Genomic DNA, 72,089 nt, shown 5'->3' on the forward strand with positions numbered 1-72,089 from the left:
TCTTCCCTGCAGTTTGTGTTTTTGCTTCAGGCATTTAGTTTCAGTGCTGTTGGCCATCAACTTTTAAGCAGCAAATCTGTAAGATCATTATGCATATCTCTTACTTCTGTAATACTTATCAGGAAGGTGGGGGGTGGGATTGTGAGAATGATCTGTCATAGAGAAAAAGGGCACTAGATTTGTTAAGGAACAATCAGTAATCTAATGTTACAGCACTGAGTGTAGGTTTTCATTGTTAAAAGTCTTTGTTTTACTGGAAAAAGTCACTTAAATGAAGGTCAGTCACATTTTTCAATGTAGTAAAATCTTGCAGGATAAGAAAATATGTTGTTTTGAAGAGAACAGAAACAATGCAGACATTTTTAAAGAGAGAGAGAAGGTGTAATCGGCACTTTTATGTTGCATCATCATTTGGAACTCCTATAAAATCTGTGAGCAAATGCTTTTTAACGCATAATGCTCAGTACTTTAATCAAACTACTTTAACACTGTCTGGCAATTGGTGCAGAGGATTAAGGGACTGTTAATGAGCTGTTTTCAGTGGTCCAGGGTTTGATTCTGTCAGCCTCCATTACCTAAATTTGGACCCTACACAAGTCACTTTACCAGATAGTCCGACTGACCGGAGCCTGAAAAGTATCTATGCTGATCAATGCTCTGCCCTGAAAGTAACACCAAATAAAATGCTGTTGCCTGTATCAGCAGTGCCAGAGTTGTTAATTTCACATTGTGTTCCACTTTTTCATTTTACTATTGACACTTGAAACAATCTTTACACAATATTTTTTTATTTTGTCTGTATGCCCTTGTGAAACAGTATACATAGATAGTGTGAATTTGATTATAAATTCTTAACAAAGTTGTGAGTGAATAAGGAAATTAACGTACACCGTTATTTTGGATCCAATATGTTTAAAATATCAACAAAACTTTATGAATGCTATAACTGTTTTCTTTCCTCTTCATATCCTAGCCAAACTCTGATTTTGTTCTCTGTAAACAGAGCTTGTAATTGAATGAAATTGTTTATTGCCCAGGAAGTGCATGTTTCTCCTTACTTCTCTGGGATATGGGTCATAGGAAGGACATGCCAAAAACCCAAAGCACAGAATGGTAAACAAATCTGTCAAGTCTTTAAATCTACAATGGACTGTCAGTTTACTGAAATAAAGTGATTTGCTCTTTAATGCAACTGATGTCACACTCAATGCTATCATAATGGCATTCTGTAAAGGTGCAAATGAATCAGCTTTAGAGGCATCGTAATTTAGTTTTGGGATGTCTAGTTGAAAAAAAGGTATATGTTCCCCCTCCGCCAAAGAAAATTCTCTTATCATATTATGAAATGACATGAGATAATTTAATATCTTTTTAAACAATCAGGAAAAGAAGTAACAGAAAACAGAAATAAACTGACAGGTTTTATCAAAGCTGGTTTGGAAAAATAACTAAATTGGGTAAACTACTGGTGGACAAAGATTGAATGCTCTTGCTTCAATTGCCTGAGATTTAACCCATCAGCAGGAAATCAATGTCTGTGAGTTGTGCCTATAGTGATGCCGTCTTTGGGGGACTGGGAGTTGGTATGTATGAGTTCACGGATGTGAGGGCTTTGCCACTCTGCAAAAAACATTTTTAAAAGTGTTTTTTCTGTGAATGCAGTTTGGGGATTCACTTTTCTCCAGTCATAGTGGAAGCGATAGAATGCCATGTGTTTTTTAAGTTACCAGTTTTGATGCATTTTTACACATTTCTGAGGGGGGGGTGCTTCTTGATTTCTTTATTTCTTTATAGTAACAGGCAGTTGGATTTATTTGTGTCTGTGTTTAAAATTCAAGGAAAGGTCCAATTCAATAAATATTGCTGCTTTTCATTTCTTTCAGTAATGTGTCACTCATATCACATGCTTTCTTTCCCACGGGCTACTAAATTATTTCTGTAAAAGCAAGTATTTTCAGTAACAAGCATAAAAGCCCAGCTTTTAGTACAAATGCAGGTGTCCAGGGTGTCAGATGTTAAGAATGACTCAGCTTGACACTTGAGAGCTGCATTATTAAAAAACTGTGATTGTTCAAGATTTATTGTATGCCTGACGTTTTAAGTAATCACTTATACTGAAAGAAGTTTAAACACCTACTTTAGCGGCTAACCCCAAAAGACAAGAGATAATTGTTACAGGACTGTGTTGTTAAGGGCAACAGACAGTAACAGAAATAGGTTATATTGTGCAGATTTTTCCAGAATGTCATTGCACTTTTTCCTTACTGGACCTTTGGGTCTTTTAGGTTTATTCTCCTATGTCCAAGACATTGATTCCACATAGTTGAGATAATAGTTTTTATAACTCATAATTTAAAAACGAAATTGCAGAACCTGTAATCCATTGATACTGATAGAAGCTGTGCTTTGAATATTAAAACAGATATGAAGAACACAATAACAGGTGAAGACTTCCTGACTTATTCAGCCAGCCCTTTTACATCTACTGAACTATTGTTCTTAGCCTGCACCTGATAAATGTTTCTCTCTCCCTTTCATCAGCCTTTCTGAATTCTACATGACTCATTAGTTCACGTCCCGTGTCTTCTTGTATTTCAGCAGTGCATGTCTCTGCTGAAAGGCTGTTACACAGTTTCATTGTTCCTTTGTATATACTCACAAAGGCAAAGATGACAACAGTGGCAATATAGGAAAAGGGTTGCCACAGTTCAACAGGTTATCAGGCCCAGAAATCAAAAATACCAGTCATATTGTAATTGCTGGACATTTTATGGCTTTGTAACATTCACTGTTATCCATAAAGATTTTTTATTTTAGAAAATAAAGTATGCGCCATGCTTACAAGCATAAGACATTTCAGTGTTCCTTACACGTCTTTCTTATCTTAGATATTTTATTGGAAGGCCTGTGCTGTTTGAGCTGCTCCTATATGAACTGCTTTTCTTTGCATTTACAATATTTTCTTTTCTTCGTACCTGGTTTTTCACAGAACACAACAAGGCGTTGTCCTTTCAGAACTGGACAGGATACTCTTTACACTTGTCTCTAGAGCTACCTGTACTGCTATAGGAGCTAGTCTCCAAAAGTATATTTCACCCTCCAGAAAATGGTTCAAAAATATTACCATTATTGTTAATGTTCTGGTCACTCTACATACTATTTCTGCTCTCTATATTTAATTATAGCCCAAAATGTAGCACATAACGTCTCTTGTCCTGTATATTTAAACTTACGTTATTGATTGTAACTTTAGTTTTTTGCATAAACCTAGAGATTTTTCTTCCTGATCTGTTCTGAAATGAGCTTTTGGAGCAAAGTTAGACTATCTCTATCAGCAAGTGAGAAGAAAATAAATAAGCTTACGTTATCTAATAGAGCTTGTTCATAGCCTGCCATGACTGAAAAATTCAATAATTCTTGGCTGCTTTGGGCAAGAGGGGAGAGACTAGCACATTTTTTCTGAGTTGTGGTGACCTAAGAGTTAACTGTTTTACAGGAGCAGGAACAAAACTCCCTTCATCACAGCCACAGAAGCTGTTTGCAACAGAAAATGCTAATTTCTTCTTATTTTATGGTCTCGTCAAATGCAGACTTTGTTCATTGAATTTTATTGAAAAAAAATGATAAAACTGCATTCACCAGTCTAAACAACATCCCTCTTAGTGTTACTCACAAATGATGGGCATTAATATTGTAGAAACTGACTTTCAGAACTGCACAGGTTCTTATAGAGGCCTGGTCTTCATTACTTGAATATCAGACATTAGCTGTTGGTTTCCAGAAATGGAAATTGTACTCTGTGTGGTCTGATGGTCAAAACTGGACATGATACTGTAAGTATTGGTTGCCATGTTTGAACATGACACTCTAAATACTTATCTCAAGGTCTGGATTTGACACGGCTAGTGATCTGATGTGATGCTCTACATTTTTGTATTCAGAACTGGACAATTGCATCTCCAAAGCTGGTCTCCTAAAATAGACTTGAAAGATGAGATAGTAGTTGTCAAGAATTAGCATGACATTTTCTTTACTGTCATCAGAACTAAGTAATAACTTTTACAATACTAACTGACTCAAATGGATATGATACAATATGTGTCAATTTTCAGAGACAAATCCTGATGTCTAGGACCATTGCTGCAAACCATTACTTCATCTTTCACAATCCACTTTTGAAGACAAGAACCTACAACATTATTTCAATTTCTTCAAGATGCATTTCTGATGATTAACACCTACAGTATTAGGTCCAATAACAGATAATGTAAGTATTATGTGAATTTCAGATATTATGTAAAGGTGTCTAAAGTACCTCTGGATTGCAAACTGGAGTAAGGGTCCCCATTTTCATAAAGGAGGACAAAGGGGTGTGTTTCAATTACATAGGACCATGGTATTCAGTCCTCCTAAGAATGCCTATGCCCAAGAGTTAGAACAGAGGCTTTACTTGGTAAATAAGCCTTTAATTCAGAATGACCAGATGCAGTGTAGATTAGACAACCAGAGAATTAGAACAGAGGCTTTACTTGGTAAATAAGCCTTTAATTCAGAATGACCAGATGCAGTGTAGATTAGACAACCAGAGAGTTAGAACAGAGGCTTTACTTGGTAAATAAGCCTTTAATTCAGAATGACCAGATGCAGTGTAGATTAGACAACCGGAGAGTTAGAACAGAGGCTTTACTTGGTAAATAAGCCTTTAATTCAGAATGACCAGATGCAGTGTAGATTAGACAACTGGAGAGTTAGAACAGAGGCTTTACTTGGTAAATAAGCCTTTAATTCAGAATGACCAGATGCAGTGTAGATTAGACAATGTCAGTTACTTATGAGCTTGCACACCTGGTATGGTGCCAGAAAAAAAAAACAGAAGGATGTGGATTGTGACATAGACCAAGGTCCCATCTACCTAAGTTAGAAGTAGCCCAGGTGAATGTAAAACACATGTAGGCACTTGAAAAGAGTAGAATGTCTCTGTTAATATCAATAATAAATCAAATAACAGACATATTCTCTAGTCAGACTCTTTATTTATTTAGCTTTGTTGATTTTGTTACTCCCACTAGACTAGTGGTCACTTTTCAGGGGAGACCAGAGGTGGTATTTATAGTAGTAAGGAAAATTTGTCCAGGGCACTGGAGAACTTCATCTACTCTTTGGAGCTACGAGATGGTGTCAGAGAGCTCCTACAACAACAAGGAATAGGTCTGATGGAAGCAGCAGTGTGGAGGAGGAGAGAAAAGCTATGGAGAGTTCAGAGGAGGAAAGTGAGATTTTGAAGAAAAATTGGTTTGATATGGAGCTTAAGAATGTAAACAAAGATTCCTAAGTGGTGGATGTTACAAATGAGCAGAGTTTAGCTGTCTCCATGGGAAAGGAAGTAAGTGAGCCTGTCAAAGTGGTGCAGATAACAGAACTGGCATTAGGAGAGCTTGAAGATAATTTTCTGTTAAAGGTACTTGAACAGCACAATCCGAGTGACAGTTCTGCAGTTTCATGGGATGAAATTACACATAATTTACTTCAGAAGGGCTAAAGGAGAAAGGACATACAGCAAGAAGGTGTGTGCGTGAATGTAGGTTTTGTAAAAAGTGTGGCACTTTTGGATGGATTGCCAAGAGCAGACAATAAATAATGAGAAAGAAGGGGAAAGGGATAAAAATATACAGGAGTAAGGACTACGAGAGAGAGGGGAGAGGCTGAACTAGGAGAAGAAGAAAAACTGTAGTAGAAGAAAAAATATGGAGGGAAAAACGAGGCTAGAGAGTGCATGCAGGAAAAGTGGTCAGGAGAAGGGAATTATAGTAATAATTTTTTTGAAGGTCTAGTCGACAAAAAGTCTGGATCAAGGATTATTTGTGCATAAACCAATGAAAAGCATTAATTTGTGGAAACTGTAAAAATAAGAAAATGAAAATTAAAAAATATTTCCTTTAAACTTCAAAAGAATGAAAATCAACAATTTTGGAGTGCTGTCAGTAAATGTGAGCAGTATTATTAACACAGTAAGAAGGACAGGGGTACTAGAATGTGTATTCTGTTAGAGGATGTAAGACAATTGAAGAAAGAACGCAGACATTGTGGGCTGGAAATATAATACGCAACTTCAGAAGTGAATGCTGTTCTGGAGTGGCTGTATTGTATAAAAAACAATGATAATACTAGATGCAATGTTGGTAAGGACTGGTAAGGATGGGAAGGTCAACTGGTGGATGTGAGGTGGGGAGAATATGTTTACAGAATTATAGCGTTATTTGTGTGTGTGTATATATATATATATATATATATATATATATATATATATATATATATAACTAGAAAAGCAAGAGGGCATCTGTTTCATCATCTATTAGACTATGTGATGGTTAACATGAAAATTATAACTATAAGCACTTTAATTGTGATTAAAGGGGAAAATGTAAAAAGAAACAGAAAGATGCAAAAAAAAAAAAAAAAACAGGAACTGATAATGTGGTAGAACAAAACTCATTGGACTTACAGAAGGGGACACTTGGATCTGAAATTAATTTTGTATCATAAGGCTTCGGTGGAGTAGATGGTAATATAGTTGTGATATGTTTTTCAGAGTGTTTAGCAATATGGATGGAGGTTACTGAAGAAAGACAAGCATATTAAAACTGGAAAAGGGATGAAAGGAATAAATGAGAAATTATGGGATGAAACTGTAGATTGGAAAGCAGTGCATTTATGGAGGATCATATAACCTTGAAGGACTTCTATAAAAACTGGTCTGAATGTTGTACTGAATTTAAAAAGATGTATAAAAAGAGCTTTTTACAGCAGGACGCTGTTAGAAAGGAAAAGATAGCGAATTATGATAAAATGTTTATAAAAGTATTACAGAATAATACAAGGGGATAGATATTATGATAAGGAAAAAGAAATATATAAAAAATCAAGAAAAAATTAAGGCATTACTATTTAGGCAGAGGTATTATTTACACGGGAGAGGTATTTATATATTTGGGTAAAATATCAAAGGAGGATATCTGTATAATAAGGGAAATGAAAAAGGTAAAAAGAACACAAGAGCAAATTATAAGTATTGTAGTATAGCATGTGGAAATATATATATAAGAATAAAAAAAAGAAAATAGAGAATAGAAAGTAAAAAAATCCAGAATGAATTAAATAAGAATTTAAAAAAGAAATTATGATTAATGAATTGGATGTAGTACTTAGGAAAGTAAATATTGATTCAGTATCAGATGCAAACATTGCAGGCTATGAAATTTACAAAGAAATGAATGGCTTGCCAAAGAGAGTATTTTGTAAATGTACCAAATGAATGGTTGAAAGAAGGGTTTGCTTATGAAGAGTTATGTAGTGGGATATTAAAATGTATTTATTTATTTATTTTATTTATTTTACATTTGGTAACCGGGAAAATCCAGCTGGACCAGGTCCATTTTCAGTGGATGCCTGGGGAGAAAAGCTCTGCAATTAACATATAGTAAGTAGTTAAAACAATGAGAAATGCACAGAATGAAAAAAACAGCAGATTGCTTACAAGCAGAGACATTCAAAAATTTGTTCTCAATGGTTCACAGGCATTGCAGGATTGAAATATTATTAGATTAATGTTTACAAATAGGTAGAATAGACATGACTATATGTGCTATTTTTGCCTAGAAGTACATACAGTTTAAGACAATTTACATTTTCTAGTAAGTGTACACTAAAAGAAGTACAATGACCAGTGTGGCTTATTATAAGAAGTATGTATATATATATCTGTGTGTGTGTGTGTGTGTATGTGTGTAAAATAGTGTATATTCTAATTGGAGTTGTGTGGAGGAGGAGAAGAAAAGGTATATCAATTGTCATGTGATACATGGGCAGATCCAGGTTTTCCTGAGATGTGGTTTGAGTAGTTTTTTGAATTTTGTGCTTGTTGTTGCAGAGGTTATATTAGTGGGGAGATTGTTCCATTTTTTGAAGTATAGGGCTTTACCTGCAGTATTATTAGCAATTGTAATACTGAGGAGAGGTTTATTGGATGAGCGCAGGGGGCGACTGGAAGAGTAGGAGGTTAGTAACTGTTTTAGGGCTGGAGTTTTCTCTGGGTAGTTTATGATGTTAAAGACACAAGTGAGTTGTTGGTAAGTTAGTAAGTGAGTGAATTCAAGCCAATGAATTTCTTTTAGTTCTTGGCAGTGATGGGTTCTAAAGGGAGAGCTGTTGGCAAATTTGGCAATTTTGTTATAGCATGACTCTAACTTGTCCAGATCTAATTTTCTAGTATGGGTCAGGATTGGTGCTACATAAGTAAGTGTTGCTAAGAAGTGAGTTTGAGCTAGAGTGATTCTTGCTTTATCTGTGAGACAGTTTTTGTGTCTGTAAAGGGTTCCCATTTTTTATGAACTTTCTGGATGGTTTGTGCTATGTGTACATTGAAAGACAGGTTATTGTCTATTTCAACTCCTAGAAGTTTTGTGTGGGTGGATGGAGAAATGACAGTGCCATTTCTTGATGAGCTAGAGAAAGATGAGGGGATACATTTTGTTTTATTAGGGGTAAACAAGAGTAATTTGGTTGTATTGGAGTTGAGAATGAGTTGGATGTCAGTGATCCAAGTTTCAATAGCAAAGAATGATTCTTAGGCTAGTTCTTGTAGGGTGTTGACAGATGGAGCTGCGCAAATGAGTGTAGAGTAATCTGCATACTGAATTAGTGAGGCTTGTTTGGAGGAGGTGTATAGATTGTAAAAATAGAGAAGAGTAATGGACCTAATATTGAGCCTTATGGTACTCCTGTGGAGTTAAGGAGAGGAGGGGATAGTTCATTTAGCTATTGAACAGATTGTTGTCTGTCTGATAAGTAGCTTTTGAACCAGGAGATAGTAGGAGAAGTAAGGGATACAGAGTAAAGAGCATCCAATAGTTTAGGGTGTGAAAACATGTCAAATGCCTTAGAAAGGTCTAAAAAGATAGCAGATACATAGTTGTTGTTGTTTTTATGACAATTAACCTGATTGCTGAAGGAGAGAAGGTCCGTAGTTGTACTATGGTGAGGGCGGAATCCATGTTGGGTAGAAAAGAGAAGATTATTTGTATTCAAGAATTGCATGAATTGCAAGTGTATGCATTTCTCTTGGAGCTTAGATAAGGGGGAAAGAATAGCTATAGGCCGATAGTTGGAAAAGTCGTAAGATTGACCGCCTTTGTGAAGCGGTATAATGTAAGATATTTTCCATAATTGTGGTACATAAGCTTCCTTAATGGACCTGTTTATTAGGATTGAGACTGGATATGATAGGGAGTCAGCTGCTATTTTTAGGAAGTTTGCAGATATACCGTCTGCTGCAAGTGTGGTAGGTTTTAGGGTGAGGAGGAGTTTTTTAATTTTAGATGTAGGGGCAGGTGAAAGAGAGAAAGATGGTTGGTTGGTAGAGCTGCTAGGAGGGCTCCCTACAGTTGTGGCTGGTGAGTTATTAGTGTTAGTTGGTTAGACGGAGTTTGAATTGAGTTTATGAAATGACCAGTTAAGCTGGGAAGCTATATCTTTGCTGTTAGTATTGGGGAAGGTAGGGGTGGAGGTAGCAATTGTGCCAGGTTTTAGTAGGGAGTTAATACCATGCCAAAAATTTGGGGGATTTCTTGAGTGTTTGTTTTGGAGACCTAGGAAGTAGTTTTGTTTGTCTAGTTTAGTTTGTTTTTTTGACTAGATTCCTAAGTTGTTTATAATTTTGTTTGGTTTGATCGGAGTTGTCTTGTTTCCATTGCTTCCAGGCCTTGTCTCTAGCTTTTAGTATGTTCATAGGTTCATAGGTTGGTACTAGGCTATCGACCCTAGGGCCTGTACAAGCCTAGCCATAACAATTCCCTGGCTATAGGGCTCTTGTGTCCCTACTTAACCATGGAGCATAGTTTGCTTCAGCTTTTATATTTCTTGCTGGTGCAATGAAATTTAGAACTGAGATAAACATATTATTAAAATAGTCTACTGCCAGATCTAGATGTAAGGTTCTTAGAGGCTCCCAGTCACATTGCTTTAGAATGTTGTTTAGGTCGTCTGGGGTTAAGTTACGATCATCCCTAATTTATCTGTAGGTTATGGGTTTTGGACTATTGGTTTGTTTCCTTAGGAGGAAAGTGGGGAGATGGTCACTGAGTACATCAGGTAAACATCCAGTCTGATAGTGATGTTTGGAACTATTAACTAGTGTTCAATCAATAATGGTTTGTTTTGGGGTTTTTTTGTCAGTTCTGGTGGGCTCCTGAATTCATAAAGGTTAATTTGGTTAGTGGGGCTGCTGGAGTTGCAAGCTTGCCAGTCAGTATTGAGGTTGCCTGATAAAATTGTTTCTTGAGGGGAATTATGATTAAGCCATTGAAGGATTTCTTCTATGGATGGAGAATTATTTCCAGGAGGAATGTAGCAGCAAAGGATGTTCATTTTTTTATCATTGTTTATTGGTAGGATAGAGTCTATGGTTTAGCGTTTGGCAAAGGGATATGAAACGGCTGGAAGCTTATTTTGTTTTTGAATAGAATTGCTACTCCACCACCTTTCCTACTTGTTCTATCTAGCCTTAAGATGTTATAACCTGGTGGTAGAATTTCATCGCTAGGGATATGTGGTTTCAGCTATGACTCAGTAATAGTTATAATGTCAAGAGAATAGTGGGTAATAAAAGAATGTAGTTCCTGGAGTTTGTTGGAAATACTTCTAGTGTTGATATTAATGATTAGTAGATCAGATTGAGCTCTATTGGGGAGGTCAGTGAAGGAGGGCCCTGGGTTTGGGTGTATGTCACCAGCGATAAGGAGTATTTTGCTGAGATTAAAAATGTGTTTGATAGCATAGGTTAGGTTTGAGAGGGATACATAGACTGCTTTCTTACTGATAGTTGTTGATAGGTGGGTATTAGGAGTGTGTAGAATAATACTATTTTTAAATAGTGTTGGACAGACTTTAAAATATATGTGAGAGTTGGTGTGTCTTAAAGTATGTGTCATGTGACCAGATGGTGTCCCGGGCTGCGTCCTACATGCACTCCAAGAAGAGCTAAACCCAAACATAAAATTACTGTTCAATCTCAGCCTTACTACAGGATATGTGCCCAAAGAGTGGCGTACAGCAACAGTGGTCCCTCTCCATAAAGGTGGTGCCTCAACGGATCCTGGAAACTATCGCCCCATAAGCCTGACTAGCTTGGTCTGCAAAGCTATGGAAAGGATCATCATGGACCTCATAAATAAAGATATTGGGGACCTACAAACACTGGATCCTACCCAGTTTGGCTTTGTTAAGGGCAGATCCTGCCTCTTAAACCTGGTTGATTTCTTTGAAACAGTCACCAAGGCCATTGACGAGGGGAAGGTGGTCCACACAGCCTACCTGGACCTCGCAAAAGCCTTCGATACAATACCCCACTCGGGCATTATAGATAAGCTCACCAGCTTAAATATAAACCCCTATGTCACTAGATGGATTGCAAACTGGCTCAAGGACAGAACCCACATGGTTAGAATTGCTGGAGCCATGTCAGACTCAAACCAGTTACAAGTGGTGTCCCACAAGGCTCAGTCCTGGGACCTCTCTTGTTCGGTATATATTTCTCGGAGGTACAGGCCAACACGGAAGGACTGTGGCTGACCAAGTTCGCAGATGACTGCAAACTGGGTGCCATAATCGACTCTCCAGCCGACACAAGCATCCTCCAAAAGGGCCTCATAGAAACAGACAACTGGTGCCAGAGCCATGGCCTCAAGCTAAATGCCAAAAGTGTATAGTCATCCCCTTTGGCAAAAACAAAGTGCCCACAAATTACCACATAGGTGGAAATCCATTAAGTACAGAAGAAGTAATTAGGGACCTGGGGACCCAAGTTGATAGCAATCTCTCATTTGACAACCACGTGGCCAAAGTGGTTAGAAAAACATTTTATATAGCCCACCTAATCATGAAGGGATTCACATCTAGATCAGGGAGGTCATTGTGCCTCTTTACTCATCCCTCATCAGGCCCATAATTGAGTACAATGCCCCTTTTGGGATGTACCTTACCAGACACCTGCAGCAACTGGAAAGACCCCAAAAGTACCTCACCAAGAGGATCAAAGGGCTCAAACAGATGCCATATGCTGCCCAGTTAAAGAAACTCCAGCTCTACTCAGTGGCATACCGCCTGTTCAGAGGCGATCTGTGCCTGACGTATAAAGCCATGTCCAACCCGAATTAATGGACATGCTGCACCTCAGAAAATCCAAATCCCATCGAGCTACGCTCGAGAGACTTGAACCTCAGCACTGAAATAAATAGGACATGCTGGAGGGACAGATTCATAACCCAGAGGCTCCCTTCACTCTGGAATAAAATCCCAGTCCAGGTTAGGCAGAGTCCCTCATTGACTCTCTTCAAGAGGAATCTTGATGAGTGGATGGGAGATCATAGGTTTACCCCGGGTATCACTTCTGTGTCACTGTTAGATAGAGGCACAGTATACTAACCTCGAAAAAGGGCATAGCAAAATAAATTTAAAATGGGTGGCGAAAGCCAAACACATTCTGGCTAGGCTTATAAATGCCCTAGGGCAGATAGCCTAGTATGAACCTATGAACCTATGTGGAAGGAGGTGCTGTCTAGGGGCAAGCTTGTTTGTATGGATGTAATGTAGGATAGGGAAGTGACGGCTAGTAGGAGCAAGGGTAAATGTATTTGCATTTTAGTTTATCTTGGAAAGGTTTAAGTAGTGTTCTTGTTGTGAGGTGGGAGTGGTGGTGTGGTCTAAAATTTCTAATAGGGGTGTGGGGTTTACGTAGGAGGTAGTGAAAAGTGGCTAGGACAGTTGATTGGTGCACGAAGTAAGTCAGGTGATTATGGATAAGTTTAGGAGTGGGTGGAAATTGGGGGTAGTGTAGGGGAGAAAGGTGAGAAGAGTAAAATAAAAAAAATGGAGACTCATCACACTAAACAGCACAGATTATAAAATATTATGAGAATAATACAAAGGAGAATGGAAGGAAGGATGAGGGATATTATGGAAGAATGTATATAAGGTATAAAAGGGAAGGGAGATCAATAATTCTTATTGATTTATGAGAGAAATTGTGGATGATATAAGTAAAAGGGATGATGTGAAACTTATAGTAGATAATAGTAGCAAGGCATTTTATACAGCAGAGCATGATTTATGTGATGTTATAGAGAAGTATGAAATATGTAATAGATTTAGGTGCATGTGTATGTCAGCATTTCAAAATAACAAAAATGAAAGTGTTACTGACTGGGTAGCCAAGTAAAGAAATATGCATGAAGTCTAGTGTAAGACATGGATGTCCCATAAATGGAATATTATTTGCATTGTTAAAGTCAGAGACAGAACTCACATGGTAAGAATAGCGGGCTCCAGGTCCGACTCTAAACCAGTCACAAGTGGTGTCCCACAAAGCTCAGACCTGGGACCCCTACTGTTCAGCATATACTTCTCAGAAGTACAGGCAGACACAGGAGGACTATGGCTAACCAAGTTCGCTGATGACTGCAAACTGGCAGCCATAATTGACTCTCTGGCTGCCACAGACATCCTCAAAAAGGGCCTTACTGAGACGGCACCTGGTGTCAAAGTCATGGCCTCAAGCTAAATGCCAAAAAATGCATAGTCATCCCGTTTGGAAAAAACAAAACACCCACAAATTGCCACATAGGTGGCAGCCCTTAATACAGAAGAGGTAATAAGAGATCTGGGGACCCAGGTAGATAGTAATCTCTCCTTTGACAATCATATTGCCAAAGTAGTTAGGAAATCCTTCTATGTGGCCCATCTAATTACTAAAGGGTCCACATCTAGAAATAAAGAGGTTATAGTGCCCCTTCTACTCGTCACTCATCAGACCCATCATAGAGTACAATGCCCCATTTGGGATGTACCTCACAAGACACCTCCAACAGCTGGAGAGACCACAAAAGTACCTCATCAAGAGGATTACTGGCCTCAAACATATGGTCCTATGCAGCCTGACTGAAAAAACTCTGGCTGTACTCAGTGGCATATCGCTTACTCAGAAGTGATCTCTGCCTGACTTACAAAGCCATGTCCAACTCAGAATTGATGGACATGCTCCACCTAAAGAAATCCAAGTCACTGCGAGCCACATGCTCTAGTGAGCTAAACCTCGCCACAACAATAATTAGAACATGCTGAAGGGATAGATTCCTGTCACAGAAACTCCCCATGCTTTGGAACAAAATTCCAAACTACATTAGGCAGAGCCCCTCACTAACACTCTTCAAGAGAAACCTTGGCGAGTGGATGGGTAATAGAAAATACACCCCTGAGATCACTTAATTGGCTCTGCTTGACAGAGGATCAGTTAATTAATCAATGGGACGACGAAAGCTGACACACTCTGGCTAGGCTTATAAATGCCCTTGGGCAGATAGCCTAGTACCTACCTATGAACCTATGTGACAGTGAATGCTGTAGCTTATAAAATGAAAGATGCTAGATATATGATGCTAGATATGCGATACAAAAGGAAGTGTTGATTCCAGTAGTTTTGACATATTCGGAAGATATAGCTGTAGTTGGTAAGAGCAAAATTTGGATGAGGATAGTGTTGGGTTGCCTGAATGGAAGTTTAAAGGAAATTGGATGACCTTGAATAAAGATAAAAGTAAGAGATTGGGTGATGTGGTGAAAATTGGAAGTCTATATTTTTCAATGAGTGAAGTGTCTTTGCAATGGGAGGGTTTGATAATAGAAATAAAAGAAATATGTCTTCTTTGGAGGACTTATATTTTCACATTCAGACAAAAGGTTTTATCTGGTGAATTCTGTATTAATGGGAAAATGTTATTTATGTCAAATGTTTATATGATCCCAGAAAAATATGAAAAGGAAATTGTGCAATTGGTATTTTCTTTCACATGAGGTTCAAGATTAAACTCAATGAAAAGAGGTGTTATATATGAGTGATGATGAAGTGGGTTGGGGTTACTTTATTATTATTTTACATTTGTCGACCGGGCTAGTCCAACTGGATACATGTCCATTTTCAGTAGAGGCCTGGGGAGATAAGCTCCACGACAAACTGTTAACATAAAAATGACAAAGAAATATAAAAAATGAAATTATAGTAATATATACACTGACAAATCTGGTTAATATGAAATAATTTGAAGAAGAGCTATCAAATACAATGAAAACTGGAGTTTCAAAAATGACATGGAGGTACATTCCATGATGCAAAAAGGAGGCATACAATCTAGTTTAATGTACAGGTAAAGTACATCACTTAATGGCAAAGAAAAAAAAACAGGACGTATACAGTCTGATGCCATATACAGTACATAACACAATGAAAGAGGCTGCTTAATGATCAGTAGTACTTAATCCAGTTGTTTATTCTTCTGCTTTAAATTTGTATAGAGTACTAAAGTGAGTAAAGGAAGAGAACAAGGGATTAATAATGAGAATGTTTAAATATAAGTACAAGAAGTTCTGGAAGATTATGCAAATAAGACAAAGAGAAGAACAATGTGTAAATGAAAAAATTAAAAATTATCACAAAAATAAAACATGGAATATAAAAAAATTGACGATATAGAGAAAGACAGAAGTCTGTACTATAATAATATGATGGAACAATATTGTTATATAAATTCATGGGAAATGTTACCAGAAGAAGTGATTAAAGAAATTAAAGTAAGGAAAATTATATGTACAAAGATACTAAGAGTGTCAGGATTTCCTACAGATACTGAAAATAAATAAGTTACCTGTAAAGGGGAATATGCCAAAGGAAAAGAAAGTTGAAATAGTGTGTTTATTTTGTTAGGAGGAAGAGACAACAGTGCATGTTTTTTAAATGTAAAATGAATGGTGACACTCTGGAAAAAGTTGTGCAAAGAAACTTTTTTTTAGAATATTAATGACATAATATAGATATGAATGCAATTTTTTATGTATACTATAAGAACAAGAAGAAAGTATACATGAGAGGGGTCAATAAGAATTTATTTTATGCAACGAGTTATTTGGAATTAAAGATTAAATGTAATTTTGTTTAATGGGAATTTATTTTGCAAATATATTGAAAAAATTAGATTATGGTTGTGAAAGGAGTGAGGGTTAGTTATAGAAGCATAGCAATGAGGATATCCTAAGAAAAATAATAAATAGTAAAAAATAGAAATGTGTATATATGTGCCTGTAAATATATACATGTTTTTAAATATGTAAATATTTAAATAATGTTTTATGTTGTGTTAAATAAAGGACCCCTCTCTTTTCAATAGGTGCCATGGGGTCATTAACATCTACCTGAGCTATCATCATGTCAAGAAGAGGGGACCTTAGTTTACCATCACATCTGAGGAGGCATAGACTCAAGAGTGCTATAATCCCCTTCTGCTGCACTGGAGTATCAGTAATCTATCTACCTAGTGTGGGAATAGAACCCACAGTCTTCTGCACTGAAGGCAAATATGCTACCTCTTGTGCCAGTGACATTGTACTAGTGTAGCAGAAAACTTACATAAACAATTCTCAAGAGAAAACATAAATCACAAGTACATGCTCTACTAATCCATTACCTTAGACCAATACATTTAAATAAGTCATTGTCTAACACCATCCATCTCATTTTTATTAACTCATTCCTTATTATATAATACTTCTACGTGTTAACATTCCCACAAGTACCACAGCAATATATAACAAAACTGTTGGCTCTGTTCATCTCCTTGTTTGGGACATCCCTGCAAAATGTTAGTCATTGATAAAATTATTCTGTCTGGGGTGTGTAAATTCCCTTACAGCCAAGTTCTAACGTCCACTTCTCCTAACACAATTCAAAAATATGTTAAGTGATCAAAAAAGTAAGGGTGGATTTATTAAAACCAGCTAAAATTACAAAATCCCTAAAATGCAATAAACAATTATATCAAATCTGAAATAAAAGAACCACCCTATTTGTAGTACCAAAATTACATAATAAAACATGTTTGCATTTCTTCTTCTTATATGGAACAATGACCTAATGAAATTACCCATGAACAATGAAATAAAAAGTTAGTCAATCTATCAACTTTATTTTTTTCGCCATTATCATAATTTCCATAACAAATCATACAAAAGCTCCAGAAACGTTTCACCCTTATTATCATATAATAATTGAATATTGATTTCTCCCAGTGGTTTAGTACTATTTATGAGGGCAACTGCATCCTTCGCATGAACATCAGGTTCCACATCATATTGATATAATTACATTTTCTTTCAGTCCTATGGGCCTTTCATTTCTCCCTTTACAACAGGCTTCGAATAGTATGTCTTCTAAAAAACATTCTAAAATATTTCAGTTGTATTGTTTCTGTTATCAAAGCACATACAATATCACTAATGTTTTACATCCACCTGTGATAAAAATGTATTTGAAATGTAAAGATGACATTTCTTGTTATTAGTTCAGACATACCCTGTGATTCAGAACTATGTTTAGTGCGATTGTAGTAAGCCTACTGCTGGCACAGCTCATAGGGTGATATTGCTCAAGGTTAATTACTAATTAAATAAGTGAAAATTCACAACCTGTTTACTGCTAATTAGAAAACCCACTCAAACAAATCACTGGACTTGAAGAGTAGGAGGATATGCCACAGTCACAGCCAGGAGTGTGACAAGGAAAACAGACAAGACACAGAGTATGCATGTATTTCAGTATGCGCACATGTGCTAATTTACAACTATACAAGAAAACAAGTATGACACTTTAAAGGGCATTTATATCTGTTTTTTTTATTTGGCCATAGAAAGGGATGGAAATGGGTGTACAGATTAGCAGGAAAAGGAAAAAGCAGAGGAGCATACATAAAAGAAACAAGGATAGTAAGAATGGGAGTGAGAAAATGGAGGAAGGGTAGTCTTTTCTGTGGGAACGATGCCAATTGTTTTCTTAAGAATGAATGATGAGGAAGGATTTAAGGGAAGATAAAGGTATGGTAACATACTGAGTGTGAGAAGCAGGGGAAAATGACCAAACATATAACAGACAAAGACTAGCAGAGGAGGTGCTGACACACTGAGGGTTGGGGTACACTGGAATTAAAGACACATAAACAAAGGTGTGTCTGGCAGTTGATGCAGAGTATTAAGGCTGTGAGCTGTAGCTTCTGTTGAACAGGATGTGATTTCTTAAGCCCTCATTTGATTACTGTGTGACCTTGAGCAAGTCATTTAACCAAACAGTGGTTTGGGGCAACAGGGAATTTGGGCAGGCTCCTTAATGGTCTCCTGGACTGCAAGCATGGTAAAAACCCATGAACTTATGAAGGAGACAACCCCGCCAATGGGAGATTGGACAAGAAACAGAGGAAGGTAGTGACAAACAAGGAATGGAACACCTGGATGGGAATAGGGTGGGTATGGCCTTATGTATCACATTGTCTGTACAATACCCAGGGGAAGTCAGACAGCAGGCTGACCACCTCCCCACTGGGCCCCTCCTAAGGTGGTGATGATGGTAGGGACAGGCACTGATGTGATACTGTAAGTTGCAACAGAATCCTTTCTAGGTGACTGATGTGGACATCCAGCTGCTGCTCTATCAGATCTCCTACCATCTCTACCAACTCTCTAAGTGTAGCAGATTCCTCTTACCCCAGTGGTGCCACCAGAGGAGAAAACATAGCATTCCCAGCTAGTGAAGAACCACCAGGTGTATTCCTTCTCTCTGTCCTGCCTCCTGACTGCACCCACTGAAGAGCCAGGGCAGCTGCTGGGGAAATGGAGACTGCTGGACTCTAGTTAAATCTTACCAGAGACTGTACTGGTTCTTGTAGTTACATTAATTAGCTCTGCATGATCATTTGCTGGCTTGCCATAGCTGTCATTGGCATAGTTGTGGTGGCTGCTGTACAAAATACAAACATGAATGGAGATAAATAAAATAAGAAACTGAAAATTATTGTCAATAAAAGATAGTGGCAAGGGAAGTACCCAAGTAGATAGTAATCTCACCTTTGATAATCACATTGCCAAAGTGGTTAGAAAATCCTTCTACATGACCCACCTTATCACAAAAGGGTTAACATCCAGATCAAAAGAGGTCATTGTGCCCCTCCACTCATCAGACCCATCTTAGAGTACAACACCCCATTTGGAATGTACCTTACAAGACACCTGCAACAGCTGGAAAGACCACAGAAGTACCTCACCAAGAGGATCAATGGCCTCAAACAGATGATCTATGCAGCTCAACTGAAGAAACTCCAGTTGTATTCAGTTGCATACCGCCTACTCAGAGGTGATCTCTGCCTGACATACAAGGTCATGTCCAACCCAGAATTGATGGACATGCTCCACCTAAAGAAAACCTTATCCCCTCGAGCCACACACTCTAGGGATCTAAACCTCACCATAACAATAAATAGGACATGCTGGAGGGATAGATTCCTGTCCCATAGACTTCCCATGCTTTGGAACAAGATCCCAATCTACATTAGGCAGAGCTCCTGGCTAATATTCTTCAAAAGAAACCTTGATGAGTGGATGGGAAACAGAAAGTTTACCTCAGGGATCACTTCAGTCGCTATGCTGGACAGAGGCACAGGGAACTAATCTAAGGGGGCAGTGAAAGCCAATGCATTCTGGCTAGGCTTATAAATGCCTTCGGGCAGATAACTTCATACCCACCTATGAACCTAAGAGAGGAGAGAAAAAATAAACATATTTTTAAAACATGCATACATAATATACAAGGCAGAATATGAAATACCTGCATACTACTACAGCAGTTAAGCTTTGTATCAGTGTAGTGCCACTAACTGTCTGCAAGCCTCATACACAAGCCGGAATTGTAGTGTGTGGAGGAGAGACATAGGTTGCATTCCTGATGTGTCAGTGCAGATGTACATGGCCGTCGTGGGAAACAGTAATGGTGTGCCTATAGGTAGCCATTATACCACTGAGATGTTGTGTACCTCTGTCATATTATAGGGCCTGTACAAGCCTAGCCATAGCAATTCCCTGGATATTTCTTCCCACAATATTTACTTCCCTGGACCCCTGTCTAGCAGGGCGACTGATGTGATCCACAGGGTGAATTTCCTATCTTTCTTCAAATTGTCAAGGTTCTTTTTGAAGCAGGCCAAGGAGGCACTCTGCTTGACATGTATGGGCAGTCTATTCCAAAGTCTGGGGAGTCTCTGGGTCAGGAACCTATCCCTCCAGCATGTTTTGTTTATTGTGATGACAAGGTTTTGATCCCTAGAGCGTGTGGCTCTGAGGGATTCAGATTTCTTTAAGTGGAGCATGTCCAACAGCTCATGGTTTGACATGGCCTTGTAGGTTAAGCAGAGATCGCCTCTGGGTAGACGATATGCCAAAGAGTATAGCTGGAGTTTTTTTAGATGGTCAGCATAGGGCATCTGCTTTAGACCTGTGATTCTTTTAGTGAGGTATTTCTGCAGCCTTTCCAGCTGTTGCAGATGTCTTGTGAGGTACATACCAAACGGAGTGTTGTACTCTATAATGGGTCTAATGAGGAATGAATACAGTGAGACAATGACCTCCTTTTTTGTGGATGAAAAGCCCTTAGTGATGAGGTGTGCCACATAGAAGGATTTCCTGACTGTTGTGGCAATGTGGGTATTGAAGGTAAAACCACTGTCCACCTGTGTCCCTAAGTCTCTCATCACACTTTCGGTGTTTAGTGTACTGCCAGCTATGTGGTAATTCATGGGTAAATTTTTTTTCCCAAAGGGAATAACTATTCATTTCTTGGCATTAAGTTTGAGCCCATGGCTCTGGCACCAAGCATCTGTTTCTGTAAGGCCCTTTTGTAGACTATCCACATCATTTGGGGATTCAATAATGGCTCCCAGTTTGCAGTCATCTGGGAACTTTGTTAGCCAGAGTCCCTTAGTGTAGGCCTGTACTTCAGAGAAATAGATGCCAAACAAGAGCGGTCCCAGGACTGAACCCTGAGGTACTCCACTTGTCACTTGTCTGGAGCTGGATTTGGAGTCTGCTACTTTTACAGTCTGGGTTCTGTCAGTAAGCCACTTGGCAACCCATCGAGTGATGTAGGGATTTATGACCAACTTAGTAAGTTTATCTACGATTCCAGAATGGGGGATGGTGTTGAAGGACTTAGCAAGTTCCAGATAGGCTGTGTGGACCGCCTTACCTTCGTCCACAGCTCTGGAGACTGATTCGAAGAAGTCAGTCAGGTTCAGGAGACAAAATCGGCCCTTCATGAACCCAAACTCGGTGGGGTTCAGTGTTTGAAGGTTGCCAATGTCTTTGTTTATAAGTTCTATGATAATGTGTTCCATGTCCTTGCAGATCAGGCTCATCAGACTAATGGAACAGTAGTTCCCGGGATCCAAGGTGGATCCCCACTTGTGGCGTGGGATAACTGTAGCTGTGCGCTACTCAGTGGGCATGAAGCCTAAGGTGAGGCTATGATTAAACGTGACACTTAGGTGAGATGCCAGTTCATTTTGTAGTTCATGTAGTACCCAGCCCGGGATGTCATCTGGTCCCATGGATGCTGTATTCTTAGCTATGGAGAGTGTGGTTTCTACCTGTTTGGCCATGATTACCAGAATTTGGCAATCTTTTGGTATTGAGATGAGGGGGATGAAGTTGGCACTAAATCGATCTGCCAGGATATTGGCAATATCCTTGGGATCAGTATATTTAATGCCATTCTGTTGTAGCTCAGAGCAGATCTGAGCATTGCCATTTAGATTCTTGACATAACTATAGAATGCCTTGTGGTTGTCTTTGGAATTTTTGGCAATTTTATTTTCATAACAAGCTTTGGAGGATTTTATGAGGGATCTCAGCTTCTTACTGAGGCTGGTAAGGGAGTTTTTTCCATCCTGGGATTTTCCTCTTTTCTGCAACAGTTTTTTCCTTTTGTTGCAAAGTTTGTTTATGGCAGGGACCACCAGATTGGCTTCCTTTTTTTGGATGAGAGCATCTTAGTTCTATTTAGGATGGCATGATTCATGCATGAGTGGATGTGCTCGTACAGTGCCTTAATGTAGGATTCAACAGTCGAACTTTCAATTCCCATTTGCATGGATGTCATGAAGTTTTTCACTTCTGACTTGAGTAGCATGAAGTTGGCTTTGGAGAAGTTTTTTATGCAGGTTTCCTTACTGGAGGGTGGGGGTGGGATGTGGATGTCAAGGATGATTAGCTTATGGTCAGCCCTGACCAATGAGTGGGTGACCACTGGTGTGGTGCATCTATCTCCCTTGTTGATAATGACCAGGTCTAGGATATTGGAGCCCCTAGTGAGACAATGGATTAGGTGATCCAGGACATTAGATTTTGTGAATTCCAAGAACCATTGGGAAAAGGTGTTGGTACCCGAGTAGTTTTCCCAGTTGATGGCAGGGTAGTTGAAATCGCCCAGTATTAGGGTGTTTGGTTGAATCTTAATATTTTCCAGTATGTTTAAAAAGGTGTAGTGAGAATCTTGGGGCATGGTGGGGGATCTGTAGCAAGCTACAATTTGGATTGCAGTCTTACCTAGTGTTAGTTGCACCTGGAGAATTTCAGATGCATTATGTTGGGCAACTAGCCTGGAGGTGTGAATATCCTTGGTGAATATGGACACTCCTCCACCTTTAGTGTTTCGATCTTGGTTTGGTGGACGAAAAGTGTGGTAAGAGTTGTAGCCTGGTATTGCAGGGGTGCTCTCTGGAACTTTGAATCAGGTCTCAGTTACTGCACAGATATCGATGCTCTCCATTTTTAGGAGTGCCTCGAGAGAGTGCATTTTGAGGTTCAGACTTCTAGCATTGAGTAGCATTACATTCAGATTTTGCATGCTTGTATCTGTTACGGTGGGGAGTTTGTCCTTTGAACCTTGCCTAAAAAAGGCACTGTAGGGGTGGAAAGAGCTTTAGCCAGTAAACTAGTAGATCTATGTATCATGTGTGTAGGTCTAGCATGCATTCAGCAAAATCACTGATTCCATGAAGCCATACACTTAGAAATCCCCACTATTTGCCTAAATTTAGCCTCCTGAGCCTGAAGAAAAAAAATGATCATTAAATTAAATTCCAGTAATAAACACATTCAAAATTCTTTCCATATGTTCGAAGTTATTTTAAACTGCTGTATTTTTGATGCCATGGATTTTGCTTTATATGTTGTTAGTGGAGCTTTTCTCCCTGGACCTCCCCTGAAAAGGGTCTACTCAGCCCAGTTGGACATTCCCAGTAAAGAAAAGCAAATAAAATAAGTAAATAAAATAATCAGGTATCCATATGACTGGGCAGACAAGACAGATACTTATGATACATTTTGGGTTCCCTAACTCTGACCTCATCTTCCCACTTGCTAAGAAGGCCAGGTTAGTACCTCATCCAGTCACTTTAGTGTTGCCAGCACTGCACACCAGAGTTGAGTATGCCAGTAGCATCAGACACCACTCTGGCAAAATTGCTGCACCTCCACAGAGCCCTACAATGCACTGTGCCCTTAGAAAGCATGACCATTCATGAAGTCACATACTGGAGAACTATTTCAAGCCTCTAAACTCCATGCCTATTTACTTTTTTGGCATGTGCAGTAAGACATCTTGATAGCACAACTTGCCATGGTTTGACCATTTTCTAGTGCACGCAAATGTTGGCATGGCAGGGTGGTGTTAAGGTGTGAAAGATGCTATGACATAGGATAAGTAGGTGCATATTGCCTCACTATGGGAGCAGTTTTGGTCTTTAGTGCCTCAGTCACATAAAAATGTAATATGTTTTTTCCCCATGTCGCTTTAAGGGTCATTGACCTGTCTATGTGTTTCATGGGCTCTCATGCAATTGAGATTGGGAGAGCTTCTTAGTGGGATTTGGTCCAGCACAGAAACAGCTATTCAATACCATTCGTTAGCTGTTACCTAAGTAGCATAGCCTTGAATTTATGTAATATAAACCCCCTGAAGCTGCAATAAGACAAGAAGCTTCATCTCTCTCTATGGAAGACTGAAAACAGGCATTCCCTCAGGCTTGTGGAGCTCAAATAAAAGCTCACTTTATTAAATGCTGCACTTATATGCAAGGTAAGTGTACACTTCAAATGTTGTAATTGTTTGCTGCTTTCCCATTACATTTTTGCTTAAATTGCACAGGTACTATGCTTATTCAAAGTTTTGTTAGTGATGTAAGTTGGAGGTGCATTCATTTAGAGTGCTTTGAGGTGTTTCAAGCAATAGTGGGGTTACCTTGCCATGACAGGGATCAAGTCCATGATCAGTTCTGCTGTACAGTTCCACAACAAATCAACTTCTCACTTTTAACCATGCCAGTAATACAATTACACAGGTGTCAGTTGTGCGTGATTACATTGTGTGAGGCCATGGCCAGGTTGCTAACCCATCCTGACAGGTAGGCCATGAGCAGGCTAACACAACTCCTGCACAGCTATACTGTCAGTGTCTGTAATGGTGTGTTTTCCGTGTGGGTGGGGGGGGGGGTAAGGATGCTGTTATGTACTTAGTAATGCTGGAGCATTGATTGGCATCAAGTGACAGGAAGTTTGTGCTATGGCTTATCTATTTAAACTTTTAACTGCTTGTTAATAACTGCATTATAGATTGAGGGTATTCTGCCCACAAAAAGGATGCTGACACTGAATTTTGCAACAACATACCTGTAGGCCATAAATATACATGTCTGTGTACCTGCTTGACTCATTCTGCCACAGAAATTAGGGAGGCATCAGCAGTGACACTGAAGTACACCTGCCCTTAATGAGGTTCTATCTATATTTGCATTTGCTCCACCTGTTTGTATCAGGGGCGGCTCATGCTATCAGACTGCAGGACTGCAGCCCTCCCACCTAGAAACAAAAGAAATAAAAATTGTGAAACATAAAATTTAAAAAAAATGTTTTACGAGTACCAGAACTTCCATGCAGACACACTCAGACTGCCCTACAGATGCCCAGGAATCTGTGCGGTAGACGACCACACAGAACAGAGGAGCTCCTAACTGCTTGATCCACAGACAGGACCAATCAAAGCTCTGGCAGGGAGTGCAGGACCAATCAGGAGACAGGCAAGTTGAGTTTGAAGTGTTGAAGTCAAGCACAGGTTTCCAGGCAATGGTGGAGTTGGACCTTGTTTGTGGCTTGCAGGGAAGCATTGAAGTCAGTCAAGCACATTCCAGACAATGGAGTTTTGTTGCTTCAATCAGGAGGTGTGTGTGTGTAAAATACCCCTGTTAACAGATAGTGTTGGGCAGAGATACTCAGGCTTGAACCCTGTACCTTGGATGCAGGTGGCAAAGGCCTAAATTCCCTACCCACTACTATTTGCAAAAACATTGCAGATTTTTGCCTCATATTTGTTCTGTTCCTCATAAAATCTGTGGTTTCTGTATCTTCAGTTTTCCTTGCAAAGGTTTGTAGTGCAGTGGTGCACTGCTAGTATTGTTGCCTGACAGCTACAGGTTCTTGGGTTGGATTCTTGGCTGGGGTGCTTTCTGTGTGGAGTCTGCATGTCCTCCCATCCCTTACAAAGATGTTTCTGGAGTGCTTCTCCCTTCTCTGCTGAAAATTGGTTTTGTTTTGCTCCAAGTCAGACTAGATTCCTGGTTAACAAATGTTTAAAAATAACAGGCATTTGAATTTCAGGCTTCATATTCTTCAGAAAGTACATGATAAAACAACCTTTTATTGTAGCAATTGTCTAAGTTTATAACATGGATATTTGAAATTTGCCCATATTTTTAGGACTGTATTCCCCCATTATTGGCCTCGTCCAGGTATTTTGTGCCAAGGTTGAGAGCTATGGTGAGAACTGAATTCACTGAATGTTTGGGGGCTGTATTCCCCTCATTACTGGCTTTGTGCCCATATTTTTAGGACTGTATTCCCCCATTATTGGCCTCGTCCAGGTATTTTGTGCCAAGGTTGAGAGCTATGGTGAGAACTGAATTCACTGAATATGTTTGGCAGCTGCATTCCCACATTATTGGCTTTTTTCAGGTGTTTTTTGCTAAGAGGTTGACAGCTATGGTGAGAACTGAATTCACTAAATGGTAGCCATTTAAGTTTGTCTTCCTCTGTTTCAGCTGATTTGGCATAGTGGTATGTTTCTCTGATTGTTTTGCACAGGGTCCCCTAGGTTCAAGATGTGGCAGTGAAATGTATGGTGGTAACACAGCATTTTATTCTAGCAACTTTCCAACATTATACAAGCAATGTTTAAAATGTGTCCCTGGTTTTTGTACCCCCCCCCCCAATAAATGTTGGCTTTTTCCAGATTTCTTGTGCTGCAAAGTTCAGAGATACAGCTGAGTGTCGAGTAGATTTTACAAGGAGCTGAGAGCTGCAGGGGAACAAAAGTTTAGTGCTGCTTATGCTAAATCAGCTTGCTTTGCTAATAGCACAACAGGTAGTGTACTTGATTTTGATGCAGAAGGCTTTGGGTTCTACTCCCACAGTAGGTAGATGCATTGCTGAAACTGTACTGTGTTGTAAAGGGGGTGGATGCTGCAGTCCTTTTTGGCAAAGATATCTAGTAACTATTAACCTATTATCAGTTTGCCATCCATTCCCTACTGCGGTATTACTAGCTTATCATTTTTTTTAATGCATGCAACATAGGCAATTTATTCTTCAAGGGCAACAGGCACTTCATTTGTAGATGAAACAATGACATATAAAGTTGTTTGCTAGCAACAGCCTCTTTATTAGTTACAGAGTTCTTTAATGTGGATTTTACTACTTCAGAGAGTGTGCATATTTACTGATACTGGTGGACTATAGATGGTTGAGTAGACTTTTTATGATGGAAATATTCTGAATTGGGCAGTTTTGTCATTGGTGCATGAATTTTGTTTGATTGTTTACTGGCAAAATGTTCAAAACAATAAATTTAAAATGCCCTCTTAACAACTGTACTGTATTGTACAAGGAATATAATGTAATACAGTCAGGAAGGTGTATCAAAGAGCATGCCTATGTTTCATGTTCAAGGGGGCTATGATTTTGAAAACAGCCCAAAGATAATCTTTATCTTCCACTGGCAAAATGTATTTTCTTTGAATGTGCTTTTTAATGCTGTTTCAATGCATGTGAGTTTTAAGGGCAGAGGAGTGTTAATGCTATGTCTATTTTCATTGTGAGAGTGCATTGCTTTGTTTAACAGATATCTAGTAGGGTTTGTGCTGTAAAATGCAAAATAAAACTTTCAAATGAAATCTAAATCATCGCAGAAGTAAAGCAGTATGCACATTACAGTGTTTATGGTAAATAGGGCAAAATAACCAAGGAATGGGACATTGGAATGGCTGCAGGGGGGAGGTTCCATTCGACCATGATTTTGTGAGGGGGAGGAAGGGTAGCAAACTCAGACAGTCCAGGTTGAATTATACTCTCAGTTGTCTATATTTTTACAGACTGAATAGATATTTGCTTCTTATTTTTGGTTTGTTCCTCATAAAATTTGTGGTTTTCTAGCAAACCATTTAGGAATGAAGTCACTAAATGACAGACATTGAGTTTCAGACGTCATAACCTTCAGAAAAATGCATGCTAATGCAAGACCTATTATTTTATCAACTGCCTTAAGTTTATACAAGAGCAATTTTTAGTAGTGTTTGTATGTTCCCCCAATATATTTGGCCTTGTCCAGATTTTCTGCATTAAGAGGTTGAGAGGTACGTACAAATCGCTTTGTAGAATCAGGAATATCCAAACCTCTCAATTGTCCCCAATTTTGGCTCAAAATGTTGCTCTCCCCTAATAATCCCTCCTCAAAATGACAATTTTGGAAGAAAACGTGGAGGGTTTACAATTATATATAACTGTAATGATCAGAGTTATAGATTACTTTTATTTCAGAAATGCATGTAGATGCTGTTATTTTGTTAGCTGCTCAAGTTAACAGTGTTAATATTAAAAAGTTGTCCCTTTTTTGACAGGTTCTCAGCTGTATTGTGTGGCAACTTTATATTTTTGCATCACATTTTTGGTCTGTTTTTCCTAAAATTGTGGTTTTCTGGCAAATTAGTGGCAAGTCATTAAAGATTGAAGTTAGAAAATAATGGCAGACATTTGAGTTTCAGATTTCATGCCCTTCAGAAAATTTGTACTAATGCAAGACCTACTACTGTTCTATTATCTAAGTTAATAAGAGCAATATTTAAAAATTGTCCTTATTTTTGGGCCTGTGTCCCACTTCTAGTTCTATGTATGGCTTTGTCCAGATTTCTTGCTCTGAATTTGAGAGGTATGAGTGTCAGAGCCATCACTGTCAGCCAGAGACATTTCAAATTATGACATACTTATTGCACCCCACCCCCCCCATTGTAGTGGCTCTGGATGTGTCCAAGGAAGGCAAGGAGCAGTTATGCAGTGTAAGTGTGCAGAGTATTCCCCCATCCAAGGTAGATCACAAATACGACTGTGGCTTTTCATCTGTCCTTGATTTTGCAGAATGTTCTGGTTTTCTGGCATATTTTTATACTGTTGATTTATGCTTCTTATTATTCAGGAAATGCATGCTGTCACAGTGCCCTGTTGGTCTGTTTAAGTAGCAATGATTTAATGACCATCAGGTAAGCTTCTCAGAGATTATAAGATGCAAGTAAGCTTTAATAAGAATACTGTTAAAGAATTACCAGCATTGAAAGCCTTTTCGTTGTTGCCATGCAGAGAATATTTACATAACTAGATAATGTATAAGCCTTGGGTATTGAAATTCATATGACAGTATTTGTAATAAAAGGACAGGATTACAGTATTTTCAGAAGCTCATTACATTTGTTGGAGACTTGCAGTCATCTTTTGTTGGAGACTTGCAGTCATCTTTGCAGGCTTTACCCGTAAACTAAACAGAATGCCAATCTATCATGTGTGGTCTATAACTTGTGCAGGAATCCGTTAAGCAATTTATCTTGAGCTTGTTTCTTGTTTGCTGTTCATTTTTTACTTTCATCATGTCTTCCCCATGAAACAAGTAGATAGTTGTGTCAGGCAGCAGGTCTTTTGGATAAGAAACATTTTTACAAGTGGGGATATCACAGCAATTGCTACTTTCAGCATGTTACTTGGTAATTTTATAAAGCTGAATATAAATTATAATTAGAACTGCAGTGCAAGGAGTAGTGGTTTGAGTTGAGTGCTGCTTGTTTTTATACTTGATTTTGACTGGCATTCCAGTAATGTATTTAAAAAGTAATTTATTTTTTCATGCCTCACAACCTGTTTCTATCTGGTATTAAGTAAGTTGTCATGTAGCCAATGCATTGAAATATTTTTTTCTTCTACACTTTATTTTGTCTTGATTGGACTCTCATAATGACTGTTTGGCACCCAGGGCAGCATATTTAATTAAAGTTCCAGTTGTTGTGGTTTTGAGCATAGCTCCACCCCTTTCTAGTTGGCCACACCCCTTCCCATTGGCCCCACCCATTCAGCTGTCTCCTGCAGCCCTCCTTTAATTTGAAGTCACCAGCCGCCACTGGTTTGTATATATAGTTATATTAACCATCTATGGTTAAAACCCTAAGGCATGGCATCTGGAAGGTCAGCCAGTGGCACTCATCACATGGATGGTAGTCAGCTGTGTAGTGTTGTAGCAGGCCATTGCCTGACATCGTCACCTACTGGCTAGACATGGCAGCTATTCAATGCCACATTTATTGGGGGGGGCACATTACAAAACGTAAGCAAATGTTATCCATGGGTATAGAGATGTTTGTACCATGGCCTGCAGTTATGTATTACAGACACCTTCTTGTGGCACACAGGATTCATATAAGAAATTTATGAGCATGGGTGTATCATACCAACCAATGTGCTCATCATCACAGGCATTTTTCTTTTCCTTATACAACTAGGAAAGGACATGCAAGTTCTCCCACAAATAGAATAAGATCTTGCTGCAAGCTCTCCATCACCATGGTCAACATGGATGATCATCCATGAGAAATTTGTTTGGTCCTTTTGCAAACATGCCTGGTGTGATGCAGTAAATGACATATAGGCTATCCATGACCAGGGCAGACGTTATGAGCAAGTCAGCCGAGTTGGTTAGTGCTGCCAGTCCATGTGCCACCCACATGGCACAGGAGCAGAGGGAGACAGGAGATGCCCTGTCAATCAAATCACCATTTTCAGTGACAGATGTGTTCCCTGTGTCTCTGCATGGAGGTTTTGAGTCATCTGAGTTTACGGTAGAGTCCTGGATATTGGAGCTTTGCTTGATTTCCATCCTAGATTCTGTGTTGGAGATACCCCTGTTTTTTTTTCTGGAATTTTCCTTTCTCTTCACTGGTAGCATCTCATCAGGGTGGTCTGCTGTGGATATGCTGCTGCCCAATGCTGACAGGATGCAGACTATGATAATGATGGCAGTTAAACTTTGGCACAGCCAGGAGTCACAGTATCAATGCTGGATATGGTAATATCAAGTCCAGATCCCCACTGCAGTCAGGGGACATACATAGCCTCTGTGCCTGTGAAATCTGCCACAGCATAGAAAAACAGAATGTCACAGACAGTTCTACATGGGAAAGAATGTCTCTCCTTGTGGTGCAGTCCACATCAAGTATCAGAAGATCACTGTGAAAGGAGAAGCTATGAACATCATGTCAGTGGTCAGTAGTCACAGATGCTATGGGTACTCTGCTTCTCTACCCAAGCTGTCTTTCTTGATGTCAATAACCCAATGAATGTGCAGGTCCATCGTAGGCAATCAGGGTAACAACATCACAGTCCTTGCTGAGTTGGTTAATGTTTTATTGTTTTATGGAGTAAACATAAAGTGGTACTGCACTCTTGAGCGTGCCATTCTTTGGATGAGATGTTAAACCAAGGCCCCTTCTGCCCAAGATGGTAATAGCCTAGGTGGATGTAAAAGACCCATGGCACCTGCTAAAATGAGTAGGGAAAGTTCTCTGATATCCTGGCCAAATGTCACCTCATAGTATAAATGTCATCTTTGGTATCACCTGAAAAGAGGTCACTAGACTAGTGGGACTAACCTGATCAAAAAAGGATAAATAAATAAATAAATAAATAAAGTTAGGGCATCAGAGGCTGAGATGAAATGTTGAGAGAGGAACAGCTATCTGGTGCTGAAAAATGAATCATATTATCTGAAGAGCCTAAAGGTAATTGGAAGGGATATTTCATTGTGGCATAAGTGAAATCAGAAGATCTGAGCAGCAGTAGGACATTGTGCCATAACTAGTGAATGGAGTCAGAACAGGTAATAGCAAGACTGGCTGCTGTTATGCAGGCCAAACTCAGGTACTGAAATGTAATAAGTTATTGTAAAAATCTGCTGATTAATAGCAATTTTAAGAGTGTGAATGTAGTCTGACATGCACTGCAACAGAGGCTATCATTGCTTATTAACAAATGTTTTTTTGACATATATCTCTGGGGTAAATACCTAATCCAAACATGCTACATCTGGGCAATGCTTATCCAGGAAACATAACATGTTAGAAGTTGAATTGCACTTCCTTCACACCTTCATCACTTGGTCATGAGGTAGTGGATTTATATACTAACTTAACAACATATGTGAGTCACATATGTCTCAGAAGAAATAAGTTCCTTTTTCTATTTTGCTTTTTTTTTTGTACTCATAAGCAAGACAAATAATTTTTCACACACAAATGCACGCACACTAGGGTGCTTACTTTATATAGCATGTTGTTGTAAGATTATATAGAACACACACAATAGAATCTATTCCCAGACACTTAAAGTTTAAAACGTATAAAGTGACACAACAGACTGGTGCAGTCTGCAACATAAGTCACAAATACAATTCAAGTTAGAAAGCAGAAAACCTAATCTAGTCTGACATGCTATAATGGAGGATGCTCGTTGACTGAGAAGCTAAACATACATATATCATACTACTGACATCCAGCCATAAGGACTACCTCAGTGTCCATCCATCCATTTCCATACCTTAATCCATCCCTTAATCCATCTATCCATCCACCTATTTCTTTTCAGTACACACTACATTTAATTCAGGTTATGGGGAACTGGAAATTATCCTGGTGAGGAATGAGCATAGGTGCAAGTTTCATATACCTATGCCCACTCAATGTGCACTACACAGATACACACACACACACACACATATGCACACTCAAACATGCACACACACACACACACACACACACACACACACACATGCACATACACATATGTGTACATGTAGGTGTGTGTGTGTGTATGTGAGTGCATGCCCACACACATGTGTGTTTGCATCTGTCTTTTAGGGAAAGGGAAGCGGCCAGTCCATTTCTATAAAATGCAAATTTTGCACATTTTTGCCACAGAGATGTCCAAGTTGTCATGCATTTGAGAGCCTCAGAATTTTTTGTGGTTTGTAGAGGCTCACTTTGTCAGAGTCTGAGAACTTATGCATGCAGAATGTCTGATTTGTTAACACCCTGTGGAATTAAATAGAGGCTGAGTTAAGTGAGGGTGAGCAGGGTTTAATTCCGACATAAATCCTTATACATTTGATTGTGCTATAAGCTGGATTGTAGGTACTCACACCCTATAGCAGTATACCCTGATTAAGAAATAATGGTATCCAGTGTTGAATGAGGTGGGTGATGGGGAACAGAGTTTGATTCTGGGCTATATCCTTGCAGGTTGTGTTGTACTGGAAGGTGGACTCCAGCTTCTTCACAATTTATAGCATTTCTGTTTGACTCTTTTGAGAGATTTGTCTTTGTCATTTGCCTTAGTTCAGTTTTTAGAGGAAGGGCTTAATATAACTTCTTTCATTAGCAAAAGTATTTTGTTAATTTAGAAACTGTCATAATATGTTTAAAAATGAGCTAAAAAGCCACCTAAACAAGCACACAGGGATTTTGGTCTCTGACATGTCTGTTTAGAACAGGAATGCCTGTCTTTCTTGGGTTGCCATTTGAAGATACACCCAAATTTGTGCTTTTATCTTTCCCAATTGTTTCTTTAGCTAAGCATGTAAGTGAAGATTAGTTTGGCAAATGCTGATGATGCAGCTTTGTGCATTCATCCAAAAGAAATAATACATCACATTCATAAGATCAGTTCCTCTTCCAGCAGATAACGCATCATTTCTGTGAAAGCCCCTGTGACCAGCTAAACAAAGACTATAAACATAGACCAACTTGCAGCCAATGAACTGACTCATCCAAATATTTGAGATGCTTTATTAAAAACAAAAATTGCATCACATTACTGAAATTCTTGCATTAGTGACTATATATGATGGGGTTTACACCAGCTTAAATACCTATGTTTGGAACTTCTCCCAATAAACTGGAGATAATTGTCATACAATCTAGTTGTTAAGGGCAACAGACAGTAACAGAAACACACTGTACAGTAAAATTTGCCAGCTCGTGACTGTGACTTTATTTTGTGTCTTATTAGTCAAAGAAGAAAGTTTCCTATGTGCATTAGACATCAATGCCAGATGTTTGCAATAGCATATTTTATATAAATTGTAATAAAAACTAAGCATTTGACCAGAGTCAGGCAATTTTCCTAAGAAAATAAATGTTTGAATGCCAAAGCAGCAACACAGAATGGGGTGACAAAGATATCTTGGCCATTTCAGCATGCCTGTTTCTTTCTGCATGTAAATATTTCCAACAGACCACACCAAGTCTACAACTTTTTTTCTTTTTTAACCTCCCTAATCCAAAAATACAGAGTATTTTCTTCATCCCAGCACTGTATGGCCCTAGAGTCATTATTAAAATGTTTTATAAGAATTCACTATTATGGCTATTCTGCTGGCTGTAGTTTCATTGCATTCATATCTAACTTTCTCCAGCATTTTAATAGAGATATGTCTTTCTAGAACACGGTGTTTACTTTACTTAAGTGCCTCCTTCATTTATTTTACTTCAGGTAATGAAGTCCGTAAATACATTTGCCATATCTCACTTTTTAACTTTAGTTTCTAACACGGGTATTCAGGTCGCCCAGTCCATCATCATGTTTGTTTTTCTGATTGTTTTATTAAGCATAGATAGTGCTCTGTTCTCGTTTTCCTTATGTGATCCAGGTCCTCTACTTCTGCATTGTTATTTTCTTATGCTAGTTTAAACTTCTAGCAGTATTAGGTTTGATACTGGCTTAAATATACAATGGTTAAAATTCTGATAACAGGAATGAGATGTTCAGGCCATAAACATAGGTACTGCACAAGTTTTTTTTTTTTTTTAGTTGCAGTTGGCTGCACAACTTTTATTTTGCTGTTGTTGATGCAACATTTGTAGGCTTTGGTATAGATTATCAGACATATGCCTTCCTTTGCAGATTTTTTGCAGTGCAGCTTATAAACACATTAACCACATTAAACATGTTAAAAGAGAATGGTCTGAGCTCAAATCCTGGAAACCCACTGTTGTCTGTCCTTTCTTCTCTCCTTAGAGCCCTCACTTTTACACAACAGCAATGCCTTGTTTGCTTTCTGCTGCCAACATAGAATGCCTTTTACAATCTTATTTCAGAGCCAATGCTCCAAACTGATTATGTCAAAGAGGTATAGCAGATCTTTTTTGTTTTCCATAATAATCTTCTGTGACACCATGAAAAATTTGATTTTATCATATAACACTCCTGGAAATGGATGAAAGCTTTAGGTTATTGAATGCATAGAAAAGACTGCAGGGATAAACTAATTTTAATCTTGAATATCGAACACATTCCAAAGTGAAATAATATCACAAGGTGGTTGTGATAAAGGGAGATACTGCTAGCACAGCTATCTGGAATTTTGTAAATAATTACATGTCATTGGTGAATATCAAGATATTAAAAACATAAGATGCGTATGTTACAAATGTATTAGAACTGTATGTCATATGTGATGCCCCTGCACTGACCCTTTAATCAAGGAACCTCAATCCTCACTACTGTTGACAGTGAGGGACATACACAATGGGAGGATGACAAGTACACACACACAGTAAAGTACGATTTCCCTTAAGAGCACACATAGATCACAGTCAGTCTAGGGCTTGTTTCTCCCTCTTTCTCCAGATGTCCAATATGACTCCCCACTGGTACAGCTATAGAGTTGTGTCATTAGCCATGGTTCCAAGCCAAGTCCTCCCAACACTTTCTCTGTCCAACCTGTGCTTTGTGTCCCTGCCCAAGTAGCTCTCGCAGACAGACAGACAGACAGACACACACACACACACATACACACACACACACACGCACACACACACACACACACACACACGCACACTTTGAGATTTGATTTATGCACTACACACACCTGGGAAAGGCTGGCACAGGTTTACTAGCTATGCCCCCTTCTGTCCAGACCAAAAGGTAGTTATCACTGCCACCAAAACTCATTATCAGCTACTTTAAAGCCCTTCCCAAAGGGTAACCAATCCTACTGTGTAATGTTACTATTATCCAAATGGTAAGTGTGACCAAGAGCAAAGCTATTTAGGAGTGGCTTGTACAGTGTCACCAAATAAATATGCAGGTACACTAAGCGCTTAAATATGTCTCACAAATATCAGCCATAAAGATAGGTTTAAATATATTTAATAATAAAAAATAAAAGAACAAGACAATACTCAATCAACACATTTATTTCAGAGTTCAGAATCACAGGAAATATTTTAAAATGACATTGCAGGGCAGTCTCAAATAAATACAGAAAACATCTAAATTAATCTTTACTATATTCCTATCTATATCTAAAAGATACTATGCCCTAAATAACTTACTTACAGAGCAAGGCAAATGCAGATGAGTGGATGTTCTTGCTAGGTCCAAGACAAGATACAAAATGCACACAGTCTCTCTCTAAGAGAGTTCTTAAATTACCATCAAACATTACTGCTGGGTCAGTTTGGATGACATCACTCTTTGTTACTTGCTTTCAGTTCCCAGGCTAACAGATACCTTTAACATATCTGCGTGAGAAGTACATATCTCTTAGAAGTGCGGTTGCTAGGAAGTCATAGAGCAATAAAACACTTTACATTTTAAACCTAGTAAATACTTCTCTCTAAAACAATATAAAAAACTTCTAGCTCTAGACATCCTGTCTTCTTGCTGCAATGAAACTAACTTTTATAGCACACCATAATGCACTTAATTTCAATTTATTTACTTGAAGTTTTTTAAGTTAATCTTCTATGTTCCAGCAGGGTATGCTGTGGTTACATACTTGAAGCTCAGTACATAACATACAGTTTTATATAAATCATATTAATATTCACAAATGACATAGAATTATTTACAAAATTTGAGATAGCTTGGCTGGCACTGTCACATCATATAAGATAGTTTTTACAGACATGTATGCTGAAGAGATATTTTGTAGAGTGTTTGTGTTTAAAATATAACCACAGCATGCCCTACTGGAATAGAACAGAAGTGTACATGTGCTATTATAACTGTTTAAATGTATATATTTTAACAGTGGAAACTGGAATACAGGAGGGTAACTTCAGTCCAGCAAAACTTCAGAAAAATAGCTCAAATGCAATTACTTTATGGCATCAAGGAGACACAATGTCTGTGCTGAAAAGTTTTCTGTATTGTCTTTAAGGTGAAATAATTACTAGTTTTGAAATGTGTAGGAAGGTAATTGTTTTATGACTTCCAGGATATGCCTAAGATCTGAGGAAAAGTCCTTGTCTATATATTTTTACAGGTAGATGCTAAATGCTACCAGCTGCCATCAATGGTTGTTTTGGGTCTGCTGCAAGCTAGCCCAGCAGTAATATTTGAGATATTAATTTGAGAACTCTCTGAGAGACACACATCATTCTGTATTCTGTATTCTGTCTTTGACCTGACAACATTCACCACATCTGCCTTGCTCTGTAAGTAAGTTAACTAGGGCATAGTAATGCTCTTAGATTCAATCAGGAATATAGTGAAGCTTAATTTAGATATTTTCCTTTATTTATTTAAGACTGTCCTGCAATGTTGTTTTAAATATTTCCTGTGGTTTTGAACTCTGATGTTGCTGTGAATACATATTTAGTATTGTCTTGTTCTTTTATTTATTATTAAATATATTTAAAAATGTCATTGTGGCTGATCTTTGTAAGATATATTTAAGTTTTGAGGGTACTTGCATATTTATCAGGTGACTTTGTATATGCCACTCATAATAGCCTTGCTGTTGGTCAAACTACCATTTGTATTAATAGTAACTTTACACAGTAAGATTGGACACCATTTATTAAGGGTCTTAAAGTAGCTGATAATGATCTGGCTGGTGGCAGTGATAACTACCTTATAGTCTGGGCAAAAGGGGGCATAGCTAGTAAACATGTGCCAGCTTTTCCCAGGTTTGTGTGTGTGTGTGTGTGTGTGTGTGTGTGTGTGTGTGTGTGTGTGTGTGTGTGTGTGTGTATGTGTAAATCAAACATCAAAGTGTGAGTGTGTCAGCTACTTGGGCAGCGACATGAAACATTGCTTGGACAGATAGGGTGCTGGAGGTCTTGGCTTGGCAACTCAGCTGAGATCTTAACTCTACAGCTGTGCCAGTGGGGAGTCTTATTGTGGATCTGGAGAAAGAGGGAGAAGCCCCAGACTGAATGTGGAATCTGTGCTCTTAAGGGAAACTGCACTTGATGCAGAGAGCTGCATTTGGAAATACTGTGTGTGTACCTGTCATCCTCCCAGTGAACATCCCCCACTGTTGCCAGTGGTGAGGATTGAGGTTCCTTGACTACTGGTCCAGTGGTGGGCATCACAGCAACAACTATGGAGCCTATGTATGTCAAATCAGATCAAAAAGAAGCAACCTTGCTGGTCACTGTCTCAGTGTAAATTCATGGTTCTTCTACAGTAATGTGAAAAAGCCCGCATACCATCATCACCGTCTGCTATTTTGTAAGAACTGTTTTGCTAATACTTCATATTGATTAATTATCTTTTGACAATTCCAAGATCACATCAAATAAATTGAATTTACCATTAGTTTGTTTGTTTAAGCCCGATACATAAAATGTTTTCATCGTTTCTGTGTTTTTCTTTCTTCTTTTCCTTCTTTCTTTCTTAATTTCTTTTCTTTACATTTGCTAACCTGTAAACTTTTTTGTCTTGTTCTTAATAGTTGCATGTACAGTATGTCGTTTTTGTAATTCATACTTGGAGAGTCACTGAAACCGGAGTCAGATTCCTTGTATGTGTGCATACTTAGCCAATAAATGTGATTCTGATTCATTAAACCTGACTGGGAAACTTTCATTTTTCAGTGAAGAGCCAAGTACAAAGCTTCATTAAGTGACTTAAAGTACATATTACTACAAAATAACGTTTTCAGTGCACCATCAGAGATGATAGGCAGTACTGATTATCTAAATATGTAAGAGAACAGTGCATGACTGCATACAGATTGCAACAATGTTATTAGTATAAAAAATAAAGTAAAGTAAAATCCACTGCTCAGCAAGCAAACGCTGTAGTTCCGTGAGGTAGATATAATGTAAGTCACAAAGGAAGCGGAGTACAGCAGAAGTAAGAACAAAACTCCAAATTTAATTCCAAGAATGTGCACTTATAACATACGGATGAGCGCTTTCACCATTACAGCTTCTTCAGATCCTTGTATAAAAGTCACAGTAGACCTCCCCTTATATAAGCAGCTCAATTAATCAACTAAAACAATTTAAACAATTAAAAGCAATGCTGGAGAATTTAAAGAACTCTCCCATATATAAACATGTTAATGTAAAGTAAGACAAAAATATATAAAACTTGCATAGTGACCTAAAACATGTAAATAAACATTCTGATAAGTTAATATTGATAAAATACATAATCAAGAACATATACAAATAAATGATAGTTCATTTTATGTGCCTGCGTTGTCTCAGCTTAGGTTTTATAGAAGCTCTATCATTCAACCCATGCCCCTATCAGCTTTCAAGCGAATGATCCAGTCAGTCTCCTTAGATTCAGTAAGATTCATAGTATTACCACCCTCTTATTCACAACAATTATCTCTAGGACCCGAACAAGAAAGTATGATCATTGTCATTGGTGGTTATATGTTTTGCTAAGGCATTGTGTAAAGTGCCCTTTCTCATGTGGTAAATATGCTCTCTCATTCTATCCCTTAACGGCCGGTTAGTTTTACCAACATAGAAACTCGGGCATGCCTGACAAGTAGCTAAATACACCACATTAGGTGTCATACAATCTGCATCTGCCTTGATGGAGAAAATGGTGTGTATGTATAAACACCTCACTGCTATCAATAAATGAACAGAAGTTGCAGTGACCACAGGGTTTAGTGTGACCAGTGTTCTTCATAATCCTATCATGTCTGGGGTGACTCTTAAGGGAAACTGCACTTGATGCAGAGAGTTGCATTTGGAAATACTGTGTGTGTACCTGTCATCTTCCCAGTGAACATCCCCCACTGTTGCCAGTGGTGAGGATTGAGGTTCCTTGACTACTGGTCCAGTGGTGGGCATCACAGCAACAACTATGGAGCCTATGTATGTCAAATCAGATCAAAAAGAAGCAACCTTGCTGGTCACTGTCTCAGTGTAAATTCACGGTTCTTCTACAGTAATGTGAAAAAGCCCGCATACCATCATCACCGTCTGCTGTTTTGTAAGAACTGTTTTGCTAATACTTCATATTGATTAATTATCTTTTGACAATGCCAAGATCACATCAAATAAATTGAATTTACCATTAGTTTGTTTGTTTAAGCCCGATGCATAAAATGTTTTCATCGTTTCTGTGTTTTTCTTTCTTCTTTTCCTTCTTTCTTTCTTAATTTCTTTTCTTTACATTTGCTAACCTGTAAACTTTTTTGTCTTGTTCTTAATAGTTGCATGTACAGTATGTCGTTTTTGTAATTCATACTTGGAGAGTCACTGAAACCGGAGTCAGATTCCTTGTATGTGTGCATACTTAGCCAATAAATGTGATTCTGATTCATTAAACCTGACTGGGAAACTTTCATTTTTCAGTGAAGAGCCAAGTACAAAGCTTCATTAAGTGACTTAAAGTACATATTACTACAAAATAACGTTTTCAGTGCACCATCAGAGATGATAGGCAGTACTGATTATCTAAATATGTAAGAGAACAGTGCATGACTGCATACAGATTGCAACAATGTTATTAGTATACTCTCAATACAATATGCGATAGCAAACTTGGTTGACTGATTTTTTCAGAATAGATTCATGATTAATGATACAGTATGAACTGCAGGCACTGATTTATGTTATACATGCTACAGTTTAGAGATTATGTTTATATTTATACTAATACACAACACACTCCCAACTAACAGTAATCCTAAGCATAAAAAGTTAAAACTAATTGTACAGGAATGATCGCCCTTGGTATTGACATACGAGTTACTAAAATAGACCATGTTAAAATTTCTTATGTAAGATCCGAGTCATAGATTCACAGGTTTATGCTTGGCTAATGACCATTAGGGCTTTCTCAAACCTAGTTGTGCAACCCAATCCAGTTTTGTCCCACACTTTCTTGAACACCTATATGGTGGAGTATGTTAAAAAAGAGGTTGCCAACAATTGTATGTATGTGTGGATGGCATGTTAGTTAGGGATTAATTTACTTACTGTTGACCTCTGTCCATCAGAGACATAGGAGCCAGGCCAGGGGTAAATTTGCAATTTCCCATCCGATGATCAAGGTTTCTTTTGAACAAGGTCAGGGATGAACTCTGCTTCACATACGTAGGAAGCTTATTCCATTACATGGTGATCCTGAGACACACAAGTCCCTCCAGCAGGTTCTGTTTATTTTGCAGACAAAGTTCAGGCCCTTGGATCTATTGTTCTGGTGGTGTTTGTCTTTTGGATGTGCAAGACATCCATCAGAGCTGGATCTGAGGATGACTTATATGCTAGGCATAGGTCGCCGCTTGTTAACCTGTAGGAGACTGAGTACACAGATAGGATTTTAAGCCGATCTGTGTAGGACAGGGTATTCATACCCTGGATTCTCCTGGTGAGGAACCTTTAAGGGCACCAAGTGCCTGGCTAGTTACATGCCAAAGGGGGCATTGTACTCAATGATGGGTCTAATAAGGGCTAAGTAGAGTGGTACTATTATTTCCTTGGACCTGGACACCATACCCTTGCTTATGAAGAGGCAATATAGAATGATTTCTTATTATTTCAGCTATATGTTGGTTGAGTGCCATATTACTGTGTACATATGTTCACAGATCCATAATTACTGAGTCATCTTTTAGGGGTATTTTATCGTTGAAGTAATTAGCTTGGGTGGTCACTTTACAAAGGGTACTATAATGCATTTCTTTGCCCTAAGTTTTAATCCATGGCTTTAACACCAGTAATTTGCTTGTGTTAGACCCTCTTGTAGAATGTTGGTGCCATGGGGGAACTATGATAGCTCCCAGTTTTCAGTCATACACAATCTTGGTGAGCCAAAGGCCTTTGACATTAGCCTTGACTTCTGAGAAGTAGATGCCAAACAGAAGCCGGCCCAACACAGAGTCCTGGGGTACTCCACTGCTGACCAGTCTCCTTGTGGAGATGGTCCCACCAATCCTGACTTCCTGGGTCTTATCTGTGAACCAGCTGTGAATCCAAAAGTTATGTCAGTATTTGCCTAGTTCTGAGAGTTTGTCAACAATACCTGGGTCGAATATTGTATCAGATGCCTTGGCCAGTTCAAGGTAGGTGGTATGCACCATTTTTCCCTCATCCAAAGCCATGGTGACCCTCTGAAAGAAGTCTACCAAGATAAGCAGGCATGACCTTCTTTAACAAAGCCAAACTGGGATGGGTCCAGTGTCCGTAGGTTGCCTATGTCCTTATTGATTACTTCCATGATAATTCATTCCATGGCTTTGCATATTAGACTTGTCAGACTGATTCGTCTGGAGTTACCAGTGTTTCTTTTAGTGTGTGCCTTAGTGAAAGCTGAGGGTAGGTGTTTCAGTTTGTTGACTTAGTAGATCTTTGAGGTTTGGAGAGGTTTCTTTTAATTGCCTCAGCATAAGAAGATCTATGTGAGTGTGATGAACAGTATGTGTGAAGGATGTAGTGTGTGTGTGTGTTTTTGACAACCTTGTTTTGCCTCCAAGGAAGTATGTACATCTCTCACATACTGGGTTAATTTCTTTAAGAATTAAAAGGTTGTCTGAGTATGAGACAAGTATTACATTGTCTCAGAATGCCCATATCTACCAAGCTGGCCACAGAGACATTAGGAAATTGCAAATACATGTTGTCGGGACCTGTATTAGGGTTGGGCTTGTGATGATATGGGCAAGTGCCAGCATAGCCAGCTGGAGTTTTGTAAAGAATGATATACCCCTTGAATAACAAACTGATTTATACAAGATGCTTGTGTTACAAATGTATTAGAACTATATGTCATTTGTATTTCAAACTGATTTTGTACAGATGCTTGTGCTGAAAATGTATTTGTGAGATTTGCTTGTGCTGAAATGTATCAATAGTGCACCCTACTGAAATGACAAGAAATGTGCATGTATTTTTGTAACTGAATTAAATGTATATGTTTTAATAGAAGACATGAGCACAGCAATGGCTAACCAGCTGTTTTATTTTAAGCAAAATAAGGGAAATGTAAATAAACTGTTAAACCAATAAAAGGCAGCCGCAGTGCTGAAGGGGACAAGAGATGTAGGTCTGGGAGCAACCATTATCTGTTAGCTTGTGTAAAGAATGGGGGAAGTGTTGTAAATGTTTCTGACTCCTAAGCACTGCCATAAAAGCTCTTGCATCTTGTATAAATCAGTTTAATATTCAAGGGGTATATCATTCTTTACAAAACTCCAGCTGGCTACGCTGGTACTTGCCCATATCATCAAAGAGATATGATGGTTTAAAGTCTTGGTTTTAGAGGGGTCATTTGGGTGGTGTCGAGGCCTAAGGCTAGATGATAGATAGTAATATGATCTTAGTGCTGTAGAACACGATCTAGCTGACCTAAGCTTTGTTCTGTGTAAAGCCTTTCTGTGTTACAGGTTAAAACACTAAGTACCAACTTTATAGGTTTAGTACTATACAGAGTACTGTCAACCACAACTGAGTAGATCTCCAAAAGCACACATAATTTATAGCAGACAGCAAAAGCTGAAAACTAACTCCTGTACCCTCTAGCCAATAAGTGACTACACTTTAATTGCCTCCCAACTCAGAAAGTCCAGGTAAACACCTTCTGCCGCTTGATGGATGATCCTGGAATGACTTAATGTAAAAGAACAACAAAAGTAGCTCTCAAATGCAGATTAATACCCAACTAAGTCCCTAAAAAGCTCTCTGGCTGATGAAACAATCTCACTTTAATCCTCTATGTGCATTATCCAGGTCAGACGGAACTGACCAGGCTACTTTACTACTGCCACTAGAATTGCACTTCCAGTCGTCTTAATGTAAAAACACACTCTGGTTAGCCAAAAGTGAAAACTAGCTACAACAGGTAATTGTCACTTTAAGCTCACTTGTGTGTTTCCTAACATGGACTGATCAGGCTATCTTTCTAGTCCCACTAGAATTGCAGTCCCAGCCTTCTTAATGTTAAATCACATTTTAGTTATCCAAAAGTGAAAAGGTACCAGAAACAAGTCTAAGAACTATCTACAAGTAATTGCAAGGTGATTCAAAGGCAGAGAAACCAGCAATGAGGAACAGGCACACTTCAAGGCAATTTGATAGTACACTAGCCGTCTAAGGGGCGGGCATCCCCAGTTACTTCTGTAAGTAACCAGTAAGATTAGCGCAAGAGATAAGAGTGGGAAGAGCTTCTAGGGCCAGGTATACAGTAGGGGCAGGCAGCGCAAAAGCCTCCAAGTTTAAAACCAAAGCTGCAGTATGGAGGGTGGGAGGGAACCAAACTCAGAAAAACACCTAGGCTCAGCAGAGAAACCAAAAAAGCACTGTAGACTCTAGAAATGCCTCAAATGAATAGCTTTAACTTCAGATAAAGAACAAAAATCACAGAAAATTTTGATTTAAATGATAAGGTAAATGCAGTTATAAATGTGCTTAAAATGTACTTATCTGAATGCAAAAATGTAATACAAATGCTTCTGTTATCAGTTACCGCAGTCTCAGTACTGAGTAGGTGGACTGTGCTCATGTAATGTAAAATACCCGAGGGGAGGATGGGTTAATTATCACAGGGTCTAGTTACAATTCGCTACAACAAACTCAGGAAAACACCTAGGCCCAGGAGAGAAACCAGAAAGCATTGCAGACTATAGAAATGCCTTAAATGAATAGCTTTAACTGCAGATAAAGAGCTAAAGAGCAAAAAAAAAAAAAAACTGATTTAATTATGAACGTTCTTAAAATGTACTTCTCAAATGCAAAAATGTGGTCCGAATGCTTTACTTATCAACTTCCAGCAGTCTCATCACTGTCATAGATCACTTTGCATACTTATTAAAATAAGACATTAAAGTTATTATTGCTTGCTTATTTAATTTTATTTATCCTTTGTTGTCCATGTTTTCCTCATTAGGCTAGCAGCCACTTTGGAATTTAAACTCCAGGGGAAATTTGTTAGGTACAATGAGACCATTTAAATCAACCTGTGTTATCACCAAGTCAAGCAGATGGGGCCTTGGTTTAACATTTGACCAAAAGGTTAGCACACCTCTTATTCTGCACTGTAGTGTCAGAAATCAATCTACCTGTTGTGGGAATAGAACCCATAGCCTTCTGAACCAACAAAGTATACTACCTGTTTCACCACTGCATTGTGCAGTTTAAATTGTGGTCTATTAAGTTAAAACAAGAGGTGAACCCTTTTGCTCTTGCCAGATCTTCATCAGATCTCAGTTATATACAGCAGTAATAAGCAATATATACGTTTCTATTTTATATATAAAATGTTATGAAAATTGCAGCAAAGGTTTTAATCTAAGAATACTTAAACAGATCACATCCAATGACCGTGATTGGAACAGAGGTACTAACACCATCCTAGGTTCAAGTTATTCTATAGTTATATAGAAACTGTTTCCATAGTGAACAAATACATCAGCCAGTAGTTTAATGACTACCGTCTCCAGCACATAATCAAATGAGCATGGATCGTTTCTTGGTGAGAGATACTACTAAACTGTGTACTATGAACTACTGTTATGCCAAATATACTGTTATTTTCAGAATAAGCTGCTTGTTACAATAATGCATTGTTATTATAATGCATTCTCTTTGATACACTTAAATCACTTCCATGCAAAACCTACTCTGTCTGCTCCTTTCTATTATCCATCAGTGTTGACTATGTAAATTGATGTTGCCAGTAATTATGTGAATGTTTATGTTTAAACCACTCTGCTTATTGTTTTCATGCCAAATGTAATTTAATAGTTTTACATAATAATTCATTCTCTGTCATTGTTTTCTGTTTGTTAAGGTCACTGTATAAATCATTTTGGCACCCAGGATCAAGTTAAGTAAATCATGTTCTTACCAAACCAGTGCTTTTTTCTATCATGCAAAACATCTGATATTGCCTTAGACAAATTATCTTCATTGAAGTTCTAATGCATATAAATCAGTTTGATGCTTGAAATCACACCAACTACCTCATTCCCATGTACTGCCAATATTTTTTTTCTGTTAGTTATTAAATCAGACCTATTATGTCAAAATGCAGATTGCTTACGTTTCTTATGATACAATTGAATAAATAAACATATAACGTGGAAATCTATGCTTTTTACATAAACCATTTGCAAGCATAACCAACTGAGCATAAATCATTATGTAATCAATAGGCAGTTTTTTATGAAAATAACCCTGGGTTGCTTTACATAAATTGCATGCATAAATCACATTGCATATGTTTATAATTGCTCAGTAATTAGTCTGTAGGAACTAGAAAAATACAATTGAACTGCCATCAGATAATTATTTTATTCATTCTTTAGATTATATTGGATAAAGTACTTCAATATATTCTTTGATTATCCCCTTGTAGTCAGGAAAAAAAACTTTTTTATGTTTATTCTTTGATTATCTCCATGTAGTCAGGCAAAACGACAACTTTTTTATATCTACTGGCCATCTTTCATACTGACTTATGCAACTGCCCTGCTAGAGTTATGCTGGCACAATGTTTTTCTGTGCAGTTTTATGTCCCTCTTATTGATAACCCTAGGATAACATCTGCACTCATTTATCAAACTTGTTCTCTTATCCTTATGTCCATAGCCACATCAGTGGCACAACAGTTAGCACACTTGCCTTTGCTGTAGAAGGTTGTGGGATCTATTCCTACCCCAGGTAGGTGGACTGATGACATTGCAGTGCAGCCTGGGGTGGGAGGGGTGCTGCACTTCTTACATGTTTTGTCCTTCGGATGACACGTTAAACTGAGGTTCCATCTGCTTCAGTTTGTTGCAGTTCCACAGAGTGTAAAAGATCCTACAACACCTATAAAAAAGAGCAGGGCAAGTTCCCCAATATCATGGCCAAATTTGCACTAGTATATAAATACTAGAGTGAGTTGCTCCTGAAAAAAGGCAATTAGTGTAGTGGGACTAAACCGGTCAACAAAAAGTAAATACCTACACATGTTACTACATGACAAAGGCTGGAGATGGCTCGCTGCCTGATACATCTGTTTATTGCTCACTTATGCATTAACAATGTTAAAGACAGCAGAGTGTACACTTCCATACTCCCATGCAGGAATGCAAAGACATCATAAATACATGTTTTTCGAAACTGAGAAACTTTCTTCTGCTTTCTTTTACTTGAGCGAAATGCGGTAGTAATAACTGATCTTTATTCCTACTGACAGTGTGGTGAACCTCAGGAATGATCAAAATTTATAATACACAAGATAATGGAACTTGGGCTCATTACTTGCTGATGAGGCTTTCTCAGAATCTAATATGAATGTGATGACTCTACGTCCTGCAGACTACTTGTCATATCTTTTAATTAGTTTATTATCTCCAATAATAGGATCCAGTGTGGTAAAATTGTGAAATGATGGAGCAAAGCTGAAACCTCCAATATCATTAAATTGCATAAGTTTAGTATAAATCATGAATATATTTTAAGACATGATAAGCATGCAATAAGATTTAGAACACGGTGAACTAAAACAATAATAACATCATATTTACATGGTATACTCTGATTTGATACATTACTGGTCATAAAAGTAAACGTTATTTGAGAAAAGGTATACAATGGTAGTAGCTGAGGATCGCAGCTGTTATAATACATCCTGATAGCCGATAGCTGAAATAAAATGTCAGTTTTAACTGTATAACACAGATCAACAGTAGGATTCCAAAAGTACTTATGCTTGGTATAGCTTAATATTCTAAACATTTACACTACCCCTGATTCTGAAAAAAGGCTCTGAGATTCCTCAAGCCACATAGGCAAATGAAGAATCCCAGAGACCTGTTCCTGATGCTAAAACATGAATTGTTCTCTATGCAGCAAGCCTTAGAAAAATGCTATTGGTATTGAATGAAAAAAAGGCCAAGCATCTGAATAGCTCATGCAATTCACAGTACTTGTTACAGTGTAAAAATTGCTCCACCTGTATGCAGGAGCTAGTACTGGAGGCATTAAAAAGCAGTAATTAATTCTTGTTGTAACTGTTCATACAAACAATTGCAGTGAGTAACAGGTAACAGAGGTGTAGGGGAGGTGCGGGCTTAGGACTGTGTGCATGCCATGCGTTTGGCATTGAAAACACCTTAAACGGTCGTTTAAGTTATTTCAAGTATACCTCTGTAGGACAGCCCCACGCCATTCTTTGCCTGCAGCTCAGAAATGATAATTTAGACACAACAAGCTGTTTTGCCTGTCTGCATGCATTGCCACACCTGACTTTGCCTGTCTGCATGCATTGCTACACCTGACATACAGTTGTTAGACAGATTTTTTTCTACCCGTATGTGAGAAATAGTACTGTAGACAGTCTAAAATATCTACAGTACAAGTTCTGACAAACCGGGGGAGATGTGGGGATGTCTGTCTATGAGTGAACTCAGTACTTATACAGCAAGCCCAGCAGTCATTGAATTATAATGAATAATGAGATTCATTTAAATATATTGTTTTATCCACTCTGGTGGCATAGCAGGATAAAGACTGACTATGACCCAGCCGACCTTCATTTGATTGGTGTTGGTGGCTCAGATGACTGATGAAGCTGCTACTGTTCTTTGTAGTAGGGTAGTTATGTGGGCATCTGCCGTGAAAATCCCTGGTAGAGGCCAGTGACATCACTACTAGGAAGGGTGGATCCAAAGGGAGGTAGGGTGATGACATAGCTGAGTTGCTGAAGAGGTAGGTAAAATGCCATACATCTCCAGGGCATGCCCACCCCCTTGGATGTAACCACCAGAGCCCTGGGGAAAGGGATAGTAATGGGGTATGTTATAAAAGAACCCCTCCAGTGGATTTTAACAGCCAGATATTCAGGATGCACTTAAGATCCATTCCAGTTCCAGTCCCATTGGGTATATTTGGGGAGGTTAAGGGGTGATTGGTAGACCCAGAAATTGATGAGGGGCACTGGGTAGGGGGACACAAGATGATACAGACAGGAAAAAAGATCCTAAAAAAAATAATGTTCTAGAATCTGACTCCCTGTTGCTGGTGTAGCATGTACTCTATAGACTTACGACAGTGGTGTAGTGTTGGTAAGTTGATGGAGCACTCTACCTAGCAGATATGATGTTATACTGGGAGGGACACTGGTATTTACATTTTCAGTAGAGCTGCCAGTGGCAAAAGTCTCACAAATGACTGCTCAGCTTTTTTTGGAAATCAGCCTCTAGTACAAGTGCTGTGGAGATATGCAAGGAAGCACAATTAACTTTGCAGAAGGAACAGTACATTAAATCTGAAAGATACAACTATTTTAGAAGCTTTAGAAGTCTGCAATGGACTGAAAACTACAAGTATGTAATGATTTCAAGTTATATCTGCTTCACTAAAATCAATGTATTGAGGATAACATGTAAGATGGTATGTAGATTATTAATCATACTGGAAGTTAATAATTAAGGGAGGTTCTTCTGTAAGTGTCTTCTAGTATCCAAAATAACTAGCCCAGCTATCTGGAGTTTTGTAACTAATCATATGTCATTTGTGAATATTAATATGATCAGTAGGCTTGGCTTACAAATGTAAGAGAACTATATGTTATGTGTAAATTAAACTTCTGTTACAGAAGTGTGTGCTGAACTATATGTTCTGTACTGAACTTCAAGAATGTAACCACAGTGTACCCTACTGGAAAAGAACAGAATTAACTTGCAAACTCTAAGAAAAATAAGTAAATTATTTTACAATTGTGTTTATCTCAGTCTTACTGAAGAAGACAGGATCTCTACAGCCAGAAGTTCTTTCTATTGTCTGGAAACAGACATAATTACAGGTTTCAAATGTAAAAGTGTTTAACTGTTTTACGACTTGCAGTTTTAGGCAAAGTTGTGAGAGATTAGTATTTTTCACAGAGATCTGTTAGCCTGAGAACTGAAGGCAAGTGACAAATAGTGATGCCATCCAGTTGACCCAGCAATAATGTGTTGTTATTAATTTAAGAACTACCTCTCAGAGAAAGTCTGGGCATTTTGTAGCTTGTCTTGGACCTAGAAACATGCAGTCGTCATCAGTATTACATCTGCATTTGCCTTGCTCTGTAAGTAAGTCTAGGGTACAGTGATATTTTTAGACATAAGAATATAGTAAAGATCAGTTTAGATGTTTTCTGTATTTATTTGAGACTGTTCTGCAGTGTTTTAAAATGTTTCCTGTGATTCTGAACTCTGTAGTCACTGTGCTGAGTTACTGAATATTGTCTTTTCTTTTGTTACTAAATATAGTTAAACCTTTTAATTGTGGCTTGTTTGTTTAGAGATATTTAATCTCTTAGAGTACTTGCATATGCATTTGGTGACACTGTATGGGCCACTCCTAAATAGCTTTTAGTCTTGGCCACACTTACCATTTAGATAATAGTAACATTACAGAGTAGAACTGGTCTACCTTTGGGAAGGGCCTTATAGTTGCTGATAAGTAAGGGTGATTGGTGGCAGTGATTGCTACCTTATAGTCTAGGCAGAAGGGGGCATAGCTAGTAAACCCATGCCAGCCTTCCCCAGGAGTTCCTGTGTGTTTGTATATAAATCAAATCTCAAAGTGTGTGTGTCAGCTGCTTGGGCAGGACACGAAGCACTGGTTGGACAGAGAGGGTGCTGGAGTTTTTGGCTTGACCACTCGGCTGAGATCTTAACCCTACAGCTGTGCCAGTGGAGAGTCTTATTGGGGATCTGGAGAAAGAGGGAGAAACCAGCCCCCAGACTGACTGTGATCTCTGTGTGCTCTTAAGGGAAATTGTACTTTACTGTGTGTGTACTTGTTTACCTCCAATGTGCACGACCCTCACTGGTGCTAGTGGTGAGGATTGAGGCTCCATGATTACTGGGCCAGTGCAGGGGTATCACAGATACAACTATTTTAGAAGCTTTAGAAGTCTGCATTGGACTGAAAACTACAAGCATGTAATGATTTCTAGTTATACCTGCTTCACTAAAATCAATGCATTAAGGAAAACATGTAAGATGGTATGTAGACTGTTAATCAAACTGGAAGTTAATAATTAAGGAAGGTTCCTCTGTAAGTGTCTTATAGCATGTAAAATAACTAGTCTCCATAGAAGAGAGTGCATGTTCATAGCTTTTGTAAGTTTGTACAAATGGTAATAAATGGATGATAATTTACTCTGGTATATTTCAAGTGGGATCATATGTGGACTGCATTTTCTTGATATGAAAAAGGTCAGCTGTATTTTGCTCAACACAGAGACTCAGAGTTTATGCTTTCTTACAGACCTCTGTAAAGTATATAATCCCACTTTATGCACATGCATACATACATGCACTCACAATGACACACACACACACACACACACACACACACACACACACACACACACACACACACACACACACACACACACACACACACACACACACACACATCCATCTTATTATTCTCTGTTACCTTGTTTGAAATGACAATTTCTACTCAGCAGACCTAGGAGACTCCACCTATCTTTTCTTTCAGAATTCAAGAAGGAATCTTAAACAAAATCTACAATTTCATGACTACGGGATTCAAAGGAACAAGACCAGCCATTATGGATCCACCTACCAAACAAGCCTCAGAATTATGATCGGGTTATAACAGGTGGGCTAGTGAACTGCAGTAGTAGCTGACAGCTGTATCATTGCAGTTTAAATGTTAAAAAGATGAAACATAAATATAGTTATGGGGTATTATGTGATTTATTGCTAAGTTCACCAGTGTGTATCAAAAGTTTCCATATGAGGCCACCAGCAATATTCAGGCAATAGAGCTATGTAGTTGCGTGTGCATAGTACAGCATGCATTTTTACTGCTGAATTCAGGTTTGGGCAGAAACTGATATCAAGACTCAGAAGATGACTTGATCAGCTGGCCTGATGAGTTAAGACAGAAGAGTAGGTGTGCCCCTTTCCAGATAATACAGATGCTTCAGTAGGGAACAACATGCCCATTACACTGATGACATAACTCACAATACTGTACATGTGAAACGGCTGAAAGAGAGGCTAACAGGTGAGAAAAATAAGTGCTGTCAGAGAATGAGAAGCCAAGACTCTAAAGCAAGCGTGTGTGTTTGTTTCTGTGTGTGTGTGTTTATGGTAGAGGGGAATACGCAGGTAAAACAACCTAGTCATTAAAGTTGTTTTTTACATGCACATACATGTTACATATTATTCATTATACATAGTATTACATATTATATTCACACATTCATAGAAGCCACGGTGGTACAGCAGTAGCATTGTTGCCTCACTGCAAGAGGTTCTCCTGTTCGATTCACGGCTGGAGTGCCTTCTGTGTGGAGTCTGCATGTCCTCCCCACAGTCGAGTGGCCTCCGAAAGACATGTGTGAATGGACATGCCTTCGCGGAAGGTTGGGCGTCAGGCTGGCAACTCGGCACCATAAAAAAAATCTACTGCCAATCATTAGCAGACCGAAGTTCCACTGTTGTAACCCCTAACCGGGAAAAGCCGAAACAAATATTCACACATTCATACATTTATAGGTATTCCAAGGCCACTGAATCTCATGACCATTTACACCTCATCAGTGACCTCCCTTGGGCTACATTCCCTTTTTCCAGTAGGGCCTTACCAGTCAATTCAGGAGTAAATTTGTGGCCACCCATCCAGTCATCTAGGTTATGTCTGATGCAGAATAATAAGCTCCATGGCTTAACATGCTGGGAAAGTTTATTCCAGAGTTTTGGTAGGTGCTGTGTTATAAACCTTGCACTCCACCCTGTTTTGTATATGTGTTGGAGAAGATTTAGGTCCCTGGTTCTACTATTGGTGTAGCCATAGGACTTGCACACATACAAAAGTCAAGGACATTCAGGTCTCTTATGGCACAGTAAGTGACTCAGATTTATCCTCAAAAGATTACAAAATAAAGGGATAAAGCCTCCATTCTCCCTCTTGTTAGTTTACAGGCTTTAGGTCTGTCATCTTTTGGATTAGGAACCTTTGGGGGGGGTCTTTCTAATTATTTGGCATGTATAATGAGATACTTCCTGAAGAGGGTTTTGTTCTTGATAACTGATCCGGACATTCCTGAAAGGAAATGTTCTTTCCCTTTAATAATGATAGATTTCAGCACATGTCTGAACATGATTTAGGCTTGACATAAGTATCGGAAAGTGACTGATGACAAATTTCTGCACTGAGAATTAAAATTGTCTTAAAGTGGGATGAATATTGCAGGACTATTGAAATGAATTAATGTATACATCAACTCTTTTTAGTTTGGAATAATTTTATAAAAAAAGAACTACAATTTTAAAATATTTAATTAGAAAATAATTTAGTAGGTGGTCTGGGTGAAAGGTTTACCTAGAAGTAGATGTTATTTCACTCCTATACAAAAATGTTTTGTAGATTTGTAAAAAAAACACTGTTTATAGCTCTGACATGCCTTTAGTGGGACTTTTTTATGTCTCTCACATCTTTAAACTCTTAAAGTAAGATTGATGGGTTTGTTATGTGTGGAGTCATTCAGGATAGTGTGCAAAGTTTTTTGCTGTAGCAAATACCGTATGATTTTTTTAAGTGACTGTCTTTAAGGGTGGTCACTTGACAAACTGGTGGAAGATGTGGTTAAAAGTTTTTACATGATTCATTAATGTCAGAATCATGTATTGAGTAGAGTAAAGATTGCATTAGGTATATATTAATAAAAAATGTCAGGTTAATAAATGATGATGTTAATAAATGACATGAGATAGCCCAAAGTAATGACTAGGCATTATCAGTGAAGTTGATTCTATTCTGTAATGCAGTAAAATGGTGGGAATAGAGAAATTTTAGTATTTATAAGGCTATTGGGAGGGTGGGACAGTGAAGGTCACTGGAATTCCTTAGAAGCCAATGATGATTCAGTGGAGATATTGGATACTTAGTAACATATTGCATACTTATTAACATTTACTATCTCCCTCACAACATGGCTTCTGGCCTGATCACACCACTGAAACTGCTCTACTACACTTTCTAGACATAGTTAACCAAAACAGATATTTGGGTAGCCGTGTCTTCATCTTATTTCTAGACCTCTGAAAGGCATTGGTTTCAATATTTCACCCTCTTGTCCTCAACAAACTCTAACAGCTAGGTGTAAATAGTACTACCAGTTCCCTAATTAACTCGATAGGTGTACACAATATGTCATATGGTAGGAGTTTCCTATTCTAGTCACCTACCAGTACAAAGAGGAGACCCACATGGGTCATTACTAGGGCTCTCTTATTTAATATATTCAAAATCACATGCCCAAGGCAGCCAAACATGCAGTAATCATGCAATATGCTGGTGACTCAACTCCTGTTCGCACAGCTGCAACACCATCCCAATTCCAAAATCACACAAGATTTTGAGACCTCAAAAGAGCAATCCCAACTATTCATGAATCCCCAAAAAGGAGGCTAATCACAATTACCTCCACTAACCTTCCACTGACTAGCTCTCTACGCTAAATATAAACAACACCAAAATAGAATGTCACCCACAATGAGTCATTAGATGTCATTGTAGATAACAAACTTAAATCTGACTAGCACTTCAATGATGCTGTCCCCAGAAAATCACGAATTATGGCTGCTTTACAATGTCAGGCCATATCTCACTGACCAGAGCAGGAAGGCAACTGCAATACAGGACCATATGTAAGTACAAGGTAAACTATCCTTGTGGGCTATTTTAAGCCTAACCAATTTTCTTTTCAAAGGTGAGAATCAAACCCTCCACCTCGTGCCTGTAAGGTAAACACCTTATCCATTATATCAACTAACTTTAATCATTATACCACCAACCGTCTTTGTCCTAGATTGCTTTATGCACTATAATTGTCACTAATCTTCAAACTACACCAATTGTAAAAGTTTGACTGTGATAGATTAAAATATATCGATTTGCATCCAACATCCCAAACCAAACCCATCACTACGTTCCTCTTCTGAACCTGAACTGGCTATAGCTACCATAGTAGATATCATATATGCAGTTCATAATGACATAAAATACTACACGATCCTTCAAGCACCCCAGCCATCAGCAATACAATAAACTGGTACAATCCCAATAAAGCCCTTGATCAAAGGACCAACACCTAAAAAAATCCCAAAAATCCAGCAACTCACATGGGGACTCCTTATACTCAGTAAGCATACCTAAACTATGAAACATCATTCTCTTCACCATCTGACAAATAACAACCTCCTCACTTTTAAGATCAACCTCAAACTACATTTAAAGCATGCTAGAATTTGCATGTATTCTGAATCACCTGGATAAAAATACCCAAATACTCAAGATGTCCTATTCTTACTTACTAAACCATTTCTTCCCAACTGGATTTTTATGTCTAATTGAATTGAATTAATTGTATTCTTCCCATTTAAAAACATAGGCACTACTGTTCCTTTATTAGCTTACAACTTTGCCTGAATATAGATGCATATTACATTAATTTAGATTCCAAATGTTGATATTGTTGAGTGTTTAGCGATGCTGTTACATTTATACTAATAATTTGCTGTTTCTGTTATGTACTGTAATGAGCACCAACGTTACATCTTAGAACTTACTATACCTTATATCTTTGTGTGATATTTCCTATTTATTGAATTTTAATGAATTTTAGTACTTTTGTACACCTTTCTTTAGACCTTGTTTAAGCTTAATTAGCCCTCCCCAAACATATGCAAGTCTGCCCCAAATATTCTACCTTTAAAACACAAATAAAAGAATATCTCAAAACTACCTGGATCTGCCCTTTTATTACTCCCAGTTAATCTCCCACCTTCCTATTAACTCCCCACCTTTTCATCCCGCTACCCAGCTCTTTTCTTTTCGACTCTTTAATGGAATTCCTTTTTTCTTTTTTCTTCGAACTTTAGGCGAAGCACAGGTAGACTTTTCAAGTACTGGAATGGTCAATTATCTCTGTATTTCAGCAATGTGTATGTCTTTAAATTTGATTTTTCATGTTCTGACATTTCAACTTTTCTCTGTCTGCATTGTTACCTTCATACCAACATTGTTGCAAACACTTTAAATTGACTGTACTGTATTATTTATGATTACTTACTGGAGTTTCTGAATAATTTAGTTTGTGGAACTTTTCTCCCTGGGTCTCAGCTGAAAACAGGCTCCTGGCCCAGTCGGACACTATCCGGTTAATGTGTCAATAAAATAAATAATAATAATTATCAATCTACTAGTGGTGGTGCTGCAGTAGCATTGTCGCCTCACAGTTAGACGTTGCCCGTTCGATTCTCAGTTAGAGCGTCTTCTATGTGGCGACATGCGTGAATGGGCCTTCCTTCGTTGAAGGTTGTGCATTAGGCCCGGCAAGCCAGCATGTAAAAATCTACTGCCAATCATTAGCAGACCGGAGTTCCGCTGTGGCGACCTCTGATCGGGAAAAGCCAAAAGACTCAAACAAAACAAATCTACTATTTCTTGGAGTGTTTCTCTCCGAACATCCACTAAAAATTAGCATTCTACCCAGTCTGACCTTCCTGGTAAACGAAAGCAAATAAATAAGAACTCCTTGACTAGGTAATTAGGGTCAGTGGGTAGGGTGTACCAGTTGTGTTTCAGGCAAAGCCATTTCTGTGATGTGAAAACAAAGTGCAGATTTTCATCTCACTGATGTCACAATCAGCTGCAAATAACTTCAATGCATGCTGGGGATCATAGTCACTTGAGGTTAAGAGGACAACATCATCTCCAGATAGCAAGATTTCAACCCTAACCTGTCCTAACTCCATACTTTCCTGATATCATGTCCCTGAAAATCACAAGCATGAGAGAATAAAGGAAACCCCCTTGAGAGAGTCCTCTGGCCAATTTGAAATTATTCATGTGACCACTGAGAATACAGATAATGATCACTTCTCAAATACAGAGACTGAAAGGACCACAGGGATAGTACTGGGACTGTATTCTGTTATAGAGCTTCTCAAAAGTATTGTATTTTTTATAAAACACAGACAGGCTCAATGCAAATAACTTATTTATTTTCCCATATCTATTCCTTTTGTTAAACTAGAGGAAAACTGAAAAAAATTGAGATACTGGTAGCACTTAGAAACACAACACGTATAAGATCATTAAAACTCATACTGGCAAACTGTGACAAAAATAAAATATAAAGAACTGCAAATAAAAAAGTAACTCATCAAAGGACATGTAAGGGGGGGGGGGGTCAAACAAAGCACTAGAAGTTAAAAATGGAATGTATCACTTTGCTGCATTTCCAGGACATGAACAAGTTTAACAGAATGACGAGTATATAAAATAAAAGGTCATAAAAAACACTTTTGCTGTAAAACCACAGTAGGATGCAAATACAAAAGAAACAATAGGCAAAGCATATTAGGACAGAATGCAAACAAGTAGAAACCAGGTTAAGAAATGTTTTGTACAAACGTTTGCATCTAACTGTACTCTGGAAATATTGTACCTCCACCCTTCTAGCTTTATACAGTAACCCTCCAACTTGTACATTTTTTTATATATCTATATCTTTAACTGTCTGTCTGTCTATTTATCTATCTATCTATAAATAGATATTCTCCACCAGTTTGGAATAACAGTATCCCTAATGCTTTATTTCTGGTATGCAAATACTAAAAAAAAAATTCAGTATGTTCTTCTGCATCAGACTGTTTGCCTATTTGCCCCAGTCATTGCTGAATGGGTTATTTCATCAGCTTATATAGGTAGGTAGTTAGATAGATAGATAGCTGGATAAAAATCCTGTTTGTTAACCAGGCATAGCTCTCAACCTTCCATTGCGAAAAAAGGAACACACACGCTCATATAATGTGGAACAAATGGGCAAATGTGAACACAACTACATACTAACTAACAACAACTAACTAGAAGAGGTCAGTGGGATGGTTGAAATATGCTGGTTTACTTATAAGAAGATCCTTTAATGAATTAATATGATTAATTTCAATTTACCATGGATTTCACTGAAAAAAAAATAAATATGATGTGTGACTGACTCTTTTTCAATGTGGAACTGGGATTTTTGAGGAACATGACTTTTTTTTACCAAAAATGATAATGCGTTCCTGAAAGAGAGGTACACTTGAGAGGTATGTAACCAGGTAGGCCCACTGGACACACAGTCCCTTTTCAAGGAAAACATGGGAGTATTGTCTGGTTAAGTGACTTGCTCAAGGTCACACAAAAGACAAACAAGGGCTGCAGAAATCAAAATCTGTACCACAGCAACTACAGCTGACAGCACACACCAGTTTTCAACTGTTAGTTTTTGGGTTGATTGAATACATGTACCCACAAGCAAATGGCCTAGCAGATTGTGACAGACACATTGTGGACTGACTGAATGAATGCCTATGTCCAACAGAAAACTTCAAAGCACACAGCACAGAAGCTGACCCACACCATTACATTTCCATTGTAAAATAAATACTTAATTAGAGACTGTATACCTTTATTTTCTGTCAATTGTTTCATGATTCTTTACAAGAAAACTTACATAGTTTGTGAAAAGCTATAGACTAGCTGAAATACTAAGTGGTTAGAGCTTGGTTCAGAAATCAGCTTCTGTTAACAGAACACAAAGATGGGCCTGTTTTGGCAGGACTGAAGACTTACAGCAAAATGGTCCATGTCCTCTTAGTTCACGTGTGAACTGTGGTAGACAGGACATAAAATGTGCAGGGCTGATCACTGGAATCTGAAAACTTTACACACACATATATATATATATATATATATATATATATATATATATATATATATATATATATATGTACACACACACACAGACACACACACACACATTTTTTTTTTTTTACTGACTACCAGTTCTGTCTGCTTTACTGAAATAATAGAAGGAAGCTATGTTATGTTCATGACTTTCTGCAGCTACTATAACTGACTAAACAAAATAAAATAAGAGTTGTAATCATAAAGGGAAGTCTAGTTATTTTTACAATTAACAAAAGCCACCATGACTGAACAAACAAATCAGAATTGTTAATTAGCAGGTCATATATGATTTTTATTTTGAGTTACAGCACTTGTGTTTTATTTTGTAGTGAGCTGGATGAAGTGGTGATGACTGTACCCAAGGGTGAGAGAGTGATGATTGGAGCAGATTTCAATGGGCATATTGGTGAAGGGAGCAGAGGGGATGAGGAAGTGATGGATAGGTATGGTGTTAAACAAAGGAATGCAGAAGGTCAGATGGTAGTGAATTTTGCAAAAACGATGGACATGGCTGTGGTGAATACGTATTTTAACAAGAGGGAGGAGCATAGGGTGACATACAAGAGTGGAGGGAGATGCATACAGGTGGATTATATTTTATGTATTACGGCCAGTCTGAAAGAGATTGGAGACTGTAAAGTGGCGGCAGGGGAAAGTGTAGTTAAGCAGCATAAGATGGTGGTTTGTAGGATGACATTGGTGATCAAGAAGAGGAGGAGGATTGTGAGGGCAGCACCAAGGATCAAATGGTGGAAATTGAAAAAGGGTAATTGTGAGGTGGAGTTCAGGGAAGAGTTAAGACAGGCACTGGGTGGCAGTGAAGAGTTACCGAATAGCTGGGTAACTACAGCAGAGCTAGTAAGGGAGATGGCTAGAAATGTGCTTGGTGTGACATCTGGAAAGAGGAAGGAGGACAAGGAGATCTGGTGGTGGAATGAAGAAGTACAGGAGAGTATACAGAGAAAGAGGTTGGTGAGGAAGAAGTGGGATTGTCAAAGAGATAAAGAAAGTAGACGAGTATAAGGAGATGAGGTACATGGCAAAGAGAGAGGTGGTGAAGGCTAAGGATAAGGTGTATGAAGAGTTGTATGAAAGGTTGGACACTAAGGAGGGAGAAAAGGACCTGTACCGATTGGCTAGACAGAGGGACCGAACTAGTAAAGATGTGCAGCAGGTAAGGGTGATAAAGGATAATGAGGGAAACGTACTCACATGCAAGGAGAGTGTGTTGAGCAGATGGAAAGAGTACTTTGAGGGGCTGATGAATGAAGAGAATGAGAAGGACAGAAGGTTGGATAATGTGCGGATAGTGAATCATAAAGTGCAGTGGATTAGCAAGGAGGAAGTATGGATAGCTATGAAGAGGATAAAGAATGGAAAGGCTGTTAGTCCAGATGACATACCTGTGGAAGCATGGAGGTGTTTAGGTGAAATGGCAGTGGGGTTTTTAACTAGATTGTTAATGAAATCTTGGAAATTGAGAGGATGCCTGAGGAATGGAGAAAAAGTGTTTTGGTACCGATTTTTAAAAATAAGGGTGATGTGCAGAGCTGTAGTAACTACAGAGGGATTAAATTGATCAGTCACAGCATGAAGTTATGGGAAAGAGTAGTGGAAGCTAGGTTAATAAGGGAGGTGATGATTAGTGATCAGCAGTATGGTTTTATGCCAGGAAAGAGCACTACAGATGCAATGTTTGCTCTGAGTGTTGATGGAGAAGTACATAGAAGGTCAGAAGGAGTTGCATTGTGTCTTTGTGGACTTAGAGAAAGCATATGATTGGGTGCCTAGAGAGGAGTTGTGGTATTGTATGAGGAAGTCGGGAGTGTCAGAGAAGTATGTAAGAGTGGTACAGGATATGTACGAGGGTAGTGTGACAGCAGTGAGGTCTGCAGTGGGGGTGACAGATGCATTTAAGCTGGAGGTGGGATTACATCAAGGATGAGCTCTGAGCCCTTTCTTATTTGCAATGGTGATGGACAGGTTGACAGACGAGATCAGACAGGAGTCCCCGTGGACTATGATATTTGCATATGACATTGTGATCTGTAGTGAGAGTAGGGAACAGTTGGAGGAGACCCTGGAGAGGTGGAGATATGCTCTAGAGAGAAGAGGAATGAAGGTCAGCAGGACTAAGACAGAATATATGTTTGTGAATGAAAGGGAGGATAGAGGAATGGTGAGGATGCAGGGAGTAGAGGTGGCGAAGGTGGATGAGTTTAAATACTTGGGATCAACAGTTCAGAGTAATGGTGAGTGTAGAAGAGAGGTGAAGAAGAGAGTACAGGCAGGATGGAGTGGGTGGAGAAGAGTGTCAGAAGTGATTTGTGACAGATGAATACCAGTAAGAGTGAAAGGGAAGGTCTACAAGAGGGTAGTGAGACCAGCTATGTTATATGAGTTGGAGACAGTGGCATTGACAAAAAGGCAGGAGTCAGAGCTGGACGTGGCAAAGTTAAAGATGTTAAGATTTGCACTGGGTGTGACGAGGGTGGACAGGATTAGGAATAAGTATATTAGAGGGTCAGCCCAGGTTGGAAGGTTTGGAGACAAAGCCAGAGAGGCAATATTACGTTGGTTTGGACATGTGCTGAGGAAGGATGCAGAGTATATTGGGAAAAAGATGCTAAGGATGAAGCTGCCAGGTAACAGGAAAAGAGGAAGGCCTAAGATAAGGTTTATGGATATGGTGAGAGAGGACATGCAGGTGATTGGTGTGGCAGAGCAAGATGCAGAGGACAGGAAGAAATGGAAACAGATGATCCGCTGTGGCGACCCCTAACGGGAACAGCCAAAAGAAGAAGAAGTCAACACTTGTGTTTTAACAAAGGCTGCATCATCCACAGTAGGGTTATGTATTGTGACCACAGAAACTACAGGGATAATATACTCCAGTATGCTGAGCTTACATTTCCCACTGGCTGCTCCAGCAAAACGTATCAAAATGGATTCAGTCTCAGATATACCAACTCTCAGATCGCCATACCTTAGACTAAAGGGAATATTCTAAGAAATAACCATCTCCGACTTGATATATGGATTTCCATTTTTTCAGCCATTCAGTCTCTGTATTTTGAGACTTACTCATAAGGCTTCAGTCACTTCAAATAGTTGCTATAATTTTCAGTAGAAAACAGTTAATAGGATCTACTAGACTATGGATTTCATAATTTCCTTTCCCAGTTCTGGCATGTCTAGATCTGAGATTACAATATGCAGGTTTAGAATCAGATGCAACAGTAATGTTGGTGGAAATAAGAATAAACATAATATACCATAATAAAAAATGTATTTAGTAGCAATCACTTTAGTTATGTATGTACGTATATATTTATTTTGATTTTTTAACTGGTAGACTTCAGCTGAGCCAATGACCTTTTTCAGTGGCATCCCAAGAAGAAAAGCTCCATGAAATACAGTAAAATCATCTTGATGAGGCTGAATAACACATATAAAAGGTAGATAATTAGAGAAAGAATATCATATTAAAATCACATTAGAGTAAAATATATAGTACAGTTCATGTTCACATACAATATGATGTTAAATGCACATTATAGTAGAGGAAACATTTACATAAAAATACCAGCTATATTATGTCTAATTAATCAGTATTTAATGTAGGTTCATAGGTTCATAGCTGTGTACAAGGCTAATGGCCCTGGAGCCTTTACAAGCCTAGCCCATAGAATTGCCCTGGCATTGTGTCGCCCGACGTTAATTCCCAGTGCCTCTATCAAGTAGAGCCACTGTAGTGATCCCTGGGGTGAACGTTCTATTTCCCATTCACTCATCAAGATTTCTCTTTGAGAGCCAGTGAGGTGCTCTGCTTGACATGTATAGGAAATCTATTCCAGAGCATGGGTAGTCTCTGGGTTATGAACCTGTCCCTCCAGCATGTTCTGTTGATTGTGGTAATGAGGCTGAGGTCTCTGGAGCATGTGGCATGGAGGGATTGGGATTTCTTTAGATGTAGCATTTCTAACAGAGCTGGGTCAGACATGGCTTTGTAAGTCAAGAAAAGATTGCCTCTAAGTAGGCAATATGAGACAGAGAATAGAGGGAGTTTTTTGAGTCTGTCAATGTAGGACATGTGTTTAAGGCTTAGGATCCTCTTCATGAGGTACTTCTGTGGCCTCTCTAGCTGTTGCAGGTGTCTAGTGAGGTACATGCCAAATGAGGCGTTATACTCGATGATTGGTCTAATGAGGGAAGAGTAGAGAGAGATGATGACCTCTTTCTTCCTGGATGCAAAACCATTGGTAATTAGATGTGCCACATAGAAGGACTTTCTGACCACAGTGGCAATGTGGGGGTCGAAGGAGAGGTTGCTGACAACCTGTGTCCCCAGATCTCTTATAACTTCTTCAGTGTTCATTGGGCTCCCATCAATGTGGTAATTAGTGCGAACTGAATTTTTACCAAAGGGGATGATGATGCATTTTTTTGGTATTAAGCTTAAGGCCATGGTTTCAACACCAGTCACTGGTCTCAGTGGGGCCGTTCTGGAGGATGTCTACATCACTTGGGGAGTTAATAATGGCTCCCAGCTTGCAGTTATTTGCAAACTTGGTTAGCCAGAGTCCCTCCGTGTTGGCCTGGACTTCTGAGAAGTAGATGCCGAACAGGAGAGGAGCCAGGACCAATCCCTATAGGACTCACTCATGACTTGTTGGCAGTCTGACTTGGAGTCTGCTACTTTCACATTATAGGTTCTATCTGTGAGCCAGTTTGCAACCCACCTAGTGATATAGGGGTAGATGCCTAGTTTGGTGAGTTTATCAGTAATTCCTCAGTAGGGAATGGTATCAAAGGCCTTGGCCAGATCGATAAACTGCCTTGCCCTCATCCACAGCTCTGTTGACTGACACAAAGAAGTCAACCAGGTTGAGCAGGCATGATCTACTTTTCAAAAAAACAAATTGTGTGGGATCTAGAATTTGGAGATTCCCTATATCCTTGTTAATTAGGTCCACAATGACATGCTCCATAGCCTTAAATGTCAGACTCGTCAAGCAAATGAGGTGATTATTCCCAGAGTCTGTAGTTGCACTTCCTTTATGTAGAGGGATGACTGTAGCAGTGCGCCATTCAGTAGGGACAAAGCCTGAGGTGAGGTTGTGATTGAACAGGACACACAGATGTGGTGCCAGTTCACATTGTAGTTCATGTAGAATACATCCAGAGATATTGTCAGGTCCCATGGAAGCTGTAATCTTGGCCTTAGACAATGCAGCTTTAACCCTGTGCTGAAGTAATGCTGGGTGCCTGGCCTTCTTCTGGTGTTGTGATTCGTACTTTAGGAGTGGTAGAGATGGGTAAAGTTGGCACTGAATCTATCAGCCAGTATGTTGGCAATATCTGTTGGCTCAGTATAGGAGGTACCACTGTGCAGTAACTCAGTGCCAACCTGGGTATTGCAGTGGATATTCTTGATATAACTATAGAAGGCTTTGTGGTTGTTTTTAGTGTCTGTCACAATTCTGCCTTCACAGCTGGCTTTAGAGGTTTTGATGAGGGAGCTCAACTTTTTGTTGAGGCTAATAAGGGAGTTTCCCATTCTTGGGACTTCACCTTTTTCCTGCAACAGATTCTTCCTTCTGTTGTAGAGTTTATTAATGGCAGGGGACCACCAGATTGGCTTCCTTTTTTTGGAGGAGAGTGTCATAGTTCTCTTGGGGATGGCTAGTTGCATGCATTTATGTATGTGTTCGTACAGTGCATTGGTGTATGATTCGGCAGTCATGCAACTATTTTCCATTAACATGGGTGCTGTGAAGTTAGCCACCTCTGTTTTTAGGAGCCCAAAGTCAGCTTTGAAGAAGTTTTGCATGGTGGTTACCTTTGCAGGGGGTGTGGGTGAGATGTGGATTTCCATGGTGATTAGTTTGTGGTCGGATCTAACCAGGGAAGAATCGACTATTGGTGTAGAGCAATGGTTGCCCATGTTAGTAATAACCAGGTCAAGGATGTTGCTTCCTCTATTGGGGGTAAGAATGAGCTGGTCCAGGACACTAGAATTGATGAATTCCAGAAAGCATTGGGCCAGTGTATTGGTGTATGAGTTGTTTTCCCAGTTGATGGAGGGGTAATTCAAGTCACCTAGTAGGAGAGTGTTGGGTTGGACCCTAATAGTTTCCAGGGTGCTTAGGAACATGGAGTGAGAGTCTTGGGACATGGTATGAGACCAATAGCAGGCTACGACCTGAATCGCCGTCTTACCCATTGTTAGTTGTACCTGAAGTATATCAGATGCGTTATACTGGGCTACTAGTCTGGAGGTGTACATATCCTTTAAGAATATGGAGACACCACTGCCTTGGAGCTTCGGTCCATATTCTGGTCCGAAAGGTGTGGAATGAGTTATAGCCTGGTAGCACAGGGGTGCTTTCTACTGCTTTACACCAGGTCTCTGTTACAGCACAAATGTCAGTGTTCTCCATTTTGAGGAGTGCTTTGAGCAAGTGCATCATGAGATTTAGACTTCTAGTATTGAGCAGCACGACCCTCAGATACATCTAGTACTGAGCAGCATGACCCTCAGATACTTCTAGTATTGAGCAGCATGACCCTCAGATACTTCTAGTATTGAGCAGCATGACCCTCAGATACTTCTAGTATTGAGCAGCATGACCCTCAGATACTTCTAGTATTGAGCAGCATGACCCTCAGATACTTCTAGTATTGAGCAGCATGACCCTCAGATACTTCTAGTATTGAGCAGCATGACCCTCAGATACTTCTAGTATTGAGCAGCATGACCCTCAGATACTTCTAGTATTGAGCAGCATGACCCTCAGATACTTCTAGTATTGAGCAGCATGACCCTCAGATACTTCTAGTATTGAGCAGCATGACCCTCAGATACTTCTAGTATTGAGCAGCATGTCCCTCAGATACTTCTAGTATTGAGCAGCATGACCCTCATATTGCATTTCTTTGTAGCTGTTATGGTGGTAATTTGGTCTTTGGAACATCACCTAAAAAAGGCACTATAGAGATGGCAAGAGCCTTAACCAGTATATGGAAACCCAAGGGTGACAGATGCAGGCCATCTCTGGCAAAGCATCGAGGTCTGTCAGTCATGTCATCCCAAGCAGACAGATACTGGATCCCCTTAGAATGACACCAGAAACTTAGACAAAATTTAGACAATTGTTGAAGTCAATCATTTTTTGCTTGTACAGCAGTATCATTTTTGGGTGATGGTAGAATACTGCTCAAGGCTAGGGTCATAGCTGCCTGGGCTACATAATCCGAGATCTCCTCCATGTCTCTTTTCATGTAGTTCAGGGAGGTGCATCTCAGGTCATTCATACCCACATGGACAGTGACAGAGTCATACTTGTTGTGGAGTGACCTGAGTGCGTGTGTTATGTGTCAGATTCTGGCACCTGATAGACAGCTGACTGTTACCTTCTCCTTATTCAACTTAGTGAGTGGGACATCAGTGTGCCTCACTATCAAGTCACCCATAATTAGTGTATTGGGCAAGCTGTTTTGCCTTAGGGGCTTAGGTTGAGGGGCACACTGTATAGGTGAACTATGTGTCTTGTGGTTTGTGCTGTGTTGTGGTGGTCGAGTGCATTTCTGCCTTGGAGATCTCTGCTGTTTGGGTAGATTTTTATTGAGAGCCACCGTGAAAGTGGGTGTGTGGTTTGTCTTTTTATGTGAGAGCTGTGATGGTGAGTATTCTGGAGGGTTATGCGTTGCATGTGGTGTGGTGCAGGTGTTGATCTTCTCCTCTCCAGTCTTGGCTTGAGAGTGCATGGCTTCCAATTTGGATATATAAGTGCATCTCTCACAAGTCTGAGTGTTGAGAGGTAAGAGGAGAGGGTTGTCTGTGTACATGAGGTAGTTGCTACACTGCCTCAGAATGCCCAAGTTCACCAGGTTAATAGGAGAAAGCACAGGGAACTGACCTTTAGACATGCCAGGAGAGATGATCATTATTACTAAGTACTGGAGCTGTTTCCTTATATATTCATTTTACAGGAAAAATGTCACTGAAGGTGTCTGAGTCTGTACAGAGCACTGCCTAACACTTGAGGGGAAACTAATACGTAGACCCTGAAAATTTAAGAATGAAGTATTTAGGCAGATATTCTGAAGATAGAAATTAAGCAGCACTTACTGAAAAATAAAGAATTAGCTTGTCAAGAATGATGAAAAGAGGGGAGTCGCATGAATGGCTACTGCCTGGCTACTACTAATGCTGATCTCACCACAACTTCACTCTGTTGGGATACAATACTCCTTTGCTTCTTTTCTCACCAGAAGCAAAATGTTAGCACCAATCCCAAGAAGAGAAGATGGCCACAGCCTGTTTGATGATCCACAGTCTTGTCCCAGATGATGCAAGGGTCTGCAGGCTTGTGGCATTTTTCTGGCAGATGCCTCGAGTAGCAACCAGACCAATCAGGTATGTTAAGTACAGACACTCCCTCTCCAACCAGAAAGAGTCAGGAATCGAATCACTCTGCTCCTACTCTCACCAGGATCAGATTATAGGCACAGATTCCAAGCTGTCACCTCTAAAGCAGCTATTAAGCTTTCTAGTGATCAGCAGTCTCCAGGAAATAATGTAACTGCACTCCTTCCCTCGTACAAAGAGTAAGAGACAGGAATAGCCTTATTTATTTACAAAACTAGCTCTGATACTGCAGAAAATAGGAAGAAGGTCTGGAAAAAAAAAAGAACCGGTCTGTGTAGTTGCAGTAAGAATGAAATTTGTTGGTTAGGGAACAATAAGGGGGGTATATGAACAGCAGCAAGGAAACAAATGGGCCAGAAAATTAAGACAGCGGGATTAGAGTGAAGGGTACTTAGGATGATGTTAGAATCACAAGCATGAAAGGAAAACGGGAGCTGTTAGCTGGGATTTGTAGCCAAGACCTCCGCCATTCTGTGCTGCTGTCACTACTGCTGGGCCAGCAACAGCCTCCAGACAGGTAGGTAGGTGTTCAGTTTTCATTTTAGAGCTTTTACTTTTCTGCTGTGAAGCCCTAGCATGGTGATTAAAATAAAATTACAAACATACATGCACAAATGGAGTTGTTAGAAATATTGAGAAGTTACGGGTACACAATCTGTTTTGACAGAGGTGAGCACATCTGTCATGCCTTACTTAGTGAGATTCATAAACAGCTTTATCAGCTCCCCTTTAAAGTGACTAATATAACAAATGGCAATGGGCCAAATGTTGTGAAATGAATGCTGAGTGCTGGATATTTTCAGATGTCATGAATGGTCCACTTTAAATATGTCATGCATTTTTGCAGAATTATGCCACTGAATTCCTTTTAACAATTTCATGCTGTATCATTCTGACCTTTTCACACTCGGCAGTTATTCACTAGACTAGTTCCATTAGTTACAGATTCAAAACACTCATGCACATTTTTATATATGTAAGTTGCTACCAGATGGCTGTAAGCTCAATACGTACATTTCTGCTTGTTTGTTTGTTAAACAAGAGATGCAAAACAGACCCCTTACAGTGATGACATAGGAAGGCCATTTGTAGTGCAAAGTACATTAACTGATCCATTACGATCAGTCAGTTTACACAATTAACAAATAAATAAATCAATAAATAAATAAATAACAGGACAGAATGATCGTTTACTGCAGAAAATACAGAAATAATAAATTCATGTAAGAGTAAAATGAATGCACAGCAAATATAAATATAATGACTTTATATCTAAAAGTGAGAACTCACCCTGGACCTACTAGAGACCACGATTACAAATAAAATTACCCTTAGACATAAGCATGAATTAGCAGAAAATACAATTTAGTAGTATAGTTTACCAGATCCTAGTTCATACGGTACACAGTAAACATGTGGCTAGGAAACTACAAGGCAAAGAAAATCCTTGTCAGAGTCACCTGATCTTCATAGGTTAGTACTAGGCTAACTGCCCTTGTGAGCCATTTTAAGCATAGCCAATTATCCCTTGTGAGACTCAAACCCTGCACTTTGTGTTTGTAAAGCAAACACCTTAACCATTAGGCCACCCTCCCAACCCCCAAATAAGCTGCCTCTGCAAGGCTCGAACTCAGGACCCTGTACACTATAGTCACAGTAGTCAACCACTAAACCATCATAGCAATATGTATGAGAGAGTCAGGAGCATATCATGTAACACAGCAAGAATGCTCAATAAACATTAACTAAGGATGGACAATGACAAGAGGAGGGTGGAGAGAATGAAATTAAGCAAGGATGGAAGCTACTCTGCAGAATTAAAAAGAAAATGGACACATATGGATTGAGGAGAGGTCACAAGCTGTGTATAGAAAGGGAGAACACAGAGTATAGGGTGGACAACAATATGTGCAAATGAGGTAATGTATTGTGGGAGCTGACCGTGAAATATTGTGCAGTGTAAAATGTTTGTTATAAGATCCAACCACTATAAAGTAACAATGATGGGGTAAAAGATTAATTTCCTGATGGCAAGTGAGGCGAACAGTAATTAATAGTGGATGTGAGAATCAGAATAAGATGTGAGGCCAATGAGGAATAAGACCTATAGAGGCAACACCAAAAATGAGTGACATCATAGAGCGGCATGAAACCAATAGTCCTTTCCATTTTCTTCTCACTGATCCAGATTTTATTTTCTGTTTATATTATTTTGTTTAATTTTAAGAAGTGTGATGGTTTCCCCTAATCCCTGTGACCTTCATCTCCACTAATTTCCTTTATTCTTTTTTTTATTTCCTTTGGCTAACATGGAAGCTCTTCTCCTTTCAGTTCTGGAATCACTTACGTATGAGTAAGTTATGTCATCTCCCCATGCCTGCATCACTTTCACAGGAGTCTCTGGTTTCCTTTTGCATTCCAAAGACATGCAAGTCGGTGAAGTGGGAATCCTTAAATTAATCCTGTCTGTGCGTGTTTGGGGGAGGGTGCGTGTTTGAGCATGCACATGCATGTGATGTGTGTGTGTGTATGTGTGTGTGCGTGCATGTATGTGTGTGTGAATCTAAGTGTAAATTTGTCCCCAACTTTGCTGGTACTGTTTGTCCTCTGATTGACACAATCATCAGTAAGGCTTCACTAAACGTTCGATGGGCAGATAAAGCTAAGAAGCCATTAGGAACTGAAAACTTTACTGTGTTTGCAATCTATATTAATATTTTCCAATATCGCCAAATAGTCCTTGATATACACAGCACCTGTGAAGTAGGTAACCAGTGGAATATTGTCCTAAATGGTTTAAGGAGAGGAGTAACTCATATGTTACCTTAAAAGAAGCACCATAAGTAACAGAAAAGGAGTGACTGATGATCAAATGGACCCTCACCATCCTCAAACACTATTTGATATCATGGTAGCATTTATACTGGTTATAAACCATGATCCCCTGCAATGTCTTTACAGACCGAAGAATAGTAACTCAAAACTATCTCAATGGGCATCGATCCTTCAGCCATACGATATCAGAATTTAATATCATCTTGGCTGCAGTTAGCATATTGTGGATAGGCTGTCTGACATGTGTACAGCCTGTTCACTGATGCTCAAAATAAATGGTTCTGTGCTTGGAGGAGAGGGTTAATAAACTTTGTGACTCCTGAGCCAAGGGCTGAACCAGGAAAATATACTGCCATGGCGTCATGTGACAGGTTTGAGAGGGTGGCCTAATGGTTAAGGTGTTTGCCTTACAAACACAAGGTGCAAGGTTTGAGTCTCACAAGGGATAATTGGCTAGGCTTAAAATGGCTTGCAAGGGCAGTTAGTTTAGTACTAACCTATGAACCTAAGAAATGTGACAGAACTGCTTAGGTTCAGAGAATGTGTTAGTAGGAAAGCAGACATAGGATCATTATAAAAAACAATTAAGAACTACAGCCTCTGGGTTTATTTGAGAGCTGTCAGGTCCTCAAGATAGCAGATTCCTGTCTTCCTCAGTCCAGGATCGAGGACAAAGTGTGACACAGATTGTTCAGGGAAGTCATGTCCAAATGGGGGAACCACCATGCAATTTAGCCATGCAGTTTAAAACTGGGAACTGAAAGTTACTTTGCTTGAATTAAACAATGGTATTTAACCTATTTATAGGAACAAGAGAAAACTGACACCTGCAATAAGGACTACTGATTACACAAAAAATATTAAACATATGTACATTAAACAAAAGCAATGTATATAAAACAGAGACTGTGTACTTGTATTTTTGTCAGAGCACTTATTGAATTAAATGAATATGACAGTCCAGTGTTCACAAGAGAATTTAATAAATTCTAGCGCCTCGGCAAATACTGCCTTCAATGGAATACAAAACTCATTACTCAGCTACAATTATTAAGACTGTATTTTTCTGATATTCACCATTTTGAAAGACTGAACCATTTTCATTAACCTCTGAATATAAACCTTGTTTACACTGCAAGCTGATGTCTAGAGAATGTTTCTGTGGCTGGAACTAAGAAAGATGCTATACAGTGCTACTGTATCAAAAATGCTATGGTATACATACTCTAATTTAATATGTTTGTGCAAAAAGAGCTATGATTACTGTACTGTAACTTTAAGAAATCTACCTGCATCAATGGAAACAGCCATATGAACGACCTCTTTTGGAAACCTACCTGCATCAATCGGCAACCCCCTTACGAATGACTTCTTTAGAACACCTATCCGCTTCAATCAAATACTCCACCACGACAGTATGCATTCCTTCACATGCAAGAAAAATTTCATTAAATCCCAAGGCGTAAGGATGGCCAGGGTTTCTAAAGACATGGAAGCATTTTTGAAGAATCTGAACCAGCTCAAAAAAGACTTTCTTGCCAGGGGATATAATAAAAGACTCTTCAATGACATTTTTCTACCCATTATTTCAAGGAAAAGTACTGATCTAGACTTTCCTCACCCAAGAGATTACCAATATGGAGATCCCGAAAAATGCAGGATGATTAATGGAAACAACAACCGGGAACAAACTATCAGCATGATAGTAACCTATTCCATACACTACAAAGATATCACTGAATTAACCAGGAAAATCTGGTCCATAATCTAAGATAACAACACAATTAATAAAATCCTACTACCCAGACCCAAATTCACCATCAAAAGAAACACTAACATCCATGATATGGTGGAGTCCTATTCTAGGGAAGCAGTCAATGTCCAAACTAAAGGCACATTCCCATGCAGTCTCCTTAATTGAGGCTACTGCCAGTTTATGTCCAACAAAAAGGATCTAAATGCTGGTCACAGAAATACATCTCCAGTAAACTAAATGGGAACTGCAACACAGATAAAGTTATTTACAGGGCTGAATGTAAAAAATGAAAAGTCTTTTATATCGTAAATACTGTCAATAAACTGAAAACCTGAATCACCAGACATCTCATGGACTTATGGCAGAGTAAAAACCTCAACGCTCATGTTAAACATGGCAAAGAAGCACCTGGACACAGTGAATTCCTCAAAAGGATCAACGTGACTGAGCTACAAGGACCAACTAATGATAGAAGGAAAAATAATGAACTAGAATGGCAGCTCGGGCTGATGGCATATCAGCCCCCCCCCCCCCCAAGCTGAATCACTCCACATCTATTAAAAGTGTACTTAGACTGAGAAGACTAAACCAAAAAATGTTTTTCAAAACCCTTAATTTCACCTAATTCACCACCTAACTGATACTCTCTAGCTTTTGGTTTATATTAGTTTTAATTTTATCGATATGCATGTTTAGCATCTAATGTGGTAGTCCC

Source organism: Protopterus annectens, chromosome 2.part1, assembly GCF_019279795.1.
Source record: "Protopterus annectens isolate FY-2018-M chromosome 2.part1, PAN1.0, whole genome shotgun sequence".
NCBI classification, from domain to species: domain Eukaryota; kingdom Metazoa; phylum Chordata; order Ceratodontiformes; family Protopteridae; genus Protopterus; species Protopterus annectens.